The sequence below is a fragment of the Hyaena hyaena genome, unplaced genomic scaffold (genome assembly GCF_003009895.1).
Source record: "Hyaena hyaena isolate Hyena2069 unplaced genomic scaffold, ASM300989v1 scaffold_1232, whole genome shotgun sequence".
In the NCBI taxonomy this organism is placed as follows: Eukaryota; Metazoa; Chordata; class Mammalia; order Carnivora; family Hyaenidae; genus Hyaena; species Hyaena hyaena.
Window position 1 is genome coordinate 402,696 of NW_024081866.1, and position 72,089 is coordinate 474,784.

A 72,089-nucleotide genomic window follows, 5' to 3' on the forward strand; every position below is an offset into this window, starting at 1 on the left:
TGAGAATTGGAGCCAATTATCTCTGGTTAGTCTACTTCAGGAAGGAGACTTTAAGGAATATTCCTAAGCAGCTGCCAAAACTTTTGGAGAACTGCCCATTTACACACACACACACACACACACACACACACACACAAACACACACACCCCTGCATCTGCTCATCTGTCCTCGCTGATGGGCTTTAGGACTGGAAAAATCTCTTTCTCTGTCCACTGGGCTTTATTCCACTTCCAGCTTCCTGGAGGCACCTCACCTGTTCTGCCTTCTCCTCCCTCTCCTCCGGTTTCTGCACCACCTCGGATGCAGCCTACATCTTCCATGCCTCTGGCATCATCAGCTCCTACTCCCTTCGTTGTCAAGGAGCAAAGAGCACCCCTTTAGACTTACACTGCCCATTTCAGATCTTCCCACCAGATAAAAGTCGACAATGGTAAATAAATAGCTTGATTTTCAAGTGGACCCAAACGGAACATATTTGGTATTTGAAGTAATTTAAGTATATTGTTTCAATGAAGATAGACCTGTTTTTAAAATTATCAACATTAAATATAAAACTTTTTCTACCTATATTTACTGAAGGTCAAATAAGTTCATGTTAACCCTGTTGGAATTTGTTAACAAAAAGACAACTTAAAATGATGGCTAATTCTGTCTCAAAGATTTTCATGCATAATTGTTAAGATAGCTTTCAGGGTCTTTGTAACCTAAACTCTAAAGATTTGCTTGGATAATAAAATAAAATTAAATCCATTGGACATTTAAGCCTTTTCCATATAGAATGGAATGCTGAATCATTAATTATTAAATGTAGTTCTGGGGAAGGCTCCTGGCTGCCATGTGGCCAAGTATGCTTATTGGACCATGAGCTGCTATGTATGCCTGAAGTACTTGAAATGCAAATTTGGAGAGACTTTGCCATCTAAATGCTTGGCTGGATTAAGCGCCTAATTAGGATGGTTTTTCAACAGGTTGGAGTAAGCATGCAATCGATACTTTGGTCTGGGAAGCCATATGGTTCATCTCGAGGTATCGTAAGGAAAATTGGTACTAATTTATCTCTGATCCAGTGTCCAAGAGTTCAGTTTCAGCTTACCAGCCCCACAACAGAATGGAGCCCTAGCCCTCCAGGAGAGGATGCATTGGTGTCTTTTGCTGATATTGGATGGGTAGCCAAAGAAGAAGAAGAGTGTTCAACAAGACAAAGGACAGAGGTCAGATCAAGGCAACCCCTTGAGGATGGCCTGCCTTTCTCGAGAAGCGGCCAGGCAGGGACTTTTCCTTACCAAACCCGTCCCCAGAAGAGCCTCAATGGAAGACAGCGCTGGCAAATGAGGAAGCACTGCAGAAGATCTGTGCCCTTGAAAATGAACTTGCTGCTCTCAGAGCTCAGATTGCCAAAATTGTGACCCTGCAAGAGCAGCAAAATCTCATTGCAGGTGATTTAGATTCTACCACATCTGTCCCCACAGCCCCACCCTCCGTCCCCCTACCTCCCCCGCCACTCCCCCCACCAGGGCTTCACCAAAGTGTATCTGCCATCGAGCTGATAAAAGAGCGAAGAGAGAGAAGAGCCTGTGCTGGAAAGACTCTGGTTAAGAGCAGTCCCAAGAAGAGCCCAAGTCCCTAAGAGCAGTCCCCTGATATGCCAAATGTGCTAGAGATCCTCAGAGATATGAGCAGCGTAAAACTCCGCTCAGTAAAACGGTCCGAGCAGGAGCCGAAGCCCAGGCCGGTGGATGCTGCTGACCCTGCCGCCCTCATAGCAGAGGCTCTGAAGAGGAAGTTTGCCTTTCGATACCGAAGTGATAGTCCAGGGGAAGTTGAAAAACGAATTCCAGAGTCTGAACCAGAGGCCACCTCAGAAACAGTGCTGTTTGGGCCACACGTGTTGAAGTCTACAGGAAAAATGAAGGCTTTGATTGAAAATGTTTCAACTTCCTAATAGTGAGCTGAGGAAAAACTCTCCTTGTTCCAGCTGTTGGTTTGTTAGGACTATCTGGCTAGTGGAAATCAACACTGGTTAGTAAATGCCTGAATTTAGTATTCAGTAGTCTCCTTTAAGTCTAATAAAAAAGCACTCTGTTTCTTTTTGTGAGAAGGTTCTGAAGGTTTCCGTAACATGTTTTTAATGTGTAGCCAGGATGTTAAAGGTTTCTAGTCTTAAAAACAATTCTATAGATTTCAGAAGAAAAGGACATTATAGATGTGAGGTTTTAATTCTTAACACTGATTTATCCGTCCAAATGTTTTATATGCATATCTTTGGGTATAAAATAGTACATAAAATGTAATGATGATGTCGGTGAGGTGGTCAGTGACCCTTGATCGCTCAGCGCTGGAATTGGGTATAACACACGTTGTTGGAGTGAGATATTTAGGAACCTTGTTGCCTTGAATAGGACTTTTACCTTAGACTCTCTCTCACATTTCCTTAGAGATGGGGGTGCAAGTAGGAACTAGATGATGATCACTGCTGAAAATCCTGTAATGCTTTCGTTTAAAGGAAACTCAAAGACCACAAAAGCTGCTTCCCGTCAGTGCTATCCAGTGGTGAGAGAGAAAATGTAGTTTTCAGACAAATAAAATTACTGAATCAAATGTAGAACAGGTGAAAAGCACAGTGTACCGTCTTTTTTGTTTCCAGTTTCATAAAGACCTCATACAGAGGGCTTGTTGCTAAGTTAATATGTACCGGAAATGGAGTTTCAGAATTTTTTAATATTGGTCAAATGTAGTAGCTTTATAATGAAACACTGAATAGGCGAAAGAATTTCCTGTAAGTTGTTTATCACTGGTCCGAGTGCTGTTCTGCTGAGTCACATCATGCAGCGAACCTTAGGTGATGCAGCGAACCACGAGAGGATGGAGAGGCGCCCTTCTGGAGGGGTCCTTCCGCGGGCCGCTGTACGGCCACTTGCGAGTGCCTGATGGACGCTTTCTGGGCCTCTGTATTTCTGTGAAACTCAGCTATGGTTAGCGCAGAGTCTCCTACCATGAGTAAATATGGGGATTTATTTAAATCTAGTAAAAAGAAATGGAGATGAGAAGAGTAGACATTTAAGTTATTGAAAATATGTGCAATGTTCTCAATATTAGGAAATGTTACTCAGCTTAAATTGGAACTGTGGCTTTACATTGTTTCTACTGTTTCATACGATTTAAAAGTTCTGCCTTTAAAAGAAATTCAGAAAATTTGTCTGTATTATGTATTTTGACCTTTTAAGAAATTTATATTTGTATCAGTATTAAATTTTGGCCAGTGCTCCCATTGAAGGAAGTTACTATATTGAAATAAAGCAAATTTGTATTTTCCTTGGAAAAAAAAATAAATAAATGTAGTTCTATATTTTTTACTTATTACAAGAAAACTAAGGATATTTGGGCCTACTAAAAAGCATAAAGCATTAAGCTATATGCTTGAATGATTCATAAACTTGCCATTTAAGAAATTCTAATGTAACCGTTCACAATTGGTTGCTACTTAGTTTTCACTGGAAACTAAGATTTCTTAGAGTTAAAATTCTGCTAAGTGTAATTAAGACTGATGAAAATAGAGCAACTCTGTATATAGACAAGGAGTTATGTCAAAAAGGTATAAGAAAAGGAAATACAATTTTTAAATTTTTTTTTAATGTTTTTTGTTTATTTCTGAGAGAGAGAGAGAGACAACGTGAGCAGGGGAGGGTCAGAGAGAGAGGGAGACACAGAATCTGAAACAGGCTCCAGGCTCTGAGCTAGTTGTCAGCACAGAGCCTGACACAGGACTCGAACCCATGAACCGTGAAATCATGACCTGAGGCTGAAGTCAGATGCTTAACTGACTGAGCCACCCAGGCACCCCAGGAAATACATTTCTGATGAAGGTAAAAGAAAATAACTTTGTCCTAAGTAAGACTGGATGTTTGAAGAGAAATGGCTTGGGACTAAAATCTAAATGCAAAGGAAAGTTATAGGAGGTTTGTGAAGAGAAATCTTTGAAAATGAATTTTATGTATGGACAAGACAGACTTAGGTTAAAATAAATAGATCTTTAAAATACATTGATACAAGAAGACAAGGTTTTCTTTTTTTTTCTTTACAGGCCCTTTTTTTATGAATATAATTTATTGTCATATTAGCTTACATACAACACCCAGTGCTTATCCCAACAGTGCCCTCCTCAATGCCCATCACCCATTTTCCTTCTCCCCCACACCCTCATCCACACTTAGTTTGTTCCGTATATTTAAGTCTCTTGTGGTTTGTCTCCCTACCTCTCTATTTGTCACTATTTTCTCCCTTTTCCTTCCCCCATGGTCTTCTGTTCAGTTTCTCAAGATCCACATATGACTGAAAGCATGTGATATCTGACCTTCTCTGACTGACTTATTTCACTCAGCATAATACCTTCCAGGTCCATCCACATTGCTGCAAATGACATGATTTCATTCTTGCTCATTGTCAAGTAGTATTCCATTGAATCTATTAACCACATCTTCTTTATCCATTCATCAGTTGATGGACATTTAGGCCTTTTCCATAATTTGGCTATTGTTGAAAGTGCTGATATAAACCTTGAGGTACACTTGCCCCTATGCATCAGCATTCCTGTATCTCTTGGATAAATTCCTAGTAGTGCTATTGCTGAGTCATAGGGTAGAACTATTTTTAGTTTTTTGAGGAACCTCTATGCTATTTTCCAGAGAGGCTGTACCAGTTTGCATTCGCACCAACAGTGCAAGAGGGTTCCCATTTTTTCACATCCTCACCAGCATCTGTAGTTTCCTGAATCGTCCATTTTAGTCACTCTGACTGGTGGGAGATGCTATCCCAGTGTGGTTTTGATTTGTATTGCCCTGATCATAAGTGACGTTGAGCATCTTTTCATGTTGGCCATCTGGAAGTCTTCTTTGGAAAAGTGTCTATTCATGTCTTCTGCCCATTTCTTCACTGAATCATTTGTTTCTTGGGCGTAGAGTTTGGTAAGTTCTTTATAGATTTTGGATACTAGTACTTTAACTGTTATGTCATTTGCAAATATCTTTTCCCATTCTGTCAGTTGCTTTTTATTTTTGTTGATTGTTTCCTTTGAAGTGCAGAAGCTTTTTATCTTGATGAGATCCCAATAGTTCATTTTTGCTTTTGATTCCCTTGCCTTTGGAGATGTGTCGAGTAAGAAATTGCTGCAGCTGAGGTCAAAGAGATTGTTGCCTGCTTTCTCCTCTAGGGTTCTGATGGTTTTCTGTCTCACATTTAGGCCCTTCATACATTTTGAGTTTATTTTTTGTGTATGGTGTAAGAAAGTGTTCCAGTTTCATTCTTCTGCATGTTACTGTGTAGTTCTCTCAGCACCATTTGTTAAAGAGACTCTCTTTTTACCACTGGAAGAAAATCTTTCCTGCTTTGTCAAAGATTAGTTGGCCATACATTTGTGGGTCCAATTCTGGGTTCTCTATTCCACTGGTCTAAGTGAAAAGACAAGGTTTTCTTGGATTGTTGATCTGCTCGTCAGGGAAAAAAAAAGTAAAACAAAGGTCTTTTCTCTTTTGTATGCCAGAAAAACCAAAGCTTTATGTTTTGTCTTTACCAGGTCTTTGATTACTTAGTTAAAACTTCTCAATATTAAAGGAACTAAATTTTATAAGCACCTGTATAACCCTACATATTTGCCTTGAAAATCTTATTGCCACCTTGGTTAAATAAATAATTAAGACTTAAAATGATTTGTAGTCGTGTTGAGGATGTGCTTTATAACTTTCTAAGATTTTAACAAACTTCCCAAGATTTAAATTATAAATGAAATCTTTTGACCAATTGGGCCTTTTTGTTGAGAATGTTATCTGGAATATATGACATTCCATTGGAATTCATTATAACCCACAAGGTCAAGCCATCGTGGAACGTGTAAATGACTTTTTAAAATTGCTTTTATTGAAATAAAAAAGGTGAAATGCCACCACTAAGGCCAGGTTAATGAGAGCCCTATTTACATTAAATTACTTACTATTAGACAGAAATTTTCATTTTGCTATGCTTAGGCATTTTCAAATGGAAACCCAAAGTATGGGACAGATTGCCCAATGAGGGGACAACTTGGAAGGGTCTGGTACAATTGTTAACCTGGGAGACGTATGCTGCTGTATTTTGTCCTCAAGGTCCTGTGTGGGTACCTGGTCAGTTAATAAAACCACATCATGAACTGGCATGGGGGACTCAAGAATCCAATACCAAACTTCAAAATGATGACGATGACCCCTCCTAGTGGGATGTCAAATCCAAAGAAGAGGAAGATTGATCATTTAGTGAATGGAGGCATCTCCTGGGGTGATGTTAAAAAATTAACCTCACAGGCTGAAGAGGTTCTAATCAACGTGGCATGCCCGTGACCCCGGAAAATATGTTTCTATACCTCATCTCTTGCCTTCCTGCCAACTCCTGCTAATATGTCTGCATTCTTTACCTGTTGATTTTGCTCACTCACATTCTACTTTTACCTTCTAGGCTCATCTTCATAGCCTTCGTGTTTTTGATCTAATTTCTTGGGAAGATCCCAAAATTCCTATCTTGTCTAATGGCACCTCTATTATCAGAGGACATTGAATTCCCATTAATACTTATGATTCATCTAACTGTCCATCACATAGACTATAAATAAGTTGGTCATTTTCGGGGCGCCTGGGTGGCTCAGTCAGTTGGGCAGTGGACTTTGGGTCAGGTCATGATCTCATGGTTCATGGGTTCGAGCCTTGCGTTGGGCTTTGTGCTGACAGCCAGCTCAGAGCTTGGAGCCTATTTCAGATTCTGTCTCCCTCTTTCTCTCTGACCCTCCCCTGTTCACGCTGTCTCTCTCTCTCTCTCTCTCTCTCAATAAATAAAAACGTTAAAAAAATTTGGTCTTTTCTCACTTGGGCCTCCCTCTATGTTTCTATTATAATCCTAACACTACCAATACCAACCAAAGCCTCTGTGTCCCCCTTCACAAGTGATGGTATATGCATAGCATACTTAAAACACCAGAAGATGGATCTTGGTTATGTACTATCAAATATCAACATTTTGTTCTCATAATAGTAATAGGAGGAAACTGAGGGAAAATGAGTACCGAAACCTCCCAGGGTCAATATGCACCAGACCCTGTCTAAAGATGGGGTCCTATGATGACTTTTCATGAACCCTTTGCTATTCTCATAATTTTACCCAAATACCCCTATTTAACAATACAGTTCTTGAAAATTGGGGACCCCAAGGACTGATGGTGATAAAGAGTAATAGAACTTGGGAATGACATAACTGGAATTGGTCACTTCCTTTCCATTATGGTAATTCTAACCCCATATGGAATCCTGGATTTGTGGGTCTGATACTTGGATGTAAATATTCCACTAATGCCTATTCCTCTGTTAAAACTTCCTCTTGGAGGATTGGCCTACTATTTGTTAAAAAAAAAAATTTAGACATTGTCCTGTTACATGTATGTATGTACATGGCAAATTTAACTGGTCCTATACCAATGAAATCAACAGCATTCTTATATGTACTACAAGACCATACATTTTCTTACTTATGTCTGCAGCTCCATATTTTAATAAGATGCATACTATTTCCATAGGAAACAAAACATGGGTGAACCCCTGTTTCTCTACTACAAACATATCACATTTACATGTAATCTTTGTTCACACTGCCAAACAAAAGGCACAACTCTGGTTACTGGTTCAATTAGAAAGACCTTGGTCAAGGGGGTTCCCATGGCAACAGCTTGTATCTGCATTAGAAGAAAGGAAAAGAACCAAAGTTTCTTGGCAAATTATTGACAGCTATTATTACTAAAACAAAAAAAAAAGGGGAAATGCCAACCCCAGGGCCAGATTAATAACAGCCCTATTTACATTAAATTATTTATAATTAGAAATTTTCATTCTGCTATGCTCGGATATTTTTAAATGGTAAAAAAAAAAAAAAAAAAAAACAAACCCAAAACCCAAAATATGGTACAGAGGGGCCAAATTAGAAGGGTCCAGTACAATTGTTCTATACTTTGATACAGCACTTGCAGTAACAGCAGCTACAGTCGCAGCCTCCTTAGCTATTTCCTTACAGATCAGACACCAAACAATCAATGTATGCAGAATACTTCATAGTACTGCCAGTGATCTTGTTTTCTGTTACAGTTAACAAAACGATGAGGTCTCTTTGCTTCTCTAACAAGTCACCCAAAATGGTCTTCACCAATACCCAGCTGCTCACCACTTCTATGAAAATTCCTGGTCCTGCTAATAAAAAAACAAAAGGGGGGAGATGTGGAGTATTTCTAGAAAATGTATTTTAAGTCCTGAAGGGTGAATGGGGTAATTGCTGAAATGTCAACTATGTTATAGTCTCAAGGCTGTGTGATAGCATTATGAGAACAGAGCCCCATGATCCCCCAGGTGACAGATACGAAATCCCTTGTAACTTCTTGGCATTCCTTGGAGCTGCACATACTTGCATGTTTTCACATAACCACCAGATGATCCTTTGTTTTCTTGTTCTATATGCTACTCTTTAATACTGACATCTGACAAAATAAAATAAAGTAAAATAATAAAACAAAATAAAAGCTATATGCAGTTTGCTGCTGCTGCTGTTTTCACTGGACGAGGCAGCCCTGCATATCAGCTCAGCCTAAGCAACTGAGAACTTTTTCTTCAGTGCGCAACAACAACCCACTCCAGTCTCCTTTCCAAGGTGGCATGTGGGTAGAGGGAAGGCCATCTGTCCTGTAAGATCCTCCTCTCCTCTTCCCTCCACCCACCATCTTCATTCTACTTAGCCTGTGCCCTGAATCTCAGCCAGCCTTCCAACTGGGCCCTGAATTAGGATGGTGCTGCTACACTCTTCTACAGAATTACAGCTCACTCTGCCAGTGGCTCTAGAGACAGTCTATTGGCACTATCCTCTCAACTCTGTGCCTCAGTTCCCCTCAAGAAGCAGATGGAAACTTCCAGAGTTCTCCAAATGTCACTCACATGGAAATGTGTAAGATTTCACTGGCTCTCCCTCTGCATAAGTATGTCACTAAACAGTCCACCCCTCAACTATGGTTCAAAATTTAAGTAGACTCATATTTCAGGATTTGTTAAGATAATCTCTAGTTTATGGGGAAAACATGCCAATTTAGAGCTGTATTACCTCAAGTTTTGATCACTTATATTCCTAGCACACAAAATAGTTCTAGCATATAGCAGATCCTCAAAAAGTATCTGATGAGTCAAAGGATGAATAGATCATGACTGTACAATTAGCCAATAATGGCAGCAAAAAGGAGATCTAGAGACACTGACTGATTCTTGAGAAATCTGTGGATATAGAAGGTAAAGCCAACAGTATCCCTGGACTTTGTATTTAACACTCATGAATTTGAGTTGGGTTTCTGTCACTTGGAACCAAGCAACTAATAAAATAGCATAACCCTAACATAACTTACACCAATAAATTTCAAAATTTAGATTAAAGTCATGATTTGTAAGGAAAATATAATTTACCAATACTGGCTTGTGAAGAGACAGAGAAACGAATTAGTTCAGTAACCTAGAAAAAATTAAATGGCAAAAGCCTCAACACAGACTGTGGAAGGGGCACCTGGGTGGCTCAGTCGGTTAAGCGTCCCACTTCAGCTCAGGTCATGATCTCACAGTTCCTGAGTTTGAGCCCCACATCAGGCTCTGTGCTGACAGGGCAGAGCCTGGGTCCTGCTTTGGATTCTCCATTTCTCTCTGCCCATCCACTGCTCAGGTCTGTCTCTCAAACATAAACATTAAAAAAAAAAAAAAAAAAAAAAGACTTTGTATAAGACTTTTCCCCTTTGATTAAGCAAGTTAAAAAAAAAAAAAAAAATCAAGGATGGGGCACCTGGCTGGCTCAGTCAGTACAATATGCAGCTCTTGATCACGGGGTTATGAGTTTAAGCCCCATGATGTGTGTAGAGATTACTTAAAAAAAAAAAAAAATCAAGGATAATGCATTGAAACAGAAAAATACACAAGTTTCATCTTACTTATAAACAGTTCTATTATCCTAAGAATGAAAAATGACTTATTAAAAATCTTTGAATAAAATTCACTAACACCAATTAAAGCTACTGGTCTTCCAATATATGTAGAAAAATTACTTATTAAATTTTATACTTACTAGTTTAAATTTTTTTAAGTAGAAAATTAATAATAAAATAGAATTTAACAAAGGATATCTACTAGAAATTCAGAGCACAGATTATCCTTAAAGGTGAAACATTAAAAGCTTTTTCACTAAAGTCAATAGCAAGGCCATTATTTTACACACTCTAGAACCCAATATTCTGTGCCAGACCCTAGCTAAAGCAATCTTAAGAACAATTAAATAAAATATGAATATTTATAGGAAATAGTCTCATCAATTGGAAAAGATGGGATTCTTCTGGATTTTCTAAGAATGTTGACAAACATTTAAAGGAGTTCTGCAGCACCATAATAAATTAGTATATAAAAACCAAATTGCTTTTACCATGACAACAATGACCAATTATAAAGTATATTAGAAAAAAGGTCTATTTCACTACAGCAACAAAAATTAAACACCCAGAAATAAATCTGCCAAAAATGCATGTAAAGAAGTCTTACTAAACCAAATCCACTGGGGCACCTGGGTGGCTCAGTCAGTTGAGCATCTGACTTCGGCTCAGGTCATGATCTCATGGTTCGTGGGTTTGAGCCCCGCATCGGGCTCTGTGCTGACAGCTAGCTCAGAGCCTGGAGACTGTTTCAGATTCTGTAACTCATGCTGTCTCTCTCTCTCTCTCAGAAATAAATAAAACATTAAAAAAAACTTTTTAAACCAAGTCCACAAAAGATCTAGTTTAATGAAGACATATATTGTTCTTGAAGAAAAATACTATTGTAAATCTCTCTAAATCCTATTAATTTAGCACAAAAACATAACTTCAAGATACGCTCACCAACAGTCAAGACATATTTGGAGAAAACATTAGGAAGGTGTTAACCACTCCAAAACTTAAAAAATACCAGGAAACTATAATTAACAATTATATTATTTATCAAATATCTCAATTAAAGAATTTAGCACATAATAAAATAGTATTTCCAGTAGTGAGGAAAGAGTGAAATACAATAAATGGTTTTTGAAGTTTTGAATAAAAGTAGCTCTATACCTCACTCTTCACAAAAATCAGTTCTCAATGAAGAACTGGCAGGATGCATACATGATAAATTTCTTAGAATATACAGAATATGTTTTATATTTTGAAATAAGTAATAAAAATTTATCAACTTGTATATATAAATATAAAACATCTATTTTAAAAAGTTACCATAAGTAAAGTTAAACACAAGTGACCAATGAGGAATAAACACTGGTAACAGACATAAAAGACTAACATCTACATGATATGAAAAACAAACCCATGACATAAAGACAAATCATTCAAGAGAAAAATGAGCCATGAAGGGAAAAGGGAATTCACACAAGAAATATAAAAATGGCCTAAAATAAACAGGTAGAGATGCCCATCCTTAGTAGTGTCAGAGTTTTTAAATTAAAATAATAAAAATAACAAGTTTTTACTCATTAAATAAAGAATCAAAAAATCTAGTATCAAATGCTCTAGGAAATGGATACTCATTCATTGCTGTGAAGAAACTGCAAACTGGTAACAGCCATTTTGGAAGCCAGTTCAAGTTTCTCTTGAAATATCTCTTTAAAACTGCCTAACTTTGGTCCAACAATGCAAAGCCTAAGCATATACTACAGAGAAATCCTTTTATGCACACAGAGTGATACAGAATGATATTCCTTTAGCAATGTTTTGTAATCAGAGAGAAAACAAAATAAAAAAACTCCCTTACATGTCCATTTTAGGCCAAATAGATTGTGTAATAATCTTTTTAACAAAAGAAATTAGGTGTGATTATACTGAAATAAGCCAAGTAGAAAAGTTGTAAAATGATATGCATATATTTATGTAAAAATTGAAACTAGGCACTTTATTTCCTCTACTTATAGACAAGGTGTATATACATTCATGGAAAAAGGTCTAAGTAGAAAGTTAACAATTGGTACTTCTAAGAAGGGTAGGAGGACTGAAGGTGATTGCCAAAAACAGACTTATCTCTGATGTTTCTTACAAGTCAAAAGTAGTCATATACTACATTTGTAATATCAAATGTAAAGAAAAGCAGGATGCACAAACTGATACATTTTAAGAAAAAAATATACACACAAATTTATTCTTTGTATTTCTTTCTAACTTTCCTACTTGATGTGAACATATAGGGAAGGTTTTGGAAGACACCTGCCAAAATGATGCTATTACTATCTAAAGATACCGCCAATAGAAATGATACACTCAACTCCTATATTCTCATTTGAAAGATGGAAGAAAGTTCAGTTCAAGATTTATAAAAGCAATACAGTATCAACTTAAGCACTTATTGTTTTGTTTAGTTACTTCCAACATTCACATGGCACATGATTATATATTGAAATTTTGCTTTATCTTTAGAATATAGTAATTGGGAAATGGTAAATAGTTTTTAGACTTAAGTCATTAGTTTATAAATGCTTTGATATTTAAAGTGATCACTGACTAACTTCTTGTGAGGAATGTTCCTTCTCGAGATTATTCTGTAAAACCTTTTCTAATGAGAATAATATTGACATTCAAATACAACCAGCTGTATTTTATGAATACTACTACTTTTCAATGTATAGACTAAAAATTGTTTTTAGAAGCCTGTGCTTTTAGGAATTGCTTTATTATTTTTAAGTAGATTAAATTTTACAAATATTACATTATCAATATGCCTTCCGATTCTTAAATAAATCGCCTGTAGTAAATATAGTTTTTCATACCTCTACAAGGGCAAAGAGAACACCAAAGCAGTCCTATCACATTGTATCTCGAAGACTGACCATGTAAGTGGCAACTGTCCTCTGTTTTTTTCTGCTATTTGGGAAAGTATTTGCATTTATGATAGTCAGCATAACCGCACTATAAAGTCCTCTATCAACTTCTCATATTGATGGGTCTTTAGTTAATGGATACAAAGACTGAAAAGTTCATTCACTCATTTGTGACCTTAGCTTCACCCCTGAAAGACTTTTTTTTTGGTAGTAGGGGAAGGGGACACAAACAGGAGGCAAAAGCAGCTTCCATGATGACCTCCAGGTAGAGAAATTGCTTCTTGTCAATTCACGTTTCACTGAAGTCTTAAATCATGAAAAGAAAACAATGACGAAGGAAACTTCCAGAGCTATCTGGTTTTGAAATGGTTATGAGAGACAAGTATATAGTCAGTAGTTTCTTCCCAAATAAAAAGGTCATCAGTAAGGATAAACACTTTTGAAGGGTATCTTCAATGGAATCCAGAATTTCCCTCCCTTTTCTTAGGTATCTAATTCAACAGTCTCCTATAGCAATTTGTCTTGTGAAAGTGCCTCTCACTTCCTTATAAAAGAACAAGTTCCTTTAGAAAGGTTCTAATGGAGAGGGCACTGGGCAGCATTAGAAAACGTGGATCCGTCACTGAGACCCCAGGATGAGCTCAGCAGCTTCCTCTTCTGCATTACAAGAGGGCTGCACTAATGTCCAAGTCAATGATCTGAACTCTAAGAGTCAATGATCCATGTTTCCATAAAGGCCATCAAGGAAGGGAACACACCTTTTTACCTCAAATTATGAAGGTACTTTTATACTATATTATATATCAGTTTTATTTTCAATTAAGCAACATTTTACATGAAATACCTAGCATCTCTTATATTACAGATACTTAAAAAATAGGAGCTGGTGATAACAATTCAAAAAAGTCATATACAAGGTAAGTGATGTGAAGAGACTCAGAAAATAAGTCATTTGAGTAGACTCTACAAGTCTTTAAAACAAGTAACAGGTAAAATTTTATTTCAATATTTAGTATTTAAGGTGAAGAATGACTAAGTAGCACTGGTATTTCTTTTCATACGGAAAGTAAGATGAGTTAAAAGGAACCCATTTCATATAAAAGTCTTTGACTTATTTAGTAATTTAAATTTGCTTTTATAACAAAGCACTTTTTATGTAATTTAAAATACATATGCTTTGATTGAAGAGTGACTGTAAATGGATCCAGTTTTCCTCCACTTGTGATGACAACTTTGTCAATTCTTCTAGAAGTACTGGTTCTGAAGGAAGCAATTTAAGATGTAACTGAAAGAAAAATATTGTAACATTTAAGAAAATTAAAATTTTGTTTATTCTAGACTTAACCTTCTTACCAAGGAACAGTAGAAGATACTATTCTGTTTTCCTTAGATGCTGGTTTATTACCAATTCCCATTTCCCTCTCTTGTATTGAACATTTATTATGAGTTCCTGAATGGTACTCTCTCCCTAAGTAGAACTGAAGCTGTCATGACTCTCCTGCACCTAAGGAAAGTCCTGATACAGATGCAGAAACAAGGTCCTAGTTCTAACACTAGCTCCATATTTCTGTGCTTCTTTAAGGTTTCTCTTTTCAATGGAACCTACTGGTAATGAATGATTGATGGCCCTCTGCTTTATCTTCTAAACATTTATGTAAATTAATATTCAAAAACTATAACTGGTAATTTTGGGAAAGGATATAGAAAAAATTAGTGGTGTTCTATTTTTTTCACCCTATGTTCTACCATCTAAATATCTACTTTTAATTTTACATAATTAGATCAAGTGAAAACTCATTTCAGATATAAATAGGACAGATGAAGTATCATATCTGTGAACACTACGAGTCAGCATCATCTACTTCCTTCACTACAATATGCTACTGCAATAAAAAGGAGTTCTCCATGATGTTAGTCACAGAAACAACTGTTCTTGCCAAATCACTTGAAACTCCTTCCACCAGGATAGAAGTATTTTGATTTCAGCAGCAGAAAAATCAAAAACAAACAAAAAAAATCAACACAAAACCTAACTTTCTCTTCATGATCATAGAAAAACCTCCAAAATGTGATGACTTGAAAAAGTTAACATTTCAATATATTGAATCAAATGGATGACACAGAAAAGTTAGGGGGATGAGTCAAAATTGTGCTAAGTAAAAAAAAAAAAAAAAAAAAAAAAACCTACAAAGCTGTGCTGTCCAGCTGTCCAATAGTACAGTGGTACAGACAGCTATTTAAACTTAAATTAATTAAATCTCTATAAAATAAGAAATCCAGTTTCTCAGTCACATTAGCCACATTTCAAGTGCTCAATCGCCAAATGCTCCAAGTGGCTGCCATGCTGGACGGTGAAGATATAAAGCACTGCCATCTTTGTAGAAAATTCTATCAGACAATACCACCCTAGAGGAAGACAAGCTGAGTACTGTCTTACATTAGACTTACCTTTAGAAACAAGGCAAGATATGCCTGGGCTAACTCAAAGTCACGCTTCCTGTCCAACATCATCCCGATCATTTTTAAGAAGCTCTGCATCACTTCTATAGACCCACCACAGTCAGGAGACAAGCTGCGCAGCTCTGTTTCAATTCCTGATGGGCCTAATTCTTTCAGAAGGTTAAGAGCAGCTTCATCTGCATTAAGTTTTAAAAAGAATCCAGTTACTACTTACAATGACTTTCACTTAGGAAACTATAGTTTCATTTCATACCTATGCTACATGTATTTAAATTGCACAGGAAATCCTTCCTGTGGCTTTATTTTTTCCTGTTAAATAGTAGAATGAACCCCAAATTAAGTAATAATTAGTATAAATGATGAGAGCGATCAACTTAGTACAATAAAAAGTACTAAAAACACTAAAATTTTTGCATTCTTAGTGTTTGTTTTTCCCAGCTGTTCAAGCTGTTTAGGAAAATCTAATTAACGCCTAGCAACAGACACTTCGAGATGGTCTTACATCAATCAGGTGGTCACATATCAATCAGAACAAATCCAAATATAAAAAGGCTTTAGGTACATACCAAATTCTTAACAGTAGTTGCACTGAGAATAGGATGAGGTGGGGGAACTTACTTTTCTTTCTTCTCATTGTTATAAAAAATTTCAAAGTATCATATAATTGTGCACCTGGGTGGCTCAGTTGGTTAAGCTTCTGACTTTGGCTCAGGTCATGATCTCACAATTCTTGGGTTCAAGCCCCGCGTCGGGTTCTGTGCTGACAGCTAGCTCAGAGCCTGGAGCCTGTTTCAGATTCTGTGTCTCCCTCTCTCTCTGACCCTCTCCTGCTCACGCTGTCTCTCTCTCTCTCAGAATAAAACATTAAAAAAAATTAAAAAAAAAAAAAAGTATCATACGACCATTATGAAACACTAACAATACAGAAATATATAAAACGGGAAAGACTCTATACCTCATTCTTTTTTTTTTTTAATTTTTTTTATTTATTTCTGAGAGAGAAAGAGAGAGATAGCATGAGCAGGGGAGGGTCAGAGAGAGAGGGAGACACAGATTCTGAAGCAGCCTCCAGGCTCTGAGCTAGCTGTCAGCACAGAGCCCGACGCGGGGCTGGAACCCACGAACCGTGAGATCATGACCTGAGCCAAAGTCGGACACTTAACCGACTGAGCCACCCAGGCGTTCCATATACCTCATTCTTATCCACCCCAAATCGACAACTCTTCTCTAGATTTAAGGATTCTTATTTCTTGTTGCTGTTTTTAAAAAATGTTTAGTTATTTATTTTGATAGAGAAAAAGAACACGAGCAGGGAAGAGGCAGAGAAAGAGAATCTCAAGCAAGCTCTGTGCTGTCACTGCAGAGTCAGATGTGGGGTTTGAACTCATAAACCATGAGATCATAACCTGCGCCGAAATCAAGAATTAAACTCTTAACTGAGCCACCCAGGTGCTCAGCACTGTTTTATATGCATCCTATGAATATACAGTCTGTATGTTTACAACTATTTTTATAACAAGGATAATACAATGGCAATGACTATGTTTTTAGCTTTTAGAAAGGGAATAACGCCAATGACAAAAGTCTAATAAATTTTATTTTCTGTCCTTCAGTAAATATTAAATGATAGTGTCTTCTTCTTTGTGCCCTCCATATAACAAGTTACTTCTTTTATTTATTTTATTTTTTTAATGTTTTATTTATTTCTGAGAGAGAGAGAAAGAGAGAGAGAGAGAGAGACAGTGTGAGCAGGGGAGAGTCAGAGAGAGAAGGAGACATAGAATCTGAAACAGGCTCCAGGCTCTGAGCTGGCTGTCAGCACAGAGCCCAGCGTGGGGCTCGAACCCCAAACCATGAGATCATGACCTGAGCTGAAGTCAGAAGCTTAACTGACGGAGCCACCCAGGCGCCCCATTTCTTTTATGATTCTGCTATTCTTTAGTCATCTGCAATGGCCCATCAGTACCATTATATGACTTTTAACCAATGTGGACTGGTGTAAAAACAAAAATGATACTGGTATAAAAACAAAAGCATTTGGATCCAAAAAACAAGCAGATAAATCAAACAGGAGAGTGACTGTAAATCTGTTTATCGCTTATAGATTTTTTAAATATTTTATTCATTTCTGAGAGAGAGAAAGAGGCAGTGTGAGCAGGGGAGGGTCAGAGAGAGGGAGACACAGAATCCAAGGCAGGCTCTAGGCTCTGAGCTAGCTGTCAGCACAGAGCCCGATGCGGGGCCTAAACCCACACCGTGAGATCACGACCTAAGCCGAAGCTCGACACTCAACCAACTGAGCCACTCAGGCGCCCTGATCTTTTTTTAAAATTATAGTTCTTACTGTTTATTAGCTACAAACTATAACTTTCAAAATTTAAATCTATTAGCATAATAAATAATTTTTAAAATTACTTTTTTAATGGAAAATTTGGGAAGATCTAAACATCACCTGAGCCAAAAGTCTCTGCTGTATTACAAACTGTATGTGTAAATAAAAACAAAAGCAGGAGACAGCGGGGGAAAAAACCCCCACTAATTTTCCATATAACAAGTGTGAAAATGTTATTATAATATTGATATTCATCTGAGTTCAGTGTCACTTGTTTACAAATATAACAATACGAAAGCTAGTTACTTCACATGAAAGTCAAAATTTTGATCTTTTTAAGTTTTTACTATCTTCTTTTAGCTACTGAAAAATCTGCTAATATTTCATTCAATTTCTCTTCACACAAAGTAAAATACGCCGATGATACTTGGTAAAAGATTTCACAATTTAACTTACATTTATTATTTACCAGTCCTTCTTCAAGTTTCAAGCAGAAATCTGATTTTTGAGCCAAAATTCCAAGATTTACCACTTTAGACTTAAACAAAAACAAATACACATTATTCCAAGAATACAAATGCAACAAAAAAAAATTATACCTTATAATTAAAAGCTATTATTAATTTACTTTGTATCTGTAAAATTAGGTCTTAATAAAGAGCTACAAATGCACAACACAAAACACATATATATATATTTAGAATGCTCCCATTTGGCTTTTACCTGATGGGGATCATTATTTTGTTCAGGTGCAGCATATCTGGGTACAAGGCCAGGAATTGTTGGAATAAAAAATGGTGCTGATTTGGGTACTCTGGGTGGTTCCTTTGGTTTATTCTTTTTCTGATTAAAAGAAAATGAGGAAGGGGAAAAGACTATGAAGTAATTATTGTGACAACAGTTTTTCTAATGTTTAATTCCAAATCAATTTTAAAACAAAATGCAAAACATAAAATAAAAGAACAAAACATTTTCAAATTTGAATGCCAAAATAAAATCCCAACTGACCAATATTACCGATATCTTTAACCTGGGTGTCTCAAGCCAGACCTCCAGTACCTTTGCTGATAAGGCAGAAGAAAAATGACAGGGCTCATGAGAAGCTCTATGAACTCTCAGTTTCCTCCAACATGATATTTACATGAATATTTAGGTGAAAAAATAATGATCAAATAAGTTTGAACTTGTACAACCTTTTTCGCAAAATGGGCTAGAAAGTAAAACTTACCTAAATGCTCAACAATTTCTTAAATTTTTTTTCTCCGGAAGAAATTTGGAGCCAGAGGTAGACTTTGCCATTAGAAATATTTTGGTAAAATTTTCTTGTGAAGAATAGCCCTGATTCTTCTGGTGTGTTGGAATTTCTACTGATTTTTTCTTACGTTGAGTCTTTAAAAAGCACACTAGTGCTCATTTATAAAATATTACAAGCGATAGTAAAATTCTATCAGGAAAACCTCCACTGGAATTCCCACTGACAGAACTTAGTTTTGGTGACCATACGCTACACATCACTACCTCAGGAGTATCCAATGAGAGAGGCTTTCTGTGGTAAACTGCTCAATAAAGGAGTCTCACAATTACATCATTCCTCCATTCTCTAGGAGCTCTGTTACCCTAAAGAATAAATTTTTTGAAAGAAAACCAAGGATGAAATCAGGACAAGGACTGCTAACTACGGCATACGCACAGCACTTCTTGGGGATGGTGGAGACTCTAGTAAGAGCCACAGTTATCCTTCTAACTAGCTGTTTTTGAGTTGCAAGAGAGGGTCACTGAGCTGTAAATAGGAACAAAAAGCCTTTGGAAATGCTCCACAGGGCTGTGGAAATCATTTAATCTCACAAGGAAAACCAAAAGGAGGTAAGTTACCCATAGATCAAAACTCTAATTTCTTTCATTCAGTAAAAAATAAAAATATTGGAGATGTTAGCATTATTTCTCCCATAAAGATGATTCACTTGGTTTCTAAAACAAAACTGTATCTAAGCAAGCAGGAGAGTGGTCCAAAACCTTGGTTCAATTAATTGGGGCGATCACATTAGTGTGACTGCTCCCTTCACACTAACCTTCTTGTCCTTTTTAATGCACTGCTTTTAAAGCTATTCCATAAAGTACTGCCTTTACAGCTGACACACTGGATGGACAACATCATAGATTTCACAACTACATTTCTACATAACATACCTTGTGTGAGGAAAATTAACACATGAAAACTCTTTTCTTACCCAAGACACATATGCCTTTTCTGGTGTTAAGGAATCAGCTATAAAAATACTTACCATACCTTGTCATAGTTATCTATGTATGTGTTCTTACACTTTCTAATGATCATAAGACATTCATAAACAACACTTATTATCAGATGATAACCTTTGAAATTTTCTACTCTAGTCTATTCCTTTTAATTATTATTGCTACTCACAAATGGGGGTCATAAAATATGCTTTGAAAAACACAAATTTATACCATAATTATCCATTTTTCATGTAACATTATAAATTTCTCAAGGACAAAGGAGCTAGGTTTTTTTTTCACTGCTATTGTCCCTGGGACATTTCCCAGTACTCAGTTCATATTGATTTATGTGCTTTCACCTAACACAGCAAATTGTGAAGGTCTTCTTGGAGTTGACAGAATAAGGTACGGAATGGCAAAGGGAAGCTGAAGCTTAATTAAAAGACTAGAGAAAGTCTTCTAGTACTCAAATGCCTAGTAACAAAAATATCACACATCATGGTAGCAATTTTTTTTCTCATTTTAGAAGTTAAAAAATGTAGTTTATTAGGTTAGATTTAAAACATCCAACTTCTAATGGCTCTGTAGTTACAGGCTGTACTTTTGCTATATCAAAAGGTCTGCTCAATGCCCTGAAACTCAATTTCAATAGAGAAAGAATCTTGTAATAATCACTGGATCCAAGAGCATTCCACTAAATGGTATGCTCTACTACCTTAGACATTAACTGCTCCTTCTGAAACCTTCCAAGTAGAAGAAGCTATCTCTACTAAAGAAGAAGTTTCTGGAATGTGTCTTTAGGAACCCTTATTAAGTGTACCACAGCATTACCTTAATAATATCAAGATTAAGAAGATTTTTCCACCGAGATTCAGGGAGGAGTGACAGAGTCACCAACTGCTCATTCAACTGTTCTGGGGAATCATACTCTATCATTTCATCGCTTGGTTCTATGGTTTCTTCTGAAAATTCCACATCTTCAAACAAAAAAAATTTCAGGTGAAACATACTAATGCAGAATGAGATTTTTATCATATAAAAGCAACTTAATTTATTCCAAATACATTAGTATTTCATAACATGTTCAACCAATATAGCCTTAAAAACTCTATTTACTTTATTTCCTTATCTTCTCATATTATCTACAATTCCCATCACCAGACCCAAAACACTTCTCCACTGCTATACTATTCAATATCTTATATCATCTCAATTATACTTTTGCATTAACTCATAAAGTCACTAAAAATATTTCCTATCAGTTGGAAAATACTTTGATTCAATACATTAAACTTTGCCTTCAGTAGTAATATACCCCATGTTAGGTTTGTGATATTACATTCAAAAATTATTTTACTATTTTTGATTACCTTGGGTTTGACAAGTACCAGGAAGCATCACTACTGAAGGAACATAATCTGTGGGAAGTGGGCGTAAGGAGACAACTGAATACAGTGAAACATTGGACCTGAGAAATAAAAATATAAACAATATTTTAAGACTTATAAAAAAAGTTTTTCCAGGAAAACTTCAATTATTGGTAATAAATAATCTCTGCAATCTTGAATTCAGCTTGATTCCAAGCACTTGTAAGTAAAACAAACTTCTCAGAGATTACTAATTTGAAAATGCCTTGATTCAGGTGATAAACGTCATCACAAGAGAGTTGTGCGTAAACATTACTTATTAAGGGAGTCTTTATTAATTTTTCACAGCTTTTATTTATTTTGAGAGAGAGAGAGAGAACATGGAGGTGAGGTAGAGAAAGAGAATCCCCAAAAAAGTCTCCATGCTATCAGCACAAAGGATGGTGAAGGGCTTGATCCCACAAACCATGAGATCATGACCTGAGCTGAAATCAAGAGTCAGATACTCAATCGACTGAGCCACCCCATGGAATCTTTATTTTAATATAATACAAAAAGTATTTCAGAGGTCAGTAGTGAATACTTTCTTAAGATAACATAACCTCTAAACATTTAAATTGTATTGACAAATGGCAACCTTCATTTAGGGAAATCTTTTTCATTGAAGAAAGTTTAAAAAATATTTTTTTAATGTTTATTTATTACTTTTGAGAGACAGAGAGAAGGCAGAGCACGAACAGGGGAGGGGCAGAGAGAAAGAAAGGAAGACAGGATCCAAAGTAGGCTCCAAGCTCTGAGTTATAAGCATAGAGCCCGACGCGGGGGCTCAAACCCACGGACTGTGAGATCATGACCTGAGCAGGAGTTGGGACACTCAACCAACTGAGCCACCCAGGAGCCCCCATTCAGGGAATCATAACTAAAGGAAAGATGGATTCAGGGAGTTAAGTAGAGAGCAAATATGCTAAACAGCCATAGTCTTTCCCTTTCGTAGAATGGTCCTCTAAAGTGGTCATGTTTCTGCTACGTGACCCTGCACCATAGCCTTGGATGACTAATCAAGATGTAGATAACTCCCCCAAAGGGCTAATCAGATTCTCTTTCCCATACATTATAAATCTGCAATGTAAAATAATAATTGGGAATAGCAGGTCTGAGTTATATTAAGGGTGGCAATATATACTCCTGCTGAGGTCCCATAGGTATTCTACTATTCTCTTGTCTTGATTGTTCAAGCTTCTTAGATTCCAGGAGATATTCCATTTTGCATATTACGGTGGCCAGAGTTTATTTCTATCATATATTGAATTTATTTTCATATCCTAAAAATCTAATTATAAAATTTTATTAAGAAAGGAATTATTTTTTTCCTCTTCCCTAATAGTAAGAATTAAAGGAATTAGACAACTCAGGAAATAGATAAAGTTTTTCTAGACTCAAATGACAGACTTTTATTTTGACTCTTACATGTAGTTCATCACAATGGAGTTGGAAGACATTCATAAATACCATTTCATGGTTATAAAGAGTTATGTAACTAGGAGGAATCTTAGCATTTTGCCCATACTTATGCCTTATTTTCTAGATAAAGCAGGCAGAGCTGAGAGGTTGGCCGAAGTCATAAAGTGGTAATAGGGCTGTGACAGGAAGGCCAGACCAGGCCTTTTCAGTTTTAAAATCCACTTATCCTTTCTGTAAATAAAAGCCAAATATAATAACTAAAAATCAGTCTTGTGGTTTAGAACACACACTGAAGCAGTTATCTAAATTATCAAGTAGATGTTAAATAGACTTATGGGGAATTAATGGTTTATGTGAAATTTCCATTTTATAAATTAAAAAAACAAACAAAAAAAACCCCTAAATAGCAATGTTAGCAACTGATTTTCTGGCAGTATCATTGTCCTCCTCTTTACTCAGAACAGAACGGTATAAAAGAACTTACCAGAGATAAATTCCAAGGTGGTCTACGTGGGAAGTAGCCAGAAAGTCTCCAGTGGGGGACATAGTAACATTGAGAGGAGCGGAGTCCAACAAAAAGCTGTCTATAAGGCTATAAAATGAATTACAATGTTAAAAGTATTTAACTCTACCAAAAAAGGACCGAGCTCACAAAATATATTTCTGCTAAAAGAACAAGGCATGAAAGATGAAAATATTCATGTTTTATTTCTACAAATCAACACCAGAAAGCCATCACTAACAAAGAGCTTTGTCAAATACGTTAATATGTGAAAATAATCTCTCTTAATGAGAAAGACCTAGAACCCTAAATAGACTAATTAGCTAGAGAAAGGGTTTCAACAACTCTTTCTATAGGGAAAGTACTAGAGGAAATGCTCTATTTTTCTGTAACGCCATTTTGGTAGACTGACTTGGGGACAAATTCTGAAGAGGTAACATATTTAAAATAAGTCTAATTACCAGAATCTCCTGAATTTTTGTCATTACACTGAAACTTTAAAAAGGCTTAGGCAACAAAAGAAAGTAATGAAAGGCTGTAAATAAGATTAAGAAATAGAAATGAAAAAAACTTTTGAGCAATTCTACCTATTTTTCTAATAGGTAACCATGCTATATGTGAAACAAAACAGCTTATGGAAACCAGTCTCACAACTTTAAAATACTAGCGGAGTTGAAAAGTTGGGAGGGAGAGGAAGCAATTACACGCAGGCAGGAGACACAATATTGGATTCTCAGAGAACAAAGTGATTGAGATGAGTCTTACAAATGAACAGGATTTCAATGGATGCTATTGGTAGAGAAATATTTCCTGGCTAAGGGAAATGGGGAGGGCAAAGTGAGGGAAAATACAATTGGGTGTAAGTGAGAAGTAGTTTGGTAAATTAGCAGGTGCATAAGCATAAGGCTACGTACAGCACCTTGAATACCATACATCTGAGCTTGCTTTTATCTTTTAATCAATGGAAAAATCACTAAAGGCTTTTGAGCAGATAGTGGTGTTATCTTCACTTTCATAAGAAAATCTGCTATCAGAATGTAAAAGATATGTGAATAGGAAGTATAGTGAGATTATGGTAGTAGTCATCTAACCAAGCAATAAAATCTGAACTAGAATGGTGATGGCAGGAAGTGACACAAGGGGGCTTAAGGAGCAGAAAGAAAGGTCTAACCCATTGGCATCTTGCCGTGGAGACTTCTGACACTTGGCTGAGTGTAAGCACCTTGTAGACTTGAAGCGAAGCATACTGGGTGTAATCATGGCTGTTTTAAAAACTACTTTATTCACTGAAGCTGACACATTATTCATGAGAAGGCACAGAAAATAAATGAAGTTTCAAATTTACATTAAATAAAACAAATATTAAAAAAACAGCAATTAACACTTTTTAGTGCTCCATGTTAGAACATACTCTGAGCACTTTAGTCTACTCAATTTAATCCTCACAACCCTCAAAGGCAAATCTGTCCTTACCATACAGATCAGAAAAATGAGGCCCAGTGAGATTTAAAAACCTGCTCAAGACAGAAAACAACTGAGCCAAGGATTGTCACCTAAGCAGTCTGAACACTTAATCACTATCAACTCAGTAAAACCACTACTGAAACTAAAGACACAATAAAGCTCAAGAGCAATATACAGACCCAGAGGATGTCCACACTGGTGATGCATGGAACATAATCTAAGCAGCTCAAATGTAAATGAAGACTCTCCAGTTGGCGACATTAAGTGACTTTTTCATGATAAAATCTTTCTCAATTTGCTCAGAGTGATTAAAAATGTAAACTTTAAATAATGAATGAAAGATAGGAAAACAAATTAGGAGCACTGAAGACACATACTGAAGCATGCTCCGGACATTGACTGCTGTTTAATTCTTAGTTATGGAGGAAAAAGATGAGTAATAACCTGTCTGATTTCTGTTCAAATCTACTTTGGAAGCTCACAACAATGGCTATTCTTAGATCAAGGGGACGTGAAGGGAAAGGAAACGTTTGCTAAACACTTATTATATAGCAGAGACAGTTAAATTATTTATGCTAATTCACTTAATGCCAACAACCCAGAGCAGAAACATTATCTCAGCACGTATAAAGATTAAACCTAAACACAATTTCAGATCTTGTCATTTCGTCTGTCTTGATCAGTATTTACTCATTAAAAGTTACATGGGTGGGGGGTGTGTGTGTGTGTGAAACTTCCTAATACATTTATAATCTGTTAAAAAGAGAGTCTAATGCTTGAGCAAATTTATGATACTTGATACTATAATTATTTTGTCGAATTCATTGTGCAACTTGACTTCCCACAGCTGTTGTCCGTGGGTGGATTGGCTCTCTATTATGTAAAAGCACCGAAGTAAATGGTATGGTTTCCACATACACAGCATATTTTACACTGCCACCGTAGTTCATAATGCGTAAGTGTACAGACCTAATCTCAGACCTACCACACTGTCTTCTGCTAATCCCACAAAAAGAAAAATCCCAGATAAATTGTAATTTTTTTGAGCAAACATTAATAAAATTCTAAAGGATCAGATTTTCAAGCACATAGATTTGCATATATAGATTAACAATAAATAATTTCCAATTACATTCTGAGCAAATGCAGACAGGATTTAAATGTTCAATCTCCAAAGGGACAGAATTACCTTACAAAAGACTCTTAAAAGAAAAGAAACAAAAGGGATGGTTTTGCCTCAGGGAGAAATGCAAAACAATGTTGTATTCCAACTATTTTCACATAATGCTCCACAGAGAGCAGGGGTCAGAGGGTGAGAAAGAACAAAATGTAAAGTTCTATTAACTACTCACTTTTATATTTTTCTCACCCCAAAGGGGTTCAGTCTGTGTCTCTAATAGATTAAAAACAACTAGAAGTAAGAAGTGGATGCCAGATAATTTCAGGGAAAAAAATTTAAACTCTGCTTCTCTGAGAATCCTACAAACACAAGAAAATGTTCAGCACTTTAAAAACATTTTTCAGAAAACAGTTCAGAAACTATGCGATTTGTTTTAGATACGTACTGCAGATGTGTACACAAGTATGTTACCACGCCCAAAGGTTTGCTCATAGTTTCACTTTTCAGACTATAAGAAGTCAATTCACTCTTCAAATATTTAACATGTTATGTAGATGATGAAATGCTTACTGAAAGAAGAACTAGGAATATCCAAAGGTTGCCCTACTAATTTATACACTTTAAAAAAAAGAGAGAGAATAAAAAAAAAATCCCAACGGTTACCTAGGGTTGTATGAGGAAATACTGATCCTCACATCCTTATTATCTTCTACAAAATCAATTCATCCTCAGAACATTACACAACCAAGCAAAGTTGATATCAAAATTATCGGGAAATCTGCTTCTTTCTCCTGTGCTTATCACAGCAAAATGACACAAACTATGCAACCTTGGGTAAATCACTTCTCTCTGAGCCTCCATTTCCTCATTTGTAAAATGGGACTAAAAACAGTGGGAGTACCTACAGCTACTAGGATATGAGGGAAGATGAAAATATAAGCACATATAAAAGTCAGCTTAGTTGCAACCAGGCAGCAACAATTGTTTGATACTGTTTTTCAAGCTTTCTCATCCACTCTGCCTCATAGCCGAACCAAATAAGTATTTATGTTTTTCTTTATTAAAATATACTTTAGTCCAATCAGTACAGAAACTATTAGATTTTCTTTTAACAATCTCTATATGACTAACTCATTTCTTGCCCGTTTGTTTCTCTCAGTTTCCCTTTGTATTCACTTAATATTGTCTCAGGGTTCATCTAAAACTAAGGGGTCAGAGTTGAAAAGTGGTCAGATTTAAATCTGTTCAACGTTTTACTGAAATAAGAAATTTAGCAAAAAAGCTAAAGGTTGTGTCAAAGACTGACAGCTTTGAATAGTGGTTTCAGATCCTAATTCTTACATTTCAAACATGTTTATCACTATTTATTTACTTAATGTTTGTTTATTTTTGAGAGAGAGAGAGAGAGAACATGAGTTGGGGAGGAGCAGAGAAGGAGACACAGAATCCAAAGCAGGCTCCAGGCTCTGAGCTGTCAGCACAGAGCCCGAAGTGTGGCTGAAACTCGAAAATGTGAGATCATGACCTGAGATGAAGTCAGAAGCTTAACCAACTGAGCTGCCCAGGTGCCCCATGTTTACCACTTTTTTAAAAAATTTATTCTGAAATTGAGGGTGGGGGGGAGGGAGAGGGAGAGGGAGAGGGAGAGGGAGAGGGAGAGGGAGAGGGAGAATCCCAAGCAGGATCAGAAGTGTCAGCGCGGAGCCTGTTGCGGGGCTCAAACTGATGTACTGTGAGACCATGACCTGAGCTGGAATCAAGAGCCAGTCACTTCACTGACTGAGCCACCCAGGCACCCCTTACCACTTTTAACAAATATTTTGCCAGTTTAGTACTATTAAACATTAACCCATCTCTCCCATCTAATGTGAACTGAAACTAAAATGGTATATACCTTGTACAGCTTTCCTACTATAAAGCAATTTAATTATAAAGTTCATTTTTAGAAGATAGTAAAAGTCTAAGAAGCAACAATCAGTATTTCTAATCTAGCCTTCAAAAAAAGGAGGTTTTAAAAATTAAGGAAGTACAAACTTTAAGTGAACTTTTTAAAGTTGGAAGACACGGACAGCTAATTAGATTTTGTTTTACTATATTTTAAGTGAGAGATACACCTATGGAAAAGATTCCTAGTTCTTAGAGTTGGACCCATTAGACACTCTTGTTGTACATATAGACATTCTTGCTGTGCATATTCCGAATCTGGTATGTATGCTGGACAGACAGCAGAGCCTCATTCCTATACCAAACTTAAAGGGAAATGAGCCTATCAGGGTTTTTCCTTTCTAAAGGTGAAACTGCTTTCAGGTAGAAACTTATCAATTCCTGAGAAAACAGGAAGTACAATTGGACAGAGCATAATATAGGAATATTTCAAGGTTTAAAAAGTGCCATCTTCCTTCTCATTTTTCCCACCTTATGGTATGTTCCTATTAAAATACATACTTTACTTTTTCCATCCCTACTTTCATACTCTAAGGAATTCTGTTAAGTAATATGATTTTAAATTCTATCTACTCCTACATAATTCTTAACTACAAACCTAGCTCCCTTGTTCTCACTCTGTAGGTCTCCAATGTTCAAATTATGTAACAGAAGTAGGTAATTTTTCACTTTAAGTGCTGTTTTTATAACAAGTTTCAATCTATGAAACGGATTTCTGAACACTGCTGGGTTTTACCCAAATTCTATGAAACACATTTTCATTATTTTAAGGTATCTAAAACAAGAAGTATGTGAGAAACAGAAAATACATAATATATAAATGTCAGGTTAGGGTTTTTGACCCTTTAACTAAATATAATTATCAACAACAACAAGACACTCAGTAAGAGTTTGCAGTCCTAAAGTCTGAACTCTATTTTGGAGTATCAAAAAGGTCAAATAAGCTTTCTTAAAATTTATGCAATGCACTTCTATATTGCAATTTTGCAGGTAAAGAAAACCTTAGAGAGGTTGCATTTTCCTCACTATTATCTTTTATGGCACTACTCCCTGCTGTTTAAGAGATCAAAAACACTCCAAGGATAAAATAAAGTTAGAAAAACCCCAAAATATACTCACATTCGAAAGGCACACAAACCATTAACTACAGGTAAAAGTTACATGTAAAGACAATGACTAAGAAATCTTCTGACGGAGGTTAGGGGTTTAAAAAGAAACTCACCACCCAGATGGAAGGTCCCAAGTTCTAACAGTGCAATCCATTGAAGCACTTATTAACCAACGACCATCAGGACTGAAAGCCTTCAAATTAAAAGAAAAAATGATTACATATATAATGTGTGTGCATATTAACGTATGTATATTTGTGCCTGTATGTTTAACAGCCTAAAGAATGCAAGAAATGAAAACAAGATGTAGGCTTCATGAAAAAATAAGTCTGAATAAAATTTAGACTGACGTGTCTTATAAAAAAACATTTCTTATATACCACTGTTTGGATATAAATAAAAATTAAGCTTTTACATGTATTATAAAAAGTTTTTAAAATGAACAGTATCATTCAATTTTCAATTGTTACTACATAACCTCCTACATTTATAGACAGTTAACAAACTGACTATAGACATTTTTAGCATAAAACTGCTATTCTGGAACATTTAATCAAATATTTTGTTAGCCTGATTTCAGTTACAAAGTTCTTTGAAAGAAACAAAACTTACATTTCACTAAAGAGACTATATATTCAACTGGCTTTTCTAAGAGTCCAAAATGAATGCAAACTTTCTTAAAATATTAAAGTTACTAAAGAAGAACTTCTATTTACTTGTAGCTTCAGTTAAAGATCTCCTTTTATAATGATGTTTTAATTCTAAAATGTAATTTAAAACTATAGTAATTAGAATTTCAAAATAAAAGCAAATAATAAACTACTTATGCCACCTTAATGAAGCTACATCTTTTCTATTGATATAAATGGATAAATAGCTCTCACTTTCCTGTAGCACATAAGTGTTGTAAGGCTTAGATCAGGTTATATGTGAAAGAAGACCCAAAACAAAAAGATTTAATGTTTATTATGGTAGGTTATTCATCCAGAAGTCTAAACACATCAGAGGGATTATGACCGTCCATATTAACAGATGATACTGGGATAAGAGGACTCCAATCTGTTCACTGGGTTGCAATGATACAGCAGAACCTCAAACCTTAAGGTGCAGTGAGCTCAATTTATAGGATCACACACATTAGGGACAGGGAAAATCATTCTGATAGGTAAAGTCATGTGTTAAATGCTCACAGATTTAACTGAACAGGAATAGTTTATTACTGACTTGGAGAAATTCCAGACATATAAATTCAAAATAATAATAAAATTCCTTTGAAAAGGAAAGAACTACAAAGGGCAAGCTGGCACCGACTGGTTTTAAAAATGCATCAAAAAATTTCATCAAAATCACTCCACTCCTCCCCTCATTTCTACAGATTATATCACAACAAATTCTGTTGATCTGCCAATCTCCTATCTGCAGAACAACACAATTTCCTGACATTTTCCCCCAATTTTTTTATGGGAATGGATAAAATGCAGATTTTTGGTACAAGAACAGATAAATAAATATAGATATTGAAATTGCCACTAAATAGCCCAGATTTTACTTTAATTTTTTCCTGTTTTCAAGTGAATCAAGGTGTCTGTGACTGATGAAAAATAACAATATATAAACTTAACATAGCCTCACTATGTACTTTACAAACTAGAGTACTTTTTATTATATCTTATATCCCACTAAGAACATAATAGTAAGCTAAAATACATTTTTATTGATTAAACTCTTTTAGAGTTAAGAAATCTAAACTCTATAAATAACACCTCACTAGAATAAACCAGGTACAAGATATTCAAGGTCCCCTACTATTCATTTGTTGTACATGCAGAAAATCAGAAATGAGTTTTCTCAGCCTAGTTTAATACTAAGTAAAAAATGATATACTTATGTTTCAATAGATCATTTATTCTCCAGAGGATATTTTAGCCTTGCTTAGAGTTTAAGAGAAAAAGATAAACTCTGAGATTTATACTTTAATCTGACAGCACTAACTCCCTGAGAAATATTAAACTTCTTTATATTCTCAATTTTCTTTAAAACTCTATGCTTCGAAAATTAGTTTCCGAATTATTTATATTGAAGATCTCATGAAAAATTTAGTGCTATTAAAGGATAATAGTTTTAATTATTTGAAATATTTTAACCTAAATAGAAACAGAAATTAGTCAAGTTTTATTTAAACATCAAAAGTTCATTTTACCAGGTCATTTATTTGGCCTTGATGTCCAGAAAACTCTCTGACAATCTTCCTAGTTTCAATATCCAGAACACTAATGGAGAAGTCATCCAAGGCAAGTCCCAGAATACCACTAGCAATGAACAAATGAACAAATCAACAAACCTTTCACATTAAAATCTCACAGTTATTTTGATTTTGCTAATAATCAAGTACACCTGTGGGGAAATTAAACAAAATTCTGTTCTTTTACATTAAATGTATGATTTCCTCACTTAGTAAATTATGTAAGACTTTTACCAAAAACATCAAAAAGAAAATCCATAATCATTAAAGGAAAAACTTTACCTGTCTCTATGTAGCAGCATCATATTCGGAGATGAATCAAGGCTCATAGAGTGTATTAAAATTTTGTTTTTAAAGTTCCAGAACTTGAGTAATCCTTCACTACCAGCTGTAATTGTCAACTGGTTTAAGCCATCCACTGCAACACCTCTAACAGATCCTTTATGAGCTTTAAAGCATATGTTAAAAGGAAAAAGAAATAAGAATTGGCACTGCCTTTGAACACTACACAAAGAAAGATTCCTTCATTTAAATATCTAAGTTCCCTCTATTTAGCTCCCTTAAAATCTTGAAATTAATCTGGATTTCAGGGAATAGGGAGAAAATTATTATACTGCTGTAATTAAAATAATATCCATCAGGTTGATGCCAGAAAGCTTAAGATTTTATTTAATGAAAGGGGAAGAAAACACAAATTTTAATTTGTATAGTATCTTCTTTCCCCTAATCTACCAATACTCCGTTTTCTCTTTAAGTATTTCAACATAGTGTTTATAGTTAAGTATATGCCAGCAACTGCACGACAAGGTTGATGAGAACCCATCTACAACCTTAGCAAAATGTCTGGCACTCAAGAATTTAATAAACGTCAGAGACAGTTATTAGCCTTGTATCTATCTATATTATTTTTTTTTAAATGAGAAAAAGGAAAAAAATTCAATACCTTGATCCTCGCCAAAACTTCCTCGATGAATACCAGACTGCATATTATATACATCTACAGTTCCTGATGACAGGCCAATTATGGCAAAGTTTCCACAAGAAGTTATATCTACTGCCTTTGGAAAAAAAATTTAAACACAAATGTTACAAAAAAATAACATTTTTACTGTACTTCATGGTTTCCAAATATCTTTTCACCTACTAATAACCTCATTTAAAAAAAAAAAGAAGCATGCTAAACAAATTGCCTCATTAATTTTCTTAAACATAATGTCATTGTACTTGGGTATATATGAAATGTCTGCTTGATTCTATGTCCATTCTCTAAGAAGCATACAGAAATTATTACCCAAGAAAATAAAATCTAACTAAAGGTAACTCAATTGAAATTTACATAGTCAGAAGAATTCTATTTCAGGTGGCCTTCAATTTTTAATTTATTCACAACACTGCTAGAGTCAAAGTATCCCATTGCCTAATTTCTTTACCTTACCTTATGTAATTGCTTCTACAGCAGATATAAAACTGAAAACATGTCCTTACGATGTTCACCATTATTATATTAAGCTTCAACTTTATTCTCTATTAAAAGAGGCTAACAACAAACAACATCATAGGACGTGTTGCAAGGATAATATAAAATAATGCCTGTTAGGGGTGCCTGGGTGGCTCTGTCAGTTAAAGTGTATGACTCTTGATTCTGGCTCAAGACAAGGTCTCATTATCATGAGACTGAGCCCATGTCAGGCTCCACACTGTGCGTGGAGTCTGCTTAAGACTGTCTCCCCCAACTTTCTCTGCCCCACCTCTCCTCACATGCTCACATATGCACATGTGCTTTCTCTCTCTAAAAAAAGAATAGTGCCTGTTAGGCACAGAGCCTAGAAGAAAGTAAGCACACAAAAATGTTAGCTGTAATTATCGTCACCACTACTAGTACCACAGCTACTCAAAACTGTGCAGGTAATCTTAAGAAGCTTAAGATAAAATCTCTATGGTTTAGAAAATAGTATAAAAGCTTAAAACTGGATTTTTGTACTATGGAGAACAAAGCATACATACTTTCAAAATGCTGTGTACAAAACAGAATCAACTATGTAATTACTCTTTTAATAAGTTAAAAAACAGGAATTCACTAAAAAATAGAATAGATAAATTCAGCAAGGTTACATGATAGATCAGTAGACAAAAATTAACTATATTTCAATACACTAGCAATAAACAATCCAAAACAAAATTAAAGAAAGAACTCCATTTATAATAGCATTAAAAGGAATAAGATACCAGGAATCCAAAGAAATACGAAGCTTGTAAACAGACAACCACAAAATATTGCTGACAGAAATTAAGGATCTAAATAAATGGAAAGACATCCCATGTTCATGGATCAGAAGTAATACTAATATGGTAACATTCTTCAAACTGATTTACGGTATCAACAAAACCCCTACCAAAATCCTAGCTGCTTTCTTTGAAGATATTGACAAGTGGATCCTAAAATTCACATAGAAATGCAAGAGATTAGAATAGCCAAAACAATCTTGAAAAAAGGAGAGTTTGGAGTATTCAGTTTTTTTTTTTTTTTTCAAAACTTAATACAAAGGAACCACAGTCAAGACAGTGTGGTTCTGGCATAAAAAAAAGACATATAAGACAATGGAATAGAATTGAGAATCTAGAAATAAAGCCTCATATTCATGTCAAATTTATTTTTCGCAAGCATGCCAAGAATATTCAATGGGGGAAAAAGTCTTTTGAAGAATGATACTGAGACAACTAGGTATTCATATGTAAAAAAAATGAACCTGTAACCCAACATACACCATACACATAAATTAACTCAGAAAGGATTATAAGGTTAAAAGTAACAGCTAAAACTATGAAACTCCTTAGCACAAATCACAGGAGTAAATCTTCATAGCCCTAGGTTAGGCAATGATTTTCCAAAAACCATAAGAAAAATAAAAGGGTTGGACTTAATCAAAATTAAAAACTCTTACACTGAAAATGATATCAACAAGAAAACGAAATGACAGGCCACAGAATGGGGAAAAAAACACTGCACATCACACATCTGATAAGGGATTTAGATCCAGAATACATAAAGAGCTAATACAACTCAATACAAAGAGACAAATAACCCCTTTAATAGGCACAGAATTGAATAGACATTTCTCCAAAGACATATCGTCAATAAACACATGAAAAGAGGCTGAACATTGAGTCCCTAGGGAAACACAAATTAAAATCACAGTGAGATACTATTTCATACCAACCAGGAGGGCAATAATCAAAAGAGCAGACAATCATAAGCGTTGGCTAAAATGTACAGACACTGAAACACTTATACATTGCTAGTGGGAGTATAAAAAGTTACAGCCACTTTGGAAAACAGGTTGGCAGCTCCTCACAAATGTTAAACAGAGTTCCATTATGAGCAACCATTCTAGTCCTAGGTATATATTCAGAAAAACAAAAACATATGTTGACATAAAACCTTTTGTGTCCTAGGGTCTCCTCTCTAAGGAATTGGAAAACAAAACAAAACAAAAAAACACAAAACCTCAAGACAACCTGGCTATGTGCACATGTGACAACAATATTCTTCATGATGTTATAACATGAGACCACTTAATCAGACTGCATGTTTGTGTGTTACCATATATAATAGACAAAAAAAAAAAAAAAATAGAAAATGTACAAAAAACTATGCCATGTGGCGTTCAGGGCTCAGTTCTTCAGGTATAAACACAACTGAGCAGTGCTGGCACAAATAAAGTTACTTCTGGAAAGAAAAACCTCGGTGTCATGACTCCCTTGGTGAAAATCCTACTACAATGACTAATGTTAACATTATTTATAAGAGTCAAGAAGTAGAAACAACATAAACGGCATCAACTGCTCCATGGCTAAATAAAATGTGGTTTCTACACAAACAGTAGTATTATTCACAATAAAATGAGTAAAGTATATTATAAATGCTATAGCATGAATAAACTTTGAAAACATTACGCTAAGTGATGGAGAAACCAATCAGAAAGACTGTGTATTGTATGACTCCATTTACATTAAATGCCCAGAATAGGAAAATCAAAGAAATAAAAAGCAGACTGTGGTTACCTAGGTTAGGGAGAAGGGAAGGGGAAGTGTGAGAATGGGGTTTCTTTCTGAGTTGATAAGGATATTCTAAAATTAGACTGATTAGATTTTAGTGATGATTTCCCAATCCTATGAATATACTAAAAATCACCGAACACTTTAAAAGAGAATTGTATGGTTTGTAAATTATATTAATAAAATTGTTTCTTAAGAAGTAGAAGCAGGGCACCTGGGTGACTCAGTCAACTAAGCGTCCAACTCTCGCTTTTGGCTCAGGTGGTGATTTCACAGTCCTAGGATAGAGCCCTGCGTTAGGCTCCACATTGGGCACAGAGCTTGCATAAGATTCTCTGTCTCCCTCTGCCTTTGCCCCTCCCCACACAGATGTGTGCTTTCTCTCTCTTTTTCTCTCTTTCACTAAAACAACAACAACACCCCAAAAAGCAGAAACAATGATTCTGCAAACCAAATTTGGCATCGCTTCTTCAGATCTGAAAATCTAAAGGCAATAGAAGTAGACTAACATATTAACAAAAGCAAACAAAAACAAAATTTCTTAAGAGGAGTAAACTTTTAAGTAAACACTGGCATTTAAAAGCTGTATTTAAGGGGCACCTGGGTGGCTCAGTTGGTGAAGTGTCCCAACTCTTGGTTTCGGCTCAGGTCATGATCTCATAGTTTGCGAGTATGAGCCTGGCATCGCGCTCTGCACCAAGAGTGTGAAGCCTGCTTAGAATTCTCTCTTCTTCTCTCTCTCAAAAATAAAATAAATTAAATATATGTTGTACTTAAGAAAGGCTTAGAACTCAATTAGAATTTCTCTAAAAGGCCCTTCTCAAGAAACAAATTTAAGAAAATAAAGGTTTTAAATAACTTCTATATCTGTAAATCATTAAAGAGTTAGCTAAATCTTACTCCTATATCAAAAGAAATCAAGAAAGAAACCTTATGAGTCACATTCATTAAATACAGTACTGTATAATCAACATAATTAAGGTAAGAAAGTTCATTGATAAATGCTGAATTCATCTTCAAAAGGTATTCTGAGTAATCCTACATTAATTAGAAAACTACTAAAGCAACTAATATACTACATCTAATTAAGCAAAACTTAACTTAAACCTAAACTAATTCTCTATAGTTGGACAACTTAACACTATTAAGGAATAATTTCAAAATGTTAAACTGTTTTTTCAACCAATAGGATCATTAATAAACTTGAGTATAACGAGATTGCCACAGGACAGTTTTCCAGAAGAAAATGCTCTTATCCACAAGGTCAAGCTCACTTACTGTTGCAGTTATGTCATCTGTCTTCAGCTCTTTTGGCTTGAGAAAGTAAGCACCTATTGTAGATCTCTGATAGTTCCAGGTTGAACAAGATAGTTTACCTTGATGGCAAGCAATGATACTATCCCAGTCACTTTCACGAGCTTCCTCTAGAACATAATGAAAAGCATATATCAAATTATTATTCATTCCGTATTACTTATTAAACATTTACCTATTACTTATTAAACATATAATATTCTATGTTATCACTAGGCACTAAGGACTGATGGTGTACAGGTAATTTTGGATAGCAATGAACTTCCAATCTAACAAGAAATTCTGGGGGCACCTGGGTGGCTCAGTTGCTTAAGCTTCATTTCAGCTCAGGTCACGATCTCACACTTTGTGGGTTTGAGCCCCACGTCGGGTTCTGTGCTGACAGTAAGGAGCCTGCTTGAAATTCTCTCTCTCCCTCTCTCTCTGTCCCTCCCCTGCTCACACACTCTCTTTCATTCCCAGAAATAAATAATAAGCTTTAAAAAAATTTAAAAATAATTCTGATTAGAAGAAATTATAATAAAGAATGATAGTGTCTTATAGTAGCACTCAGTACTAAGACTTGAGCCCAGCAGTAAGTGGCTCCCTGAAAGAAGCAATTAAACAGAGAGCAATTAATTGGGTGCAGGGGGCACAAAGGTTCAAGAGTAACTTGAACAAAAAGAAGTAAGTGATGCATTTCTGGAGAAGGATGTGAAGTGGGCAAAGCAACTAGGGCCATATCAGAGTCTTGAAAGCCATGTTCATAAGAGGTGATTACATCTTACAGGCAATAAGGGGCCTCTGAAAGATTTTTAAGCAGGTGAGTGACATGATTCAGTTGTCTTACATCACTCAGGCTCTAAGATAAAAAATGGAAAGCAGGGTGGTCAAAATTAAAGTTTAAAAAAAAAAAAGGAAAGAAACCATCACCAGGTTGATATAATACGTCAAAATGAAAATGGTACCTTATTTCTGTGGTAGTTTTCACTCAATAATCCCACCATATTATCCACATTTTTCATAAAATCAATTCTTTGAATGAAACACCACTTGAATGATGTAGCATATTAGGACCTTAGTGTATTCCCATTTTGATTAAATTATAACTTTATGTTCTTCATTCATACCTTTTTATATTAGTGACTTACATTATACCAGACATATAATAGAATAAAAAGAAGAGCTACAAATGAAATACCAAATCCTGTTTATTAACAGGTCTCATAAGGAACAAAACCTGAAATTAAAAGATAATTTCAAATTATAAATAACTCTTTTTTCATCTTCGTGTTAGTTTAGTATGGACTTGGGTTACCTCTGAATGCTTATTAGTATCTGCAAAAACAGTCTTTAAAATGAAGAAAATTTAAAAATAGTAGGAAAAATAGAAAAGTAGAATTTCTTGGAACACAGTGTTAAGTTACCTACCAGCTGCAAATTTTGTGATGGGTGGAAGTCTTACTGACAAGGCATTTTGAAGTCCTTTACGTTTGACTCTTTTTTTATTTATTAATCCTGGAGTTGAGGGAGAGAAGAACATAACTATGAATTCTTCTCACTGAAAAATGAACATAAAAGAGAGGCTATTCCTTGTCAACTATCAAATTCAAGATATTCTTATTTAAGTCAGGAATCAAATAAAGATGATGTTTTTACCGCTATTACATAATCATTTTTGAAATTTACTCTATGTAATTAGATAAGAAAATAAACCATGAGATATAAATAACTGAAAAACAAAGGAAAAAATTAGTTTTTACAGATGATATGATGGTCATAGTCATGTCAATCAAGAGAAACAACCAAATAATAATTAGAAGTAATAATCATTTCACTGGACCAAATACAGAACCAATAAAAACAGTGAGTTTCTAAAATGCAATAGTATTTAATATCATTATAATCATTATTTAGTAATTACAACATATTACATATTCTTATATATTACTAAACATTGCAGATAGAGATAAAATGAACAAAGATTGTATCTATAACACCAGCAAAAAAAATTTAGCAAATTATAAAAAATACATAAGATACCACTGAATAATCTCAAATATGTAAGACCAACAGGAGGAAAACTAAAAAAAACAACAACAACAACAAAAAAAAAACCACCAAAAAAATTTCATTAAAGCTCTAAGGAAAATAAAAAAACAACTTGCATGAGGATATATCATATCCCTAGATGTGAAGATTCATAAAGATATCAAATCTCTTCAACTTAATTTCTAAAAATATTACTTTGGATGCTGATTAAAAACAAATCCTTAAAAAAATAAAAAGATCTTAACACTCATCTGAAAGTATATACATTCATGAATAGCCGGGATAGTAGCTAAAAGGAGGGGTATTTATGAATAAAATGGAAAAACATTTTCCAATATATAAAATCTCACAAATGCTGGAAACTATAGGAAAAAATACAGAATAAAGCAAGTTCTTTCTGCAAAGATAGGACACTGATTACTTTGCCGCTTTCTTCTCTACTATCCCGTCCATGTTTAAAATCCTGCACTCTACATGTAGCTCCAGTTAGATCATCCAGGTCTTCTGGGTGGCAGCAGTATGTTTTTACCACCCAAGATGTCTTCATTCTTTTCAACAACCTTAAAGCAGCCCTCAACCACTTCTATAGCAATACTGATGTTAAAAATCTTTCTATTACTCTTCACACAAGGGTTTTTAAATTTCATCCAAGAAAAAAGGAATTTATCAATGAAGCCTCCTCTGGTTGTCTCACAGTATAAGTATCTTGAAATGTTTCTTTTGTGACAAGCAGTTTTTTTTTCCATCTTGCAAATGACCTACCATGTCCCAAACTCTTGTTAAATTTTTCATGTATTGTGGAAAATGATTGAAGAGTTCCATCTTGACCTGTTGATATATAAAGAAAATAACTATCAAACTTCATCAAAACAACGGATCATTTGAATCTTATAGATTCTTAAAACTTGAAGTACAGTTTGGGATACTTTAAAAGGAGAGCTAAATTGCAACTACTTCATTATAATACTCACCTGTGCACAGAATGCCATTTAGTAAGAACAAAGGATAATACGAGGTACTAATAATTTTCAGCAGATTATTAGACTTGGTAAGGGCTACAGTTTCAGAATCTGATCACCTGTCTGTGAGGATCGGTATATAAAATAATACTCCAAATGAAGATAATATCTACAGTGCTTCCTGAAGAATTCAAAAAGAATCTCATTTACCCAGATTTCCAAATCACTCAAAGGGTATTTGAATTTGAAAATTCATTCATACCAAACCTAATAATTATTTAGCACCCTGCTCTCAATACTTTCTGGAATAAACTAATCACACAAAGCAGAAACTCACTTGCACTAAGAATCTGCTGTCCGTTTTGTCCATAATATCTGATTTTGGTGAGAGGAGCACTATGTCCCATTCTGAATCTCAGAAGCCGGCCTTCACCTGTGGGACCATCAAATATCCATATCTGCCAAGAAATAAAAAGGTAAGGTTCTTTCACAAAGTGTTAAGTGATCTGCAAGCATCAGATCATCTACACATATCAACTGGCACTGGGTAGTGGTTGCCAGTCTACTGACCCTGGAGAAGGGGCTGGGGAGAGATGAACTGTAACCCTTTCTCACTTCACTGCAGTCATGTAACCTGCTGTGCTTTTTGTTTCATCTATACTATTATGGTATCCATTTTCCTTTCATCTTCTAGGTTTCAGGCTGATACATTAAAACAGGCTTGCAATAACCTCAAGGGTAAATGCCAGGGAAATAACAACAGTAATCATAATACCCTCAGAGCATTGTCAGCACCATTTGTGACAAGAAGTGGCTCTCTATGGAGAAATGTCAGTCCGGCAATTGCTGTAGAATGTGCATTTCTCATTTGATTGATTAACTTTTTGTCTTCCAGATCCCAGAGTCCAATATGGCCACATGGGCTTCCAGCTGCCATTATTGGATGACCATCTGTTATTAAAAATAAAATACAATAAGAAACACATGCAGCATAAAACAACCAAACTTAACAATTCTTCTCTCCATCCCTTTAATCCATAAACAAATTTAGAAAAAAACTATACACCTATAATCTACCCATATCCCTATGGCTATTTGTAACACAGTATTTCACTTATTTCTATTAAGTACATTAACTTGCAAGAAAACATCCATTTGGAAAATGTTGGTAAGCTTCGAAGTATACATTTTAAACATTCTTAACTCTTATCAATAAATAAATGAACAGTTACCTGTACGAAATGAAATTGAAGTAATAGGTCCCCAGTCTTGACGAAACTTCATTAATGTTTCATCAAATTTAATGTTGTGAATGATGACCTGACCTGACATAAGACCAACAGCAACAACATCCACAGCTGGTGCCTGAAAATTAAATTGTTCAACTTTTTATTTTCTTAGTCAAAATAGCTTCAGTAATCCTTATGTTATGCATCATTACTTACGTAAAAGAAATTATGGAATATCTTCCTGATGATGGCAAAAAAAAAAAAAAACCCTACGAAGAATTACCATTCTAGCATACTTTGTTAGTTCATATGGAAATATTTAGGAATGATTTTCCCAAGTTACTTCCCAGCTACAAATCTGGTAGTCACCATCAACTTCCTCATCCCCAAACACAGCTGACTCAGTAAGAAAACAGCCATAAAAGGAACCTGACATATGAAAACACTACACATCAGTGACTGGAAAGAAAACAAAAGAGATACAACTCTTAGAAAGCATATAAAGGCGATATGCATGGCAACATAAAAGGCCAACTATAAAGGAAGTGGACAATTCTTTATCCAAGGAAACAAAAACCTATAAAATATATTAAAAGGCAAAAAGTTTTACAATTAGTCTGTTCTAGCTCTAATATTTTATGAATATAATCTTCATGTTATACAATGGTCTTATATATAGGCTCTATAATAAGTTTTTGTATTTTAGAACAGAAGATCAATGTCCAATGCCATTGCAGAATAGAATCAGGCTAAACATTTTATTAATTTACCATTATGTGACCATTATGCATGAGACTCTGGGGCTACTAAAACAAGTATGATTCCTTGCCCTCAAGGGACCTAATCATCTGATACCTCAGGGTCTTATGGGTAGGCAAAAGCACAGCAAGGTTGATGGTTGTAAGAGAGAATGAAAGAATAAATATAAACTGGGCAGGGATAAGCAACAGATATTTAGAAGGACAAGGGTACACTGGCAGTGTATGTGTCCAATGTAAGATTCTCTGCAGACCTTCAGTCATTCATTCATTCATACATGTTCTGCAGACGCATGAAAACAAAAGGAGTTATTTATGGAAAAGTCCAATTAATGAAATATTAGGATTTGGGTCCCAATTATTCCAAACTACAACTCTCAAAATTCTGACAAATTTCTCTGTATGACGTATAATCTCCCTTGCCGTACTGAACAACTAACTCATCTCCATCATCACCACTCTGCACAAGGCACTAGACTATACGCTTACAAAATGATAGTAAACTGGGGCGCCTGGGGGCTCAGTCGGTTAAGTGTCCGACTTTGGCTCAGGTCATGATCTCACGGTTAGTGGGTTCGAGCCCCACATCGGGCTCTGTGCTGATAGCCAGCTCTGAGCCTGGAGACGGTTTCAGATTCTGTATCCCCTCCTCTCTCTGACCCTCCCCTGCTCACACTGTCTCTCTCCCTCTCTCAGAAATAATAAAACTTTAAAAAAAATTTTTTCAAAATGATGAGTAAAGACTGTTCCACAGCAACCATAGATTTAGAGCCTAACTCCAGGCAAAAAGATTTCCATAAATGTTGACAGACAAAAGGTTTGTTCTTTTATCAATGACATTTCCAAAACACTACTTTTTAGGGCAATATTAATAAAAATAAACTAGTTTATGTATTATTTTTATCTTTAGGTCTAAAAACTACGGTTGATCTCTAAAATGGAAAGATCACACTTCATTTCTTCTTTGACTTAATAGAAAAATACTAACCTGCTGAAGAGCTGTTACTCCAATTTTCCATCCCAGAAATGTATATAGAAGCTTACTACAGGAAGAAAAACAGTTCAAAGTTTTTATTTTTAGGGAAACAAAATCGACTGGATGTTAAAAAGCAAAATAATAATGGGTGATATTTAAGTTGTTACTCTGCCCCACACTATTCCAAGTATATATATATTAACTATTTAATACTCAAAAAACAATTCCATGAGGTAGATAATCACCAGTCTCCAGACAAGAAAGTAAGAAACTTAGTTATGTGAAACAATTAAGCTAAGGTTATGTGGCTAATAATTCAAAGAGCCCAGACAAACCAATTCCAGATCCTATGCCCCATGCTGTTAGTAACTACTATACTATGCCAATTCTTTAAGAAATAGAAAAAAAATACAAGACTAAAAATCATTTTATATTACAGACTATAACAAAAAACCATCTCAGAATGTAGATAGATCTTGTTTTTTTTTTTTTTTTTTTTTTAATTTTTTTTTAATGTTTTATTTNGAAACAGGCTCCAGGCTCTGAGCTGGCAGTCAGCACAGAGCCCGACGCGGGGCTCGAACCCACAAACCACGAGATCATGACCTAAGCGAAAGTCAGACGCTTAACCGACTAAGCCACCCAGGTGCCCCTGATCTTGTTTTTTTCACTGCAATGTATTTCTAGAAAAATATTACCATAGGGAATATGACACTTCTGTTATATTACTGTTACAGGACAATAGTGATGCTGCTCTAAATTATAGAATCAAGCCACAAATGATAAATAAGGCTATGAAGAAACAAAGATTCTGAAATAGTTACAATGATATTCAATAAATACTAAATCATGTAGTAAATTCAGTAAGTGGACACAGATTAGTTTACTCAATGATTATCCAAGGAATATTTAATGTACAATAGTGTGTGAACATCACATAAAGAGCCTCAATATATAATGTAGGAGCAGAGACAATACTTCTGTCATTATCCCCAAGCTGATAAGGGTACGTAGTGAATGATATCTGCTAAACTGAATGAAAACACTGATTTAAAACTACAAACAAGGATAAATCTTAAACCTTTAATAATCTTACTTTCCCTTTCAAATTCAGGAGAGCTTTAGAAAGTACAGTTTGGATAGTCAAATATTTTTGTCTTTTTCATCCTATACAAAGACTGAGCTACCACTTTTTTCTCCATAAATGTTCAAGTAACAGGTAAAGGTATTCAAAATCATTTATCTAGCCCTCCAGCTATACCACTATTATAGTAGATGTTCAACAAGTTTGTGGTTGATCATAAAACTACTTTTACCCTGAAAATGATTCCAAATGTTAGAACCAAATTAATACTGATTGACTTTGCCTTCTCCTACCTTTTCAGTTTATTGAAAACTAGATGCTGTCTAGTGGCCAACACATAAGTATTTTCTTATCTTATGTTACTTTACTAGAGGCTTCTCTATAGTTATATGGATTCCTTAGAGATTAGGGCCTTTAGCGCACACTTTTCAACAGGTATTTATGAAGCTGCCTACCATGTGACAGGACCACATGCCACCTTTTGCCTATGTCATACTGTGAGTAACAACTCCAAAAGTAGGTATGTTTATAGAAGGCCCTCCAGGTAAACATATAAAGACAGGAGAATTGGGAGACTTAAGTATGCATTAGGGAATAGTAGATAAGGATAAGATGGGAACCGCCTATGTTATATTTTAAAGTGCTTACTTGGATTTTACATTCCACAACTGTAGGCTTCCTTGTTCACTTCCAAGAAGTATTTTATTCAAGTAGGTACTTGGGTGCAAAATTGCAGAAATTTTAAATACCGATTTATCAAAAGTCAATTGCAGGTATTCCTCTACAAAAGTGAAAGTTATAAACAACATGTAATTATTTTTCATATACCCATATATCTACCCTTAAAGTAAATCTACCATATCAAAGATTTATGTTCTAATATAAATCAAAGACTTGCATACTAACCTTTACACATTCCTTGAAAAATTAAACAAATGTGATGAGGAGCAACTTGTAAATGTAATTTAGACTGTCAAAAGTTTTCTAAAACTCTGATATCAGTACTATTAAAAATTTCACTTATTGTTGAGTTGCTTTATAGGGATAAAAAATAAGGCTTAAAAAAAGGGATCAGCCTTACTATTTTTATAATCTGATCAAGAGGCAGAGTGAATATTCCAAGTGAAGTGCTTATGCTGAGCTCTTCCATGGAGTGAAAGGCCAAATATCTAGGGAGATTGATGGGCCACTCAAAGATGTAAAAAGTAAGAGGTAAACCTTGGTAAAACTAAGTGCTTGGTGAAACAGTGCTTCTCATACATTTCCACCGAACATAGCTCAGTACCACTGTATTAGACTATCACAAGTAAGGAACACTGACTCATGTTCTTAGAAAAAGGATGTAAACTTTTCTTTAGATTAGAAGATCTTCAAATTTACTACCATAATCTCCTTTACAGAAATTTGAAATACAAACCAAGAATTACTCAGGTGTAATCATATACCAAAATGCACTCTACAGAGAAAATAATTAACATGTCACTGAATTTGGAGAACTGCAATGGAAAATGTATTAGCTGAGATAAACAGGTTATCAATACTGTAGTTAGCTCAGCTAGCTGACTAAAATTATTTGTACATTTTTTACTTAGAACCTTCTTCCTCATATAAAGAGTCTAAAATGTTTTCTGATTACATGTAAAGCCTGACATGGAAGTTGTGTTTACATAGGTTTTTAATTTTAGCTACATACTATCCCCCAAAATAATGCAATAATTGTCTCAATCTTACCTTCGGAATATATATGCCAAATAATAAGAATGCTGTCAGTATCAACAGAGATAATGTGATCTCCAAAGGGTTGTAACAGATGGATTTCTGCTTTATGACCCTTAAAGGTATGTACTACCTACAATGTTAAAGTTCAAAAGAATTTCATGTTATAACTCATTCAACATTTAATATTATTCATATTAACCAAAAACATGCTAATCCTAAAGATGCTTTTGTTAAGAAATGTGATCCAACTTCTGATTATCCAAGGTTAGATTAATCAGGCATTTTCACCTGCTCCCTCAGCCAGTCCAATAAGGAAGCATCAACTAGAAACACAGAAATGATCTCTCTAGAGCTCAGCCTCCCAACTGAGCTTAGGGAAGACACACACACAGCTGGGTAATTCACCCAATCCAACCAGCACAATTCCAAGCATCCTGAAAAATGGTTACTTTCTAGAAGGCTGACTCTACAAGCTCCCTCATCAGCTGACTTCTGGATGAGACAGGGAGGATGCAGCACTTCTGTTTTGACACATAGAGACGTTATCCTTATAGTAACTGCATTCCTCAGGAATTGCAGCCCCTTTTTCCGTGGTTTCAGTTCTCACTAGATTCCAGAAACGCTATTTCTCCTCCTTGTCCTTTTGGCCCTAGAAGTGGTAACAGCTTCCTACCATTAATCTCTAATGTTTTGCCACCCTTACTTTCTCTCTATATGTATTTTCCAGGGAAAGCTACCAACTGTGGTATTTTGTAAAAAAACAAACAACAACACCAACAACAAAAAATGGACATTTTTCCTGACTCTAAAAATCCAATCAAAGTCCCATTAAAGAACTCCGCAGGTAAACTGCCTTCCTTTGCCACAGGCATGATGGAGGACTCTGGGAACAAATGTCAGTCCAAGTCAGACTTTGACAAGTACACTGATATGAATGCTTGGCTATCTAGGAGGCCGTACTGCCACTTCCCCTTTCATTCTGGACCATCAGAGCCAGGTCATCTCTCAAGGCAGTTTTTCCAGAACAAACTTAGAAACCAAATGAAAGATTAAGAAAAGACTGTTCCTCACCAGTGTAGAAAACAGAGAATCTAGTTTTCTCTCTATAGAAAACAACCACTTGGTTCTTAGAAAAGGAGTCATGGGCTGAGTTGTTCATAATGAAAAAAATCAATCCGTATAAAGCAGTGGCAGAAATAAAATGAAAATATGACAGTCCAAAACCTCAGGGATGCAGCAAAGGTGCTATAAGAGAGAAGTATGTAGCAATCCAGGCCTTCCTAAAGAAGAAAGGTCTCAAATATACAACCTAACCATTCACCTAAAAGCATTGAAAAATAACAGCAAAGGAAGCCCAAAACAGCAGAAGAAGGGTAATGATTTTAGAGCAGGAATCAATGACGGCGAAGTCAAAAAAATAGTAGAAAAGATCAGTGAAACCAGGAGCTGGTTCTTTGAAAGATTTAAAATTGATAAACCCCTAGTAGGACTGATCAAAAAGAAAAAGGAAAGGACCCAAATAAATAAAATCACAAATGAAAGCAGAGAGATCACAACCAACACCACAAAAATACAAACAATAAAGAGAGTATTATGAGCAATTATATGCCAACAAATTGGGCAATCTGGAAGAAATGGAAAATTTCTAGAAACATATAAACTACCACAACTGAAACAGGAAGAAACAGAAAATTTGAACAGATCCATAACGAGTAAAGAAATTGAATCAGTAATAAAAAAATCTCCCACAAAACAAGAGTCCAGAGCTGGATGGCTATCTAGTAGAATTCTACCAAACATTTAAAGAAGAATTAAGTCTTTAAGCTGTTCCAAAAAATACAAATGGAAGGAAAACTTCCAAACTCATTCTACGAGGCCAGCATTACCTTGATTCCAAAACCAGACAAAGGCCCCACTAAAAAGGAGAATTATAGACCAATTTCCCTAATGAACATGGATGCAAAAATTCTCAAGATACTAGCAAATCAAATCCAACAATACATTAAAAGAATTATTCACCAGGATCAAGTGGGATTTATTCCTGGAATTCAGGGCTGGTTCAATACCCACAAATCAATCATTGTGATATATCACATTAATAAAAGGATAAGAACCACATGATCTTAATAGATGCAGAAAAAGCATTTGACAAAATACAGCATCCTTTCTTGATAAAAACCCTCAAGAAAGTACAGATAGAGGAAACATACCTCAAGATCATAAGGCCATATATGAAAGGCCCACAGCTAATATCATCCTCAAAGGGGGGAAACTGAGAGCTTTTCCCCTATGGACAGAAACACAACAGGGATGTCCACTCTCACCACTGTTATTCAATACAGTGTTAGAAGTCCTAGCCTCAGCAATCAGACAACAAAAGAAATCAAAGGCATCCAAATCAGCAAGAAGGATGTCAAAGTTTCACTCTTTGCAGACTACATGATTCAACCAAAAAACCACTACAACTGATATATGAATTCAGCAAAGTCACAGGATATAAAACCAATGTACAGAAATCTGTTGCATTTCTATACACCAATAATGAAGAAACAGAAAACAGAATCAAGGAATCAATCCTATTTACAAATGCACCAAAAACCTTAAGATACCTAGGAATAAATCTACCCAAGGAGGCAAAAGATCTGTACTCTGAAAACTAGAGAACAGTAAGAAATGGAAAAACATTCCATGGTCATGCATTGGAAGAATATTGTTAAAATGTCAATACTATCCAACTTAATCTACATATTCAATACAATACCTATCAAGATAAAACCAGTATTCTTCACAGAGCTAGAAAAAAACAGTCTAAAATTTGCATGGAACCAGAGAAGACCCCGAATAACCAAAGTAATGCTGAAAAAGAAAACCAAAGCAGGATGCATGACAATACTGGACTTAAAGATGTATTACAAAGCTATAATCATCAAGACAGCATGGTACTGGCACAAAAACAGATATATCAATCAATTTAACAGAATAGAGAACCCAGAAATGGACCCACAAATGTATGGCCAACTAATCTTTGACAAAGCAGGAAAGAATATCTAATAGAAAAAAGGCAGTCTCCTCAGTAAATGGTGTTGGGAAAACTAGACAGAGACATGCAGAAGAATGAACCTGGACTACTTTCTTACACCATAGACAAAATAAACTCAAAATGGATGAAAGAACTAAATGTAAGACAGGAAGCCATCAAAATCCTAGAGGAGAAAACAGGCAACAACCTCTTTGACCTCAGCCATAGTAACTTCTAACTTGATAGGTCTCTGGAGACAAAGGAAACAAAAGCAAAAATGCTACTGGGACCTCATTAAGATAAAAAGCTTCTGCACAGTGAAGTAAACAGTCAGCAAAACTAAAAGGCAATGGAAGGAATAGAAGATATTTACAAGTAACATATTGGATAAAGGGTTAGTATCCAAAATCTAGAAACAACTTACTAAACTCAACACCCAAAAAATAAATAATCCAGTGAAGAAATGAGCAAGAAACATGAATAGACACTTTTCCAATGAAAATATGGCTAACAGACACATGAAAAGATGCTCAACATCACTCATCATCAGGGAAATACAAATCAAAACCACAATGAGATGACACCTTCTATCTGTCAGAATGGTTAACATTAACAACTCAGGCAACAACAGATGCTGACATGGATGTGGAGAAAGAGGAACCCTTTTGCCCTGCTGGTAGGAATGCAAACTGGTGCAGCCACTCTGGAAACAGTATGGAGGTTCCTCAAAAAAATTAAAAATAGAACTACCCTATGACCCAGCAATTACACTACTAAGTATTTATCCAAAGTATACAAAAATTCTGATTTGAAGGGACACATGTACCCCAATGTTTATAGCAGCACTATCAATAATAGCTAAAGTATGTAAAGAGCCCAAAAGTCCACTGACTGAACAATAGATAAAGAAGATATGGTGTATATATACAATGGAAAATATTACTTGGCAATCAAAAAGAATGAAATCTTGCCATTTGCAATGACGTGGATGGAACTAGAGTGTATATTATGTTACGTGAAATAAGTCAGAGAAAGATAAAAAAATGATTCACTTATATGTGGAATTTAAGGCAAAGAACAGATGAACATTGGAGAAGGGAAGCAAAAATAAGATAAAAACAGAGAGGGAGACAAACCATAAGGAACCCTTAAATACAGAGAACAAACTGAGGGTTGCTGGCAGGTGGTGGTGAATGGTGACAGACATTAAGGAGGGCGCTTGCAGGGATGAGCACTGGGTGTTACATGTTAGTATGAATCTCTAAATTCTATTTCTGAAATCATTATTAGACTATATGTTCACTAACTTGGATTTAAAAAGAGAAAAAAAAAATCTCCTGGGAAAGAATTTTCAAAAGCATTTTCTGAGTCCTACCCCACCCAAAAATACAAAGTAGAAAGCTCAGGAGATGGAACCCAACTGGGTGGGAAAATTTTGAAGAAGCTGCTCAAATAATTCCAATGTTCAACCCTGATGAAGAAAACTGAAGTAACAGTTTTAACTAATTTTGAAAATTTGATAAAATCAACTTTCTCTTCCTCCAGAAAAACCCAATAAATGTTTAAAATAAAAGGAGTACACGTCCAGAGTGTCCCAGTTGAAGAACAACAACATTAAAGTTCCCTCTGCTTTCATGGCAATTAACTATTGACTGCAAAAACACATTTAAAATAGTTCAGGGATACAAACCTCTTTATTACGGGCAAATGCAGAGAAAACATTCCCATAAGCAGCAAAGACTAGCCTCCCATCAGCTGCCATACAGCAGATATCCTGTGGGACAGAGTTACCTAGGTAAAAGGAAATATAAAAGAAATAAGAAATTGTAAGATCTTGGCACAGAGAGAAATCTCAAGTATACATATACCATTTTTCATGGCTATAATTAAAAAATATGTATGTATGTGTAGATATATGAATAAAAGCTAATAATCAGTATAAATTTGACTTCAATGTTATTTTACATTTCTAATAACTACCAGACTGAGAATATTAAATCACCTTGATCTTCCCTAAGAGAAGTAATGTCTAATATTTACAGACATAAAAATATAATCCTAAAGAAATGAAAAGCTTTTTGAAGTTATTAGGAAAAAATTCACACTTCATATAAAAAACATGGCATATAGTCAATGTAAATGCCTTCAGGAACATCACATTTACTAATAATTCTAGCAAAATTTTTAAAGTAAATCAAGACCTAAACCCTATTTAACTCTATGCTTTGGAAAAACCTCAGAAAAATTCAATATGATACCCTACATCCTGAACCTTTAAATGAACAATACGGTATCTACTCAGTCTTCTCCAAGGCAAACATGCCTATATCTCTAGCCATTTCTCACACATTATGATTTCTTCACTCCTCTCTATCATGGTCACATTGGCCTTTTCTTTTTATTCCTTGTTTTAGGGGCAGGAGAGTTAGAATATAGCTGATTGCATTTTTCATGCTGCACATTCTACTGTAAGATTTCATTCCCAGGGCATCTGGGTGGCTCAGTCTGTTAAAATGTCTGACTCTTGGGGCGCCTGGGTGGCTTAGTCGGTTGAGTGTCTGACTTTCGCTTGGGTCATGATCTCGCGGTTCGTGGGTTCGAGCCCCGCATCGGGCTCTGTGCTGACTGCCAGCTCAGAGCCTGGAGCCTGTTTCAGTCTGTGACTCCCTCTCTCTCTGGCCCTCCCCTGCTCATGCTGTCTCTGTCTCTCTCTCCTAGAAATAAATAAAAAAAACATTAAAAAAAATGTTAAAAAAAAAAAAAAAAAGTCTGACTCTTGATCTTGGCCCAGATCGTGATCTCAGGGTTCGTGAGCTTAAGCCGCACATTGGGCTCTGAGCTGACAATGCAGAGCCTGCAGGGGATTCTCTCTCTCCCTCTCTCTCTACCCCTCCCAGTACATGTGTTCACTTGCTCTCTCTCAAAATAAATAAAACTTAAAAAAAAGATTTCATTACCTGAATACTATTTTCATAGGTTTATCATTCACTTTGTATTTGACTTAGGTTATAGTGTCCTTCTATAATCTTTTTAAAATTTTAAGTTAATCAGACACATACACTGGGTTCCTTGTAGCTCTCCTTTGTTTCTGTTACAAAGTTCACATTTCATGGTTATACTACAATCTCTCAGCTCTGGCAGGCCCTTTATTCTGTATAACAGTTTCCAAAAAACTAAATATTCCTTCCATTGGAAGGAATATCAAAACGTAGGAAAAGGGAAAGCTCTTCCTTACAGTGGAAGCAATGATGGAATCCAAAAATCACTATTTATTTATTTTTAATATTTTTAATTTAGTTTTGAGAGAGAGATAGAGACAGCATGAGCAGGGGAGGGTCATAGAAAGAGGGAGACACAGAATCCAAAGACAGGCTCTAGGCTCTGAGCTAGCTGTCAGCACAGAGCCCAACGCGGGGCTCGAACTCATGAACTGTGAGATCATGACCTGAGCTGAAGTCGGACGCTTAACCGACTGAGCCACCCAGGTGCCCCCGAAAATCATTATTTAGTAATCATCATTCTAATAACTAGTTAAGGCAAGAACCATCACTAAGTGATAAAAATGGTGGGTAAAACTTTCAAGAGTAACATGATATTTACATAGTCTCACTGTATGTAACCACAAGATACTTACTAATTACAAAGGGTAAAACTGTAAAATGGAGCCTCCTGACAAGTGTCACCTTAATAAAATGATAAAAGCCAGGAACAGAACTAACTACATGTGCCTGCTAATAAATCCACTGAGAATTCTACGTTATTTCTTTGTTATTCTTGCAATAGTGCATACCCTGAATCTAATCATGAAAAAACAGCAGAAAAGGTCAAATTGAAGGACATTTCTAAAAAAATAATTGGCCTACCCTCTTCAAAAATATCAATACTGTGAAACACAAAGTCTAATGAACTATTCTAAATTTAAAAAGACTAAAGAGACATGACAACTAAATGCAATGCCTGATCCTATCCTGAATTCTTATTTTTTAACTATGTAAGTTAATCAGAAATACACAATGAATTTCTTATATATTCTGTAAGTCTTAATGTCAAAAAGTTAATATTTTTAAAAGACACTAAACATGAATAAATTCAGGATAAAGTTTACTTACTTACTGCCACCAAACTAAGTTTCTGAACCTGTTTTAAAAAAGAAACAAAAATGATCAAATAGATTATAATTGCTTTTGTTAATGAAAATTTAATATTTGAAAACTAAGATATAATCTCATACATAAATTTGCTATGGTATCTTTCTTTGAAAGTATATTTACTGACTGTAATTTTTCATTATTAGGAAGGCTTATATTTTTGACTATTTCATCAGGAGTTGTGATGGAAGGGGAAAATAAATGTTTTCTATAAAGGGTCATATAGTAAATATTTTAGAGCTTTGCAGGCTATGGTGGTCTTTGCTAAAACTATGCAACTGCTAATAAAACTTGAAAGCGACCACATATAACATGTAAACAAATATGTACAGCTCTATTCCAATAAATTTTATTGATGTATGCAGAAATTTGATTTTCATGTAATTTTCATATGTCATGATATATTATTATTATTTTTATTTTTCCCCCAACCATTTAAAAATGTCAAAACCACCCATCTATGAAGCATAGAGTTCAGTGGGGTACTAGTGGAAATTCAAATCTCAGAGATGCTAGAATCCTAAGACTGAAAGGGCCACTGGGAGATCAAATTACATATTCTGTATTTCTTGAATGTAAACACACACAGGTCTCCATGTCATGCCAAAAATTAATTATATTGCATTCTACTGGTGTGCAAAGTTTACTTGGAAATCATTATAAAATAAATAAAAATGTCACAAGCCTGGCTTGCAGGCTGTAATTAGCTGATCCCAATCTATGGTTACTGATCCAACACTATGACCTTGACAAAATTAATCAATCTGTTTCTCAAATTCCTCTTCATCTGTAAAATAAGAATTAAAATAGTTACCGGGCACCTGAGTGGCTAGTTGGTTAAGCAACTCACTCATGATTTGAGCTCAGGTCATGATTTTCAACTTCCTCACTGTCAGTGCTGAGCCCACTTGGGATTCTCTCTCTCTGCCCCTCCCCTACTAGTATGCCGGTGCGCGCGTGCTTTCTCTCGCTTTCTCTCTCTCTCTCCCAAAATAAATAAACTTAAAAAATAAAATAAAAAAGGTACCTGCTTTAAATATTCAATTCTGTTGAAGGCTGTTACGATATTCAATATATACAATTTGTTGATGGAGCCAGTCATAATTAACTTTCAATAAATGTTAGCTGCCAATACCAGCACCATCTCCATTTTGGGTATGGCCCTCACTTTCCTCGTCCACTAACTCAACCGGCTACCAACAACCACCTCTTCTTGCTACTAACCCATTTGCTTTACATGAACCTTCAAAGCATACAACTTTACAGCTCAATTTCCAGGAAAAGTGCTTAATTAACACTGGCTACTATCATCCTGATCATAAAGAAAAGCTCCCTGCTTTCACAGAGCATACATTCATTTGGAAAGATGAAGGAAAACAGTAAACAGCAACAAAAGACTATGACTGATGAGAAATTAAAGGAGGAAACCACCACTAACAAGCAGGAAGGCCTAGGACAAATAATTTCTGAGACTGTTTCCTAGTTTTTTATATAAGGGTGCCGCGGGAAAACGGTAAACGATACATGTCTCGCAAAGTGCTGCAAGGCTTAGACTAAGAAGCACGGTATGAGACCCTCAAATGTTGGTAGAAAATAGATGCTCAGAGGAAGTTTAAGGAAACCAGTTTGCTATCAAATGTGAATAGTCCTCAAAATAATTAATCCCATCCCTTCCAAGTTCTTCCAATGTATTTTAGTCCGAATTTCTAATCCAGCGTGTCAGAAATTGCACAATAAAATGTCTTACAAGTTTTTCTCGTTAAGAGGGGGCAGAAACTGGTCTTTTTTTTTTTTAATTTTTAAAATGTGTTATTTATATCAGAGAGAGAGAGAGACAGTGTGAGCAGGGGAAGGTCAGAGAGGGAGCCACAGAATCCGAAACAGCCTCCAGGCTCTGAGCTAGCTGTCAGCACAGAGCCCGACACCGGGCTCGAACCCATGAACCGTGAAATCATAACCTGAGCCGAAGTCGGAGGCTTAACCGACTAAGCCACCCAGGGTAGAAACTGGTCTTAATCACGTTTACATCTTCAAGAGAACATGAACAGCTATTTACTGAACAAATATATTGCTATAAAACTGAAACGTTCTCTGGTACTTTTCCCCAGCTGGGAGCCTCCGAAACTCGCCCCCAGCGGAATGCAAGATCTACAACACGTGGATATGAAGCCGTGATGAAACAGGTCAGGTAAGAGTTAGGGAAGAGACGGCAGGAAGGGAAGCCCTTGATCAGTGGGGGAGGAGAGGACTACCCCTAGAGAGAACTGGGGGCCGAGGAGGGTGGCTCCCGGGAAGCGGCCAAAGGAATAAGTCACTCACGTCATAGGTGTGGAAGCTCTTGCCCACGCATGTCGTCACATAGAATCGGCGCTTCAGGGCACTGAACCGCACCACGTGTGGAATGTCGTTGCTAAAAAGCCCCAAAGCCCGGAACCCCGCAAACAGCGCGCTGCTGGTTCGACCTCCGGCCCCACCCTCCATCCGTACTGAGGTCCAGGCTCCTCTGAGCTTCAGTCCGGATGAAAAACTGCGGCCCGGCCCTTCACCGCCTCTCGTGGCACAGCTCTTTGCCCACTCTACATACTCACAAGAGCTTCCGGCTTCCTCTGCCAATCGGTTAGCGGACAATGCTCTTAGTGCAGTTGAAAAAGAACTCCCATCGGAGCTCGCAGGGGACGCGCAACTTTGGTTCCGCGGGTAGTTGTCTTCAGTGTTCCAAAGGTGGCTCCCCAGGTCTGGTGGGGTTGGAAGAGAACTGGAACAGGACCTTGGAGGACGGGGAGCGGCAAGGGAAGAGGAACCAATTACCCTGACAGTGAAGGGAGACCAGATGTAGTCTTGACAAGAGTCAAGTAAAACGGGCAGTTACAAAATTGTATAAAACCATGAGACTATGGAGAAAATCTGAACACTGGTTATTTGTTGATATTAAGAAATTATTTTTAATTTTTATATGTGATATTAGTATTGTGATTATACTTTTAAGGATTCTTTTGTAGATAGATATCGACATATTTACGGATGAAGTTATATATCTGGGGATTTGCTTTCAAAATAACTGGGGATGAGGTGCAGCATTTAGATGAAATAGAGCTGATAATTGTTTAATCTGGGGATTGGGTATTTGAGAATTCACGCTATTATCCCTATGCTTCCGTATAAAATTGAGATTTACAGTTATACAAAGATTTTTTTGTTTGCTTTTTACTAAGATTGTTTACAGTAAAAAAATTGTAATATTAATGTGTTATTTTAAATCTCTGACTGATGGAAATATGTAAAAATGATTTTAACTACAAGATAAGCATTTTTAAGAGTTTTGTAAATTGTATGTAATGCAGATGTTGCTTTTATAATAAAAAATAAAAACTAAGACGTCTGTATATATTGACAGTTTGGGAAGAAAATTTTTAAAAGTCTTCAGTCTTTACAGTTCACAAGCCCTTGACACCCATTATTTTAATATAATCCTCAAATTAACGCTGTTGATTTAGGGCAAATATTATATTACTGTTTTATAAATGAGGAAACTGGTTCATTGGGGTTAAGTGGTTTGTACAAAGTTCTGGGATTATTTAGCATCCAAATCCAGACTAGCACTAGGTTTAGAAAAGGATGAAAAGAAGTGGGGGGGGGGGGGACGGGGGAGATGTCACTGAAGGACAGCTGGATGATAGGAGAAATATGTATCCAGCAGTCACACTTTCAAGACCAAGCCTTCAATCACAGGATGGGTATGGATTCACATTAGATAAGGAACCCAAAATTCCCAGAGATCACCTAATTTATTAAGGGTCACTTAATTAATATTAGTGAGCAATTTGAATTTAGGTCTGACAATCAGATTTATGTTCTTTAACCTCCATCTGGAAAGTGAGGCAAAACTTTAAAAATGAGAGCTATTATGGAAAATCTAGTAGTATAGTAGCAATAGATACACATGGCAGCTGTTGTGCTGTGATCTTTTAAAGGGGGGATTTTAGGAGCTGATTGTGAGTTTTCCAGTTTAACCATTGGCCAACGTGTCTTTTTCCCCATGAGTTGCCTCCCTAAGTTGCTTCTTCCTATTCAGCTGCCAGCAAAGTGTGTGAATGTGTGGTGGGAGAAGAGGAACTAGCTATTACTCTTTTTGCTTAGCTGTGTCCCCAGGGAAACTAGTCACAAAGAATAAAAGAAAATGTAAATGTAGTAGAGCATTGACAGATGATCATTTTCAATTTGATTCAACATACTGGGGCTTCACAAGATTCAGATAAATTAAACATACAGCTATGTCATGTTGTTGTTTCTAACTTAAAAAAAAAAAAGATTAAATGTATCTGTTTCTGTGTAGTTTCTATAATAAAAACCATTTCTTTTTGTCAGTGACTTCCTGTGTTGTGATCACCAGCCTCCAAGATGGCCCTCAAGGATTTTTACCTCCTGATATTCATGCCCTTGTGTAGTTTCCTCTTGTACTGAATAGGGTTGACTTGTATAACCAGGCTAGGCCATAAAAGATGTTGAAGATTTGGACTTGCTCCTTTTTAGGTCACTTGCTCTGTAGGAAGTCAACTGCCATGTTGGAAGGATACTCAAGCAGTCCTATAGAGCGTTTCACATAGCAAGGAATTGAGAGCCTCCTGCCAACCATCAGCACTACCTTACTAGGTATAAGAGTAGAAGCACCTTTAAACCAGATTCTTCAGTCCCAGCCAAGCCTTCAGCCTTCAGATGACAGCAGCTGTGATGACATCTTGACTGCAATGTCATGATATAGGAGAGGTATATCCAAATATTTCAAAAATAAGAAACTGATTTTCCTAAGAAAACTCTTGTTTTGCCCCTATATATATCCCTCACTCTCCTAATACTCTATATCTGTATTGGTTAGAAATATTTGGGTCAGAAACACAGAAAAACAAGCAAACTTTAAAACAAAATTATTCTGCCTTGTCTATGGTGTGGGGGTAGGAGCTGAGAATACATATAGAACTAAAGGAAAAGCTAGAGAACCAGGCTTTAGAAAGGACAGGAACCGGACCTGCTCCTAGTAACTTCTTTTTTTACCCTCCTTTCCTTTGCCACCTTGAGTCTGCTCCTTTTGGGTCAGGAAAAGGAAAATGTTAAGAAAACATTATATTTCAAAGGTACTCTTTTAGTAGTCTTTTGACTGTCAAATGCCCTCTGTCTCATACATCTTGGCCAACTCTTGGTCTTTCTCAAGATCCTAGTCATTGCAGAGTCTATTCTAACCAGTCCTTTTCCTTAGAGTTCTCCCAGTGAGAGGTAAACCTTATTTTTACGCGCCCTCATAAAAATGACTATGATTCATCTTCAAAGACACACTTAAGGATCTTCCAAGTGCCATCTTGCATTTCATTTAGGTGGGCTTGGTTTGAGCCTACAAAATTCTGCAACTCTGTAGACTGGGAGTAAATCATCAATCTGACTTGCTTATACATAATCCTAATCTCTATCATTTGGAGGGGGGCATCCAAATCTTGTATTTAGTACAAGAGGAAACTACATGAGGGCATGAATACCAGGAGGTAAGAATTGCAGATACTGGACAACTCAGTTTCCCTCTTCTTGGTGAGAGAAACCAGAGCTCTCTCTACATCTACAAATTCTCTTCAAAGAATCCTCTAATTACTATCTGACATTCTATTACTTTAGTTGTGATCTGGTTGCAGTCATGAGATCAGTTTGTCCCTCTCTTAAGCAGGTCCTAAATGAATGACTTGCAAGGTTTCTTTAGACACAAGGAGGCAAACAACCTCCTGTTCTCAGCTTTGAGACTTTAGAAGAAGTTTCATTCTGTAGCAGATTGAATTTCCAAAAATAATCACAACAATATTGCCTATTCCTTATGCTCTTTTTTTAAAGTTTTTTTTTAATGTTTTATTTATTTTTGAGAGAGAGAGACAACATGAACAGGGGAGGGTCAGAGAGAGAGGGAGACACAGAATCCGAAGACAGGCTCCAGGCTCTGAGCTGTCAGCACAGAGCCCGACACGGGGCTCAAACCCACAAACTGTGAGATCATGACCTAAGCCGAAGCCAGACGCTTAACCAGCTGAGCCACCCAGGTGCCCCTCCTTAAGCTCTTTTTAAAGTTTATTTATTTTGAGACAGCCCAAGTGGAGGAGGGACAGAGAGAGAGAGAGAGAGAGAGAGAGAGGCCCAAACCCACAAACCATGAGATCATGGGCTGAGCCAAAATCGGCCACTTAACTGACTGAGCCACCCATGCACCCCTTCCTCATGCTCTTAATACAATGTAATCTTGACACTATTATTATCGAGTCTTGGGACTTTATCTCCTCCCCTCAGCCTGGGTGGATCTTTTTGACTGCTTCAAATAATAAAGTATGGTGAGCATGTGACTTTGATGACTAGATCAGAAAAATCCTGTGCATTCTCATCTTGCTGTCTTGGAATTCCCACTTTTGGAGATAGCCTTGATGCAAAGAGAAAGCCCAAACTAGTTCATATAGAGAGACAACCATGTGGAGAGGCCGTGTATAGGTATTACAACCTGTAACCTGGCTGTGGTCTCAGCTCACAGGCAGCATTAACCACCAAGCATGAGACTATACAGATGCCTCCAGAATATTTCAGCCCACAGGTATTAAGTCACTCTCAGATTTCAGTTCTCTCAACTAACACTCCATCTATGCTGTACTCTTTCCAGATTTCTGAAGCACAGAATCAATAACATAACACAATATTTGTTTTGGAGTGGCTTGTAATGCATCAACAGTAACCTGAACACATTAAATATCTTGTAACAATAGTTATGCCATTGCTTAACCTCTTTTCTCTGCACAGCATCCCATACCTTCCTTCTGGATAACAGCTCCCTTTTACTCTAAACCCAGTTCTACTTCTACCTCCTGCACAAAAGTCTTCTAGGACTTTTTCAGCTCATAAGGAGCTCTCCTTTCTCTGAGCTCTTGAGTATCACTTCACTTAGTGCTTATTTTCTGTGACAGATATACTTTCTTTTTATTCTTAATTAACAGAATCTCCATTATGTTCACATAGCAGGTGGTGTAATAGTTCAGTAGAGGCTAACCCCCTCCCCAGCTCCAGTGAGTGAACATTAATTAATCTAAACTAATTGTGGCAATTAATATTTTTCATTCCAGAAACTGGCTTAGGGAAAGACTAATTCTGGCCAATGAGATTTTAGAGGCTGTCTTTTGAGAGGCTTCTAGGAAAAGTCTGTTAGGGTTTTGTTTTGTTTTGTTTTGTTTCAACAGTTGAATGCAGCTATTCTTTTTTTTTTAATTTTTTTTTAATGTTTTATTTATTTCTAGGAGAGAGAGAGAGAGAGAGAGACAGCATGAGCAGGGGAGGGTCAGAGAGAGAGGGAGTCACAGACTGAAACAGGCTCCAGGCTCTGAGCTGGCAGTCAGCACAGAGCCCGACGCGGGGCTGGAACCCACGAACCGCGAGATCATGACCTAAGCGAAAGTCGGACGATTAACCGACTAAGCCACCCAGGCACCCCAGAATGCAGCTATTCTAAAAATAATATGTAGAAACAAAATGTCAAGTTAAGAAGAATAAGAAAAGAAAACCTTTTCCAGGATTCCTACAGCAGACTTCCTTCAAGTTTTATTGACCAAGGCTTCATTGTATATTTAGGTTTAAGTGGCGAGAGAGATTGGGAAAACAACTTTTCAGCATTTTCAACATCTCGAGAGGAAGGCGGTCTCCACCACTAGCCACAGCAAAAGCCTTCAAGTATGAATAAGATTTTCTCCCTTGGTATTCTGGGATATCCCCAACTGGAGAGCCTAAAAAATATTCAACTTAGGGATGCCATCCATAATAGGTAAAAATGGAAGTAGGGCTCTTTATTTTGTTTTTACAGAATAAGATCTTAGAAGAGTTTTTTTTCTTCTTTTCATATTATCTCCTCTCAGGAAATTAAAACTGCTATAGTTTTGAACTAAAATGACAAACTGTGATACTTTAATAGCAATATTAATTAAAAATACCACTAAACTGTCAATATCTTGTTCTATGAAAAACTGTAATGCACATTTTTAAATTTTCCTTCCTTGTATCTACCTTAATCCCCTAGACTGTCTCCGTGACTCTTTTTTGAAAAGGGCACCAATAAGAATTACAGGTTATAGAATTGACAACAATTTCTAAAATTTTCAGTCTTACAAGAGCTTTCCAATCAAAACCTACTTCCCAAACCAGATTTATAGTAACAGAGGAAAACTAAATTGATAAAATTTGCGATTATTTACCTAAGTCCATATGTTTCATAGGAAAACCAGTTTATTCTTGTGAAAGTTTATGATACAATGTTTTATCAAATCAGATCCTTTGAAATAGTCAGTGACAAAGAATGATCTCTCCTTTTCTATGGATGCAGGAGTGAGAGTGTTTCTTCATCTTCATAAGCCTCCTTTTGATAATATAAAAATCATTCTGTATTGTTGCATTTTAAGGCTAGACTCTGAGATTTCCTAAGTTAGCATTAACAGCCCAGAGATGATCTGTAGAGCTCAGTTTAACTTGCAGAAACAGAGAAAGAGTTGAGTATGATTTCTTTTCTCTTTTTCTAATAAAAAATGTTATATTAAACTACTTATGGAAAAACTGAAAAATGCTTTTGCAATAAGCATTCTTTTTCATACCAACCAGTTGGGAACAGCATACTACTTTATTTTGCCAAGGTGGTGTTGAGTTCTGACTCAGAGTATCAACAAACATCATTACCTACTAAAGCAAAATTATTCATAACTCCAAATTTCACTTGCAATGTTAGTATCCACTGGCACTAATAATCAGTTTAATGTAGACATGCTTAATGTAGATATATGTTATACCAGCATAGCATTGTAGCCCAAGTGTGTGCCAGTGGTGTTATGACAGTGATTCTTTATGAGGCAAGCTGGGGAAAACTCTATGGACTGATTTTGCCTTGTCCCAAGCTATATAGGAGATCTTCAGAAACACAGATGTGGCTGTAAGAAGATGAACATCTGAGGGGCATCTGGGTGGCTCAGTTGGTTGGGTGTCTGACTTTGGCTCAGGTCATGGTCTCACGGTTGGTGAGTTTGAGCCCCACGTCGGGCTCTGTGCTGAGAGTCTGGAGAGACTGGAGAGCCTGGGGTCTGCTTTAGAGTCTGTGTCTCCCTCTCTCTCTGCCCCAACTCCACTCATTCCCTGTCTCACCTTGTGCCAAAAATAAGTAAAACATTCAAAATAATTTTTAAATTTTTTTAATGTTTTTTTTATTTATTTCTAGGAGAGAGAGAGAGACAGCATGAGCAGGGGAGGGTCAGAGAGAGAGGGAGTCACAGACTCTGAAACAGGCTCCAGGCTCTGAGCTGGCAGTCAGCACAGAGCCCGACGCGGGGCTCGAACCCACGAACCGCGAGATCATGACCCAAGCGAAAGTCGGACGCTTAACCGACTAAGCCACCCAGGCGCCCCTCAAAATAATTTTTAAAAAATAAGATTGACATCTGAATCAAAGGAGAAAGGCAGTGTAATGTACTAGAATACTGAACTAGGTGTTGCGCTTTTCTACCATTTGACCCACATCACTTAACTTCTCTAAGGATGGGTTTCCTCTTTAACTAGTGCTCATGGTTTGGTTTTGTTGAGAGTAACTGGTCAGCTAACTTGAACATCTGACTGTACATTCTTGAAGAAAGAAATCTTGATTTATAGTACTTGGCACAAATAGTCTTGAACCCTTGGGAGAATTAAAAAGCAGATGCTAACAGAATGGTAGTTTATTATCAGTTCTTGACATGTTGTACTTACTTGAACTTTCACTTTCACTCTGGATTTCACAATAGCAGTGCACATTCCTAGCCATGTTTGAGATGTGCTTTGACAGTAATCAAGATGCTCTAATTCAAAAAAGTAAGTTCAATGAAAGTAGAGGTTATTTTTTTTTCCCTTGTTTTATTCACTGATACACAATGAGCAGCCAGACCAGTGCCTGGAACATAAGAGTTACTCAATAAACATTTTCTCCATGAAAAAATTTACATATAAAATGCTAAAAATATGAAATGTTTTTTCTTTCCTAGATCAGTCATATCCTTTCAGATTAACATATATTATTTTCAGATTCCCTATATTTATACTCCCTCCCTATAAGATTTATTCCTGTCCTTTGCCTGGGCCTTATAGCAAATCCTTTGTAGCAGGAGAGGGAGCATTTGGCTTTCGTTCATTGCACATGAGCATATGTGATGTATCCATGTCTCAGCAGGGGCTGAAGACTGATTGCATGTTTCTGCTCTTTTCCTCTGCCACAAGAAGCTATGTCCCACATAGGGGCTGCTTTTTCAGCCTAAATCTTAGAATGAGAAGATATGTGGGTAAAACCTGGAGCTGATCTGCAACACGAGTGACAAGTGACTGTTGTCACAAGCCAGTGGGATGTGATGATTGTTTATTATCTCATTGTAACCTGGTAAGAGCCTATAGGAATTTCTGGAGAAATGTGTGAAAGGTATTTATTTTTTAAAAAGTGTAATATGTTTTTCCTTATAAAAGTATTAAGGCTGGGTTACAGAAGGTGAGGGACACAAGGTTCACAAATGATAAATACCCTTTGGTATTTTAAGATTTTCAAATTATCCATGTTCTCAGCCATGTGCCCAGAGATGACACAAAATAAGGGCTAAGTGGATGTTTGATGCTTAAAGGTTTCTTTTGCATTCTGAGGGGAAAGGAATAGGTAGAGGAGGATTGTTAAGAAAGAAGCCTGTGGAGCTTAGTAGCAGACTGCAACAAGATTAATTTTGGAATATGATAATATTTTTGCCTTTTAGATACCTACAGAAGTAATGAGGGGGGAGGGGAGAAAGCAGGTGGCAGATACCAGTAGATAGTTGCTGCTGACATTTCTATTTCTGACTCATGCTGGCCTTTAAGGAACAGTTTATTCTTGGGAAACAGGTATTTAACTTTTGATTTCAGTTTAATTCATTTAATTTACTCAATATTTTACTGAGAATCCTCCATGTGTTAGTTATTATACCAGGTCTTCTCAACTTCTACATCCATGTGATCTATTTCCCCTAAATGATTCCACAAATTTTTATATCCAAGGTATCTGCTCCAAACACAGTCTAAATTCATCCTCAACACAATTTGAAATCTCTTACCATCTCCCTCCCCATAAGAAGCATAAATAGTGCAAGGGAGAGTACAAGGGGAGGGAACAGGATCATAAAGCACATTCTTTTTTTAAAAAAATTTTTAGTGTTTTATTTTTGAGAGAGAGACAGTATGAGCAGGGGAGGGTCAGAGAGAGAAGGAGTTACAGAATCCAGAGACAGGCTCCAGGCTCTGAGCTAGCTGTCAGCACAGAGCCCGACATGGAGCTCAAACCCACGAACTGTGAGATCATGACCTGAGCTGAAGTCGGACGCTTAACCGACCGAGCCACCCAGGCGCCCCTCATAAAGCACATTCTAAAAAGCAGAATCTTGGCTATAATCTTTAAGGCTAGAAAAGACTTGGTTAGGGGAAGCAATATGAAATATGTTCAAGAGTAGCACTCTTGTACATGCTAACTTCTGTTACCCGCCCCCAACCAAGTTCAAAACTCAGGCTTTGTTCCCCATGTTATTAAGGCTTAACTTCACTTTGCCCAACACTCTCTACCCCAGCCCCACTTCAAATTATTCCTTAAATCAAAAGCTTAATTTATCTCTTGTTGGCCTTCAGATAAATTGCAGCTTTCAGCAATAAGTAACAATAACCACAAAGACTGAAAACCAAAACCAAAGCCAAAGCCAAAGCCAAAATAAAAACTTTACTCAAGTAGCTCACACAAAGAAAAATAAAGAAGTGGAGCAGACTTCACAGTTGGTTGATTCATCCATTCAGTTGTGCACTTAAAACCTCAGACCATTTCCATCTTATTTCTTTGCCATTCACAGCTTCATCTCAGAGATGATCATACGATAACTGCCAATTACAATTGCTGCTGCATGCTTTTGTGTACATCTCATGAGATGAGGTTATAGATGATGTGAATAGCATAATTAACACAGGAGCCTGAGTTGATATATGCTTAAACCAGAATTTGCAGCTTTCCTTCCATTGACCATTGACCATTTATAAAACTGACTACATATGAGGGGCGCCTGGGTGGCTCAGTTGGTTGAGCATCTGACTTTGGCTCAAGTCACAATCTCATGGTTTCTGAGTTTGAGCCCTTCATCCAGCTCACTGCTATCAGTATAGGACCCACTTCGGATCTTCTGTTCCCAACTCTCAATCCCTCCCCGACTTGCGCTCTCTCTCTCAAAAATAAATAAGCCTTAAAAAAACCCTTAGTATCCTTAGTACTTGGCTGATGGGATGGCACACAGTAGGTGCTCCATAAATGCTTTTTGGGGTCATAATATAAACTTTCTCTTACCTGTCAGCAGGTAAGTTGGATTTAGGGACTCTGTTAGCACCAGTCCTCAGAGCAGTGGTCAGGGGAAAGTTTCAACTCCGGGGAAAAATCAGTGTGTTTCTATCTGCTTCATTTTGGCCTGGGCTCAATGGCTAGGGTAGTCCCTCCCACTGGTGTTGGGAACAATCTGACTGGGAGGGGAGTGAGAGGGTGCCTGTGGCTCTTGCTGTCAGCAGGCATTTAAGAACAGGAGAATGGATTTGACATTGCTTACCTTGGTCTCCACTGTCTCTTCCAATTTGGGGGGAAATTCAGGACTAGAGGCATAGCTTAAGAAAAAGATAATTGGAATGCATCCTGAAGCCACCTATCCCCAAATATTCTCTCCACAGGTAAGACAAAGTACAAAGCAAGAGGGGGCGTAGCCAGTGGGCTCCAAGGATGAGGGGACATAATGAACTAAAGAAATGAAGATCTTCAAAGTTTTCATCACAAGAAAAAAAAATCTGTAACCATGTATGTTGACAGATACTAACCAGAGTTATTGTGGTGATCATTTTGCAATATATACAAATACCAAAGCATTATATTGTACATCTGAAATGAATATGTCAATTATACTGACATTTATAATTAAAACAAATAAAATTAAGATCTCAAAAAAAAAAGCTGAAGAAAAGTGATACCCTCAGTCTACTAATCACATAAAAAGACCATCCATAAGAAGCTAATTTGAGACTTGTTTTATTAAGAAATACATAGTGTCCATTACAAAGCAACATGTACATTTTAAAAAGTGCTTACAAATAAATTAAAAATATATTCCATAACTTTAAAAAATATATATTTTAGCTTTAATAAAGGCACTTCTTCAGGATCTGCTTGCATATACATCACTCTTGTCAGATGATTTTTAAAACTCGATTTGCAATACTTGCACAATATTTTGCTCAAAAATTCTTTGATTGCTTCATTATATGTACAACTTTTTGTGCACACCTTTTGCTTTTATTTTCTTTTGTACATTTTTAATATAAGAACACAATAAGTATCAGTACACATAGAAGAAACACCTGTCTTTTAAACAGAGGTTTGCATGCTCTTGAGTTCAACCTTTTCCTTTCTCAACCTTCTCTTTTTCCTTCTGCTACATGTTTAGGTTCTTCCCTTGAAATAAGGGAAGTTATGTAGTTCCAGCAGAAATTACTGCACAAAGCCAGTGGCCCAGGCATCACTGCTACAGCAGACTCCCCCTACATTTGAGGGGTAGTATTTCCCCTGTATTAAAAACCCACATCAAATAATAAAAGCTTAAAAAATAAGTTAAGAAACCCTTCTGTAATTAAAAAAATAACCATCGGTGGTCTTTTAAATGTCACAGTAGAGTTAACATTACATCTACCTAATAAAGATGATTTCTTTTCTTGGGGTGAAATACAGCTGTAAGAAAGGTGTATTTTGTTTCTATGAAATGCGACTGAATCGACGCCACAATTCCATTAAGCGTGAGACTTGTTCCCGGCATTTATTTGTTGTAGCTTCTCTTTTCTTTCTTTTCGTCTTTGCCTGGGTATTATTCATCTGTGGAATTGGAGAATCAATCATCAAGACAGTTACTATCTTTAACAACCACTGAGTGGCAGGGTCTTTTTTATGCAAATCATCTTTCAGTGTGTCCTTCAAACAGCTGCTTTTGTGTTACTCCTACGTGCTTTCTCCTAAGGGAATGCCCTCCCTTCTCTCTCCACCCACCTACTTTTGCTTCAAGGGCAAGCACCACCTCCCTAACAAGCCCTTTGCTCATTGCTCAGACTTTTCTTTTCGAAACTCTTCTAGTGTTTCAGTGTGTTTCACTTAACTTGGCTCTCACTTACATGCTGTTTTTTATTATTGCATCATGGGTATTCCCCGTAGTGCTGAACACAATGTCTTTTACGTAGGAAACACTGAATATTTATCGAATGACTAAAGAAAGGATTAAGTTAGTGGTTTCATCATCTCCCCAACAAGACCATAAGTTCCTCATGTATAGGGCTTATGCCTCTTTATAGATATAATTCAGTAAACCTCTTATTTGGACCCAAAGTACTCCTCCTTTCTGTCCCTCCTGCCACCTAAGTGTGCCACAGACTAAAAAGGAATCTAAACTTAAAAAAAAAAAAAAGATTGTGATAATCTTCCTGTGCATTCTTTCACCTGAATTACTCTTGAATAGTGACAGACTGGGCCTTCTAGACACACAATATTCAGATCAATAAAATTCATCAGGTTATTAAGCAAAAATCTTAGTCTAAAATCTGCTGAATCATAAACATTGGTCTTAGGCTCTCCCTTTGGGCTTGGGAGGGGGCTGACATAAATTTCTCAGACATTCTCTTTCTTGCATGCTGTCTAGAACTTGATCTAGATTGTCTTCTATACTCTTCTTATATGGGAGAATGTCACTGTGGCCACCTGTAGATTTGCCAGTGTCTCCCTGAGAGAAGACATAGAGCCAAACAGCTGGCTTGTGATATTGAGTATTTAACTCTAGCCCAATCCAGATAGACCGTATGGCTCAATCTTTAATCTCTAAAAATGTGATGACCACACAGACATTTAGTGTGCAGACTGAGAAAGCTCACCAGTTAACAGGCAGCAATCATACATATCTGCACTTGTCTTTTTAAAATTTGTCATCACAAAGATAAATGCCCTGCTTTACTCGTATTATTTGTTGAATACTTTATAAAAACATCACTATTTATTTAATACTTGTCATGTGCCAGGCACTATTCTAAGTACTTTCACATCTATTGACTCATTTAATCCTCATAAATACTGTATATGGGACTTGCTAATGTGACCCTCATTTTGCACATGAAAGTGACCACACAGAGGCTAGACGTTAAGTTAGAAGTTTTGCGGCTAGGGTTCAAAGTCAGGAAAGATTGTCTCCAGACTTCCTGCTCCTAACTCTGCACTACTGTTTCTAAAGTTACACATCCATTCAAATGCATGTAACTGCATGTGCAAAAATCCATTATGTAAAGAGAGCTATACAAGCAATTAAGCAAATGTGCGGGAGAGGTTTATGTATAATGCAACATTTTACAAAAGAAACACACAGTATTTAGTGAGAAGCTCAAGCAATGCTGCTCAAATTTAGGATAAGAATCTCATAAGAAGCTCATGCACAGGGATTGTGATTTTTAAGGTCTAGGTTGGGTCCCTGCGGATTGGCATTTGGATAATTACTCTCCCACGCTCCGGCAACCAGGACATAGGTTCACTGATCATACCGTGAAACTCTGCCTAAGGTTTAGAACTATAATTGTGCCAAAAGAATCAGAACCCTAGAAATAGATAGGCTTGGGGGCCCTGTGTATACTGAATCTACAGCTTTTACAGGCTCCTTTGCTCTTCAGGAGATAGGCCCTGAATAAAAATCATAATGACTTCTGCAACAGCGTGCCACTTTAAGGTTAATTCCAAGGCATTAGAAAGCTTACCTGCATTCCTGAGTAGCCGGGGCACTGGAGAGTGAGCGTAGCGTTAGTTCTTACCGCGAAGATTTCCTTGGCCAGTGACGTGCAGCCGTGGTTGGGATAGAAGGTAATGCGGTCGATTTTAGTGAGGCAATCTGGCTGCTCACGGGCGTCAGGAGTTACGAGAAAAGGAGAAAACGCCAGGAAAAACAAACAACAGAAAGAGAAAAAAAAAAAAAAGAGAGAGAGAGAGTCGATAAGAAATGAGTGAAAAATGCAGCAGGGGAGATGGGGGAGGGGAGCGGGAGACACAACGGACTCGCTTCGAGTGGGAGGAAGCGATCTCATTTGAGGAGAGAGGAGGGAGAGAGGAGTGAGAGAGTGAGAGAGTGAGAGAGAGAGAGGAGAGAGAGGGGGGAGAGAGAGGGGGAGGGGGGGAGAGAGAGAGAGAGAAAGAGAGAGAGAACCCGCGTACGCAGGAGTAACGAGAGGCGTTGAGAGCGTGGCGGCGGCGCAGGCGGGGAAAGGGCGCGCGCCGGTGCTCGCTCCGCCCCTGAGTCCTGTGTCGCCGCCCGGGCTACCGAGTGGCGGCGTGCCCCGCGGAGGCTCTGCAGCCGGGCAGAGGTGCCCTGACGGCGTTGCCTGGTCACTATTCCCGACTTGCTTTTCCTGCCGGGGCCTGGGTTAGGAGGGGGTAAGGGGCTCTCCCGGAATCCCGCTGGCCCCCAAGAGAGACTTCCGCTCCCTAAATTGGAACGCAAGTAGCGTCCCAAGCAGGGCACCGGCCCGGAGGTTTCTGGCAGCCTAGGCGTCTCTACTGGGTCAGCGTTGCCTGGGAGCCCAGCCACCTCCTGCGGTTCCACGCGCCGCAGGTTACCCTGTGTCGGGAGTGCCAGGTGTGTCTCTGGAGAAAGCCAACAGTGCTGACCACCTACTCACCGGGTCTTCACAGTAGATGTGGTTGTTGAATCCGGTGCTCTTCCTCTGAAGAAAGAAAAAAAAAAAAGACAATAAGAGTAAAGGTTTAGTTCACAAAGGAAATCATTTCCCCCTCTCCCCTGCCCCCACTGCTCCCAGGTTTTAAGGATGCTCTGAAAGCAGTTTCCACTTAGGCACTTGTGTTCCTGTGCATCTAGCTGTTCTCATCATTGACAAGGTAGTGAAGCACTTCGAATTCAGATAGTACCTGCTAGTGTTTGAAGCCGGATATTAAAGTATCTGGTTCTAGAGAGAGACCCCACCTCACCACCACTTCCCACCACCAAACTGGGCACACTTATACATAACACTACACAAGTGAGCAATAATGCCATCTTTGGAATGCCCATATCTGCCTTGTAACCATCCATGCATTTCACACCTGCTTATTGTATCCAGAAGTTAGAATAATCAGGAAAATAATTACTCCTGTATATTAAAATTCAGGAGTGCACCTTCTTCCATAATGGCATTCTAAGTCTTCTAGAACACTAGCAAGACCTGCAGTGCACCTTTCCCAGGTCAATGCTCTCTCGTTAGGGCGTAGCTCACAAAATTCCCTCTTTTTCACTCCCCTTTCTCTCTCAAGCCCTCACTCACAGTTTTCTTTTTGCTGCACTGGTAGAGCAGCACTTTGGTGGTGGATACACACCTTGGTAAATATGTGTTATCTATCAATATCTGCTCCTCATCAGCATCTGCACATTTAATGTGTGCCAATTTCTAGGTAGTCATTTGAGAGGCTAATATATTTAAATATCACTTTTTAAAATGTTGACAAAATGCTGGGCCATGATTTTTTCCAAATCATTTTTCCTTCCTTAACAATTAAATTCCAGTGTGCATGTGTATGTGCCCATTCTTTTGATGAAAGTATGCTTGTTTTTAAAAAAATAATGTTTCTTCACTTACCCCATTCATATATTTATCCAGGGCATGATAAATGACTTCCTGATACTTCTTTCTAATCTTCTCAAAATCACAGTCGGTGAAATTGTAGGTTAGCACCAGCCCTACCAATTGCAAGACGAAGATCTTCCTGAAAAAAACTGACAGAACAAATAATAAGGCATCAGGCAATATACTTGGAAACTCAATTCCACCCCAGTTTCACACTACAGTCTTTCCATCCACACTGAATTGCCTCTAGATCTGCAAGGCCTGCCTTTGGGGCACATGACCAGGCACCAGTGTTTGCCTCTCATTCCCAGTGCACACGAAGCCCATATTCACCCATGCTGTTGCCTTAAGTTGGAGTCTCCCTGATGCTCCAGAGCTTTCTGGCTCCACATATATAACACCTAAACGCCTACGGGCTCTTTTCTTCTAGACCAATGATTTTCCTTGATGTCATTCTCTTCCTTTATAGAATTCTGAATTGATTACATGAAAGGGAAAATAGAACTAGCCAAATCTATGGAATTTTCACATTGGTAAAACCATCAGGAATTTCCCTCACCTTCCTCCTTGTTATCTTTGCCCTAAGCCCTTGATATGTGCCTGAAGGTGCTTTAAGGAACAGATATCTACATCTTTCTCCTGCAGGGCCGTTTCCACGACCAATCCCCTTTCTTGACTGAAAAAATATCCTCAAAAGGCAGCCACTCTAAGGACTAGGTACCAATCCTCACTCATGCTGTACATTCTGCGTATTTCTTTTAACCTCTTTCAACTAGTGCTTTCTTTCCTCTGTGGCAACTAAAGGAAACTCGTGCGCTTACTTAAAGGGATGCTTTGGAGGGTGGGTGCAGCCTCAGGCTTCACCTGCGTGCGAAGGCACTGAAGTGCAATAGTGACCGGAACCTTCGGCGCAGGGCCGATTCGAAGTTGAAATGAATGGGGAAAGATCTGACGGGGCTCGCCCGCAAAACACTTTTCAAAGCTCCCTTAGCAATTTCAGGAAAGAAGCGCCTACTCTTGGGTTCCTGGGGGGCACCTCAGGAGATGCGTTCTTCTCTAGCATGTCCTACAAGTGTTAAGAACTCTTGAAAACTCAAAATCCGACTCCCCTGCACCTTCACAGCCCCACTGTAAAGGCCGGCGTAAACCCGCCGACGGCCGCACCAGCGGGACCCAACCGCGTCGCGCCGTGCGCCGCGGTGCGCGCGGGAGGAAGGTGCTGTCCAGCGCGCGGCTCTCCCGGAGGCGCGCACGATTCGTGCGCCCCGTGCGTCTTAGGCGCTTAGCCCCACGCTGCGCAGCCTAACAACTTCGGGCGCCTCGGGCCTGGACACCCTCAAGGCTTTTAGAAACAACGAGGTGGAGGGCGCAGATTTGTACTTGCAAACCCTTCTTCATCCGGAAAAGGGAGTTTAAGCGCAGCCAAGTGATTCGGGGAGAGCTTCCGAGAGGATGCCTCGCCGCCTTCTCTGCTGTGGCAACGCCAACCAGGGGTTGAAGGGACGGAAGGCCGACACGAATTGGGCTCCTGGGGGATGAACCCCGCTCCGCCCGAGCTTGGCTCACGCCGCCTGGGGCTCTCCAGACACCCTGCTCCCCTCTTCCTCCCCTTACCCCCACCCCTTGCGTGTCAGAGCCTGCAGAGCCCTGGTCCTTGGGAAGTTCCTAGGAATCACCGCCAAAGCCGACGAGGCAGGGCGCCCCGCGTGAGTCCTAGCAAAGGTCATAGGCCGAGCGGTGCCTGGGAAGAACAGCAGGGGGTGGCAAGGGAAGCGGGAAAAGCACAGACTCAGGCGTGGGGGTGGGGGTGGGGTGGAGACTCGAGCCAGAAGTGAACTTTTTTCATAGAATAGGCGTTCAACAGCTGTGTCAGTGCAGCTGGACCCAGGTCACTGGTTAAGGCCTGGGAGT

The 72,089-nt window shown here is 37.0% G+C and overlaps 3 protein-coding genes across 3 annotated transcripts; 1 reads left to right on the forward strand and 2 right to left on the reverse strand.

The window, feature by feature from the left end:
* Positions 1-902: 902 nt before the first annotated feature.
* On the forward strand, positions 903-1,990 carry LOC120224725 (mitochondrial fission regulator 1-like). The gene is given in 2 exon segments (XM_039222986.1): positions 903-1,243; positions 1,246-1,990. Coding segments are annotated over 2 exon segments (1,017 nt in total). The 5' UTR covers positions 903-924; the 3' UTR covers positions 1,944-1,990.
* Positions 1,991-13,888: 11,898 nt separating this feature from the next.
* Positions 13,889-55,308, reverse strand: WDR36 (WD repeat domain 36). Its single transcript, XM_039222985.1, has 23 exons — positions 54,768-55,308; positions 52,410-52,437; positions 49,991-50,091; positions 45,294-45,411; positions 44,211-44,343; positions 42,491-42,545; positions 40,748-40,880; positions 40,291-40,466; positions 39,853-39,973; positions 39,319-39,384; positions 37,936-38,022; positions 36,490-36,635; positions 32,099-32,213; positions 31,438-31,603; positions 31,114-31,222; positions 29,027-29,106; positions 23,259-23,366; positions 21,317-21,414; positions 20,778-20,923; positions 18,432-18,551; positions 18,165-18,246; positions 15,365-15,552; positions 13,889-14,201 (listed from the first exon to the last, which is right to left on the reverse strand). Exons 1-23 carry the CDS (start codon positions 54,927-54,929, stop codon positions 14,052-14,054), a joined length of 2,688 nt encoding a protein of 895 aa, XP_039078916.1. The 5' UTR covers positions 54,930-55,308; the 3' UTR covers positions 13,889-14,051.
* A 10,311-nt stretch (positions 55,309-65,619) lies between these two features.
* Positions 65,620-68,695, reverse strand: LOC120224723 (thymic stromal lymphopoietin). Its single transcript, XM_039222983.1, has 2 exons — positions 68,325-68,695; positions 65,620-66,414 (listed from the first exon to the last, which is right to left on the reverse strand). Exons 1-2 carry the CDS (start codon positions 68,646-68,648, stop codon positions 66,298-66,300), a joined length of 441 nt encoding a protein of 146 aa, XP_039078914.1. The 5' UTR covers positions 68,649-68,695; the 3' UTR covers positions 65,620-66,297.
* Between the last annotated feature and the right edge of the window lie 3,394 nt (positions 68,696-72,089).

What these genes read in the sequence shown, in the direction of transcription:
- WDR36 (XM_039222985.1), bottom strand. Translation starts at nt 54,929, where the DNA reads ATGGAGGGTGGGGCCGGAGGTCGAACCAGCAGCGCGCTGTTTGCGGGG. An exon ending in AGAGCTTCCACACCTATGAC is followed by an intron (nt 52,438 to 54,767) that starts GTGAGTGACTTA and finishes TTTTTAAAACAG; the next exon opens with GTTCAGAAACTTAGTTTGGT. An exon ending in AAGGCCAAATAAATGACCTG is followed by an intron (nt 29,107 to 31,113) that starts GTAAAATGAACT and finishes TTTAATTTGAAG; the next exon opens with GCTTTCAGTCCTGATGGTCG.
- LOC120224723 (XM_039222983.1), bottom strand. Translation starts at nt 68,648, where the DNA reads ATGAGATCGCTTCCTCCCACTCGAAGCGAGTCCGTTGTGTCTCCCGCT. An exon ending in CCGGCTACTCAGGAATGCAG is followed by an intron (nt 66,415 to 68,324) that starts GTAAGCTTTCTA and finishes CCAATTCCACAG; the next exon opens with ATGAATAATACCCAGGCAAA.